This window comes from Mus musculus, chromosome 5, assembly GCF_000001635.26.
Source record: "Mus musculus strain C57BL/6J chromosome 5, GRCm38.p6 C57BL/6J".
Classification (NCBI taxonomy): Eukaryota; Metazoa; Chordata; class Mammalia; order Rodentia; family Muridae; genus Mus; species Mus musculus.
Window position 1 is genome coordinate 104,661,169 of NC_000071.6, and position 72,089 is coordinate 104,733,257.

The window sequence follows — 72,089 nt, forward strand, 5'->3', positions numbered from 1 at the left end:
AGCTGTCTTTAGACACCAGAAGAGGGTGTCATATGTCATTAGGGATGGTTGTGAGCCACCATGTGCTTCCTGGGATTTGACCTTAGGACCTCCTGACAGGACTCTTATCCACTGAGCCCTCTCACCAGCATCTCTATTTACATTTCAAATGTTATCCCCCTTTCCTAGTTTCCTCCTGAAAATCCCTTAGCCCCTCCCTCATCCCTCTGCTCACCAAACCACCCACTCCTGCTTCCTGGCCCTGGAGTCCCCTATACTGGGGCATAGATCCTTTCTGGGACCAAGGGAATCTCCTCCCTTTGATGAATCCATTAAGGTTTTAAAAACTTTATACCAAGTCGATTGTATGCATTTTTTTGTGAAGCAGATTCAAAAGTAGACAACAGAACTCTTTTTTATTAGAGGGAAACTTCAACCAAGAAAAAAAGGCATCAGGAATAGAGCCTAGAGCATAGAATGAGTGACTGTGGAGAAATATTGTGGAGTTATATTGACTTTGTGATTCATTCATAGGACATTTCAGAAACAATTCCATTTAGTACTTCTAACATGCATTTAATTAGTACTGTCACATCATAATGCCATCCTCATATAATACAGATCTTCACCATGGGAAGGTAACAAGAAATTAACAGAGGCCTTGCAATACATTTATCCAGCCTTATACCGAAAAAAGAATAGCCTTGAGGTTGAAAACAATCTTTAGTATTTACTCTTTCAGAAGCTAAGATATTGTCAATGCAATAATGCTTACATCATTTAAAATCATATCACACAGATATGTGCTCCAAGGGCACCGACTCAATTCTTGGCTCTTCAGGGACCCCCAGTTATGCCTGGATGTCCAAGAGTCAGAACCTCATCCGCACCCTCCTCCCCAGGCCCGGGTCTTGTCCCAGACCAGGAACTCCCCAACCAGCTCTGGCCTCGCCCCTCATAAAGGACTGTATTTCCCATCCCTGAGCAGAGTCTTGGCTTTCCCTGAAGCCCAGCACCAGCTAGGCTGCAGAAAGGGAAAACAGAGTCAATGTATTCATAGGTTCAGTGGTTCAGTGCCCAAGGAGGCTGTGATCAGTGGAAGTGCAGATAGGGACTGACAGATGCACTGGCCAATCAGAGCCTCCCTACAGGTCTGCCAGTCAGAAGAGGAGGCAGACTCTTCCGGGGATCGCGTTATAGAACCCTTGCACTTGAGCGGATTTAAGTGATTTGGAGAGTTGTGCTTTCACCTCAATTGCTCAGTACTGAGGGAAGCCTACGCAAGCTCTGAAGTTGCAACATGGCCAGCACATGCTCACTGCCCACAAAGGTGAGGAGTGGGAGCCGTTGTGGTGGGTCCTACTCTGGGCTGGGCGGGAACCAGCAGCTTGATGCAGCCACGTGTGAAGTCCCTCTTAGTGTCAGCCATTCCTGGACCCAGCGGTGGCATCTGAATAACTTCCCTCTCTGGGCTGAATCTGCACAAAGCATTTGAAGCAGGGCCTTGTGTATAGAAACATCCTTGACAGGATGCCAGTGGCAGGCAGGCTTGGTTCCTCTAGTAGAGTCTACAAGCTCTTCTCTAACATTTAACATTTTGTTTGTGATTCATTTGGAGTTATTTTTTTTTTTCTAGGTTGTAAAAGGCATCCCAAATGTTGAGTGACTGAAAGCAGGTTCTTTCAATATGTCTCTGTTTTTAAAGAACAAAAATAGATGCAATGTTAATTTTTGTACATCTGTACCTTTAGCCTTTTAGAAAAAATGTTTCTGAGAGAAGCTATGTTGTCAAATGGATCCCAGTCTCTTTCTTCCCAGGGCAATGATCCTGCTTCCCTTTTTCATTAAACTTCTTTTTTTTTTTTTTTTTCCATTTTTTATTAGGTATTTAGCTCATTTACATTACCAATGCTATACCAAACGTCCCCCATACCCACCCACCCCCACTCCCCTACCCACCCACTCCCCCTTTTTGGCCCTGGCGTTCCCCTGTACTGGGGCATACAAAGTTTGCGTGTCCAATGGACCTCTCTTTCCAGTGATGGCCGATTAGGCCATCTTTTGATACATATGCAGCTAGAGTCAAGAGCTCCGGGGTACTGGTTGGTTCATAATGTTGTTCCACCTATAGGGTTGCAGATCCCTTTACTCCTTGGGTTCTTTCTCTAGCTCTTCCATTGGGAGCCCTGTGATCCATCCATTAGCTGACTGTGAGCATCCACTTCTGTGTTTGCTAGGCCCCGGCATAGTCTCACAAGAGATAGCTACATCTGGGTCCTTTCAATAAAATCTTTCTAGGGTATGCAATGGTGTCAGCGTTTGGATGCTGATTATGGGGTGGATCCCTGGATATGGCAGTCTCTACATGGTCCATCCTTTCATCTCAGCTCCAAACTTTGTCTCTGTAACTCCTTCCATGGGTGTTTTGTTCCCAATTCTAAGGAGGGGGATAGTGTCCACACTTCAGTCTTCATTCTTCTTGAGTTTCATGTGTTTAGCAAATTGTACCTTATATCTTGAGAATCCTAGGTTTGGGGCTAATATCCACTTATAAGTGAGTACATATTGTGTGAGTTCCTTTGTGAATGTGTTACCTCACTCAGGATGATGCTCTCCAGGTCCATCCATTTGGCTAGGAATTTCATAAATTCATTCTTTTTAATAGCTGAGTAGTACTCCATTGTGTAGATGTACCACATTTTCTGTATCCATTCCTCTGTTGAGGGGCATCTGGGTTCTTTCCAGCTTCTGGCTATTATAAATAAGGCTGCTATGAACATAGTGGAGCATGTGTCCTTCTTACCAGTTGGGGCATCTTCTGGATAAATGCCCAGTAGAGGTATTGCTGGATCCTCCGGTAGTACTATGTCCAATTTTCTGAGGAACCGCCGGACTGATTTCCAGAGTGGTTGTACAAGCCTGCAATCCCACCAACAATGGAGGAGTGTTCCTCTTTCTCCACATCCACGCCAGCATCTGCTGTCACCTGAATTTTTGATCTTAGCCATTCTGACTGGTGTGAGGTGGAATCTCAGGGTTGTTTTGATTTGCATTTCCCTGATGATTAAGGATGTTGAACATTTTTTCAGGTGCTTCTCTGCCATTCGGTATTCCTCAGGTGAGAATTCTTTGTTCAGTTCTGAGCCCCATTTTTTAATGGGGTTGTTCGATTTTCTGAAGTCCACCTTCTTGAGTTCTTTATATATGTTGGATATTAGCCCCCTATCTGATTTAGGATAGGTAAAGATCCTTTCCCAATCTGTTGGTGGTCTTTTTGTCTTATTGACGGTGTCTTTTGCCTTGCAGAAACTTTGGAGTTTCATTAGGTCCCATTTGTCAATTCTCGATCTTACAGCACATGCCATTGCTGTTCTGTTCAGGAATTTTTCTCCTGTGCCCATATCTTCAAGGCTTTTCCCCACTTTCTCCTCTATAAGTTTCAGTGTCTCTGGTTTTATGTGAAGTTCTTTGATCCACTTAGATTTGAGCTTAGTACAAGGAGATAAGTATGGATCGATTCGCATTCTTCTACATGATAACAACCAGTTGTGCCAGCACCAGTTGTTGAAAATGCTGTCTTTCTTCCACTGGATGGTTTTAGCTCCCTTGTCGAAGATCAAGTGACCATAGGTGTGTGGGTTCATTTCTGGGTCTTCAATTCTATTCCATTGGTCTGCTTGTCTGTTTCTATACCAGTACCATGCAGTTTTTATCACAATTGCTCTATAGTAAAGCTTTAGGTCAGGCATGGTGATTCCACCAGAGGTTCTTTTATCCTTGAGAAGACTTTTTGCTATCCTAGGTTTTTTGTTATTCCAGGTGAATTTGCAAATTGCTCCTTCTAATTCGTTGAAGAATTGAGTTGGAATTTTGATGGGGATTGCATTGAATCTGTAGATTGCTTTTGGCAAGATAGCCATTTTTACAATGTTGATCCTGCCAATCCATGAGCATGGGAGATCTTTCCATCTTCTGAGATCTTCTTTAATTTCTTTCTTCAGAGATTTGAAGTTTTTATCATATAGATCTTTCACCTCCTTAGTTAGAGTCACGCCAAGATATTTTATATTATTTGTGACTATTGAGAAGGGTGTTGTTTCCCTAATTTCTTTCTCAGCCTGTTTATTCTTTGTGTAGAGAAAGGCCATTGACTTGTTTGAGTTTATTTTATATCCAGCTACTTCACCGAAGCTGCTTATCAGGTTTAGGAGTTCTCTGTTAGAATTTTTAGGGTCACTTATATATACTATCATATCATCTGCAAAAAGTGATATTTTGACTTCCTCTTTTCCAATTTGTATCCCCTTGATCTCCTTTTGTTGTCGAATTGCTCTGGCTAATACTTCAAGTACTATGTTGAAAAGGTAGGGAGAAAGTGGGCAGCCTTGTCTAGTCCCTGATTTTAGTGGGATTGCTTCCAGCTTCTCTCCATTTACTTTGATGTTGGCTACTGGTTTGCTGTAGATTGCTTTTATCATGTTTAGGTATGGGCCTTGAATTCCTGATCTTTCCAAAACTTTTATCATGAATGGGTGTTGAATCTTGTCAAATGCTTTTTCTGCATCTAACGAGATGATCATGTGGTTTTTGTCTTTCAGTTTGTTTATATAATGGATTACATTGATGGATTTTCGAATATTAAACCATCCCTGCATTCCTGGAATAAAACCTACTTGGTCAGGATGGATGATTGCTTTAATATGTTCTTGGATTCGGTTAGCAAGAATTTTATTGAGGATTTTTGCATCGATATTCATAAGAGAAATTGGTCTGAAGTTCTCTATCTTTGTTGAATCTTTCTGTGGTTTAGGTATCAGAGTAATAGTGGCTTCATAAAATGAGTTGGGTAGAGTACCTTCTACTTCTATTTCGTGAAATAGTTTGTGCAGAACTGGAATTAGATCTTCTTGAAGGTCTGATAGAACTCTGCACTAAACCCGTCTGGTCCTGGGCTTTTTTTGGCTGGGAGACTATTAATAACTGCTTCTATTTCTTTAGGTGATATGGGACTGTTTAGATGGTCAACTTGATCCTGACTTAACTTTGGTACCTGGTATCTGTCCAGAAATTTGTCCATTTCGTCCAGGTTTTCCAGTTTTGTTGAGTATAACCTTTTGTAGAAGGATCTGATGGTGTTTTGGATTTCTTCAGGATCTGTTGTTATGTCTCCCTTTTCATTTCTGATTTTGTTAATTAGGATTTTGTCCCTGTGCCCTTTAGTGAGTCTAGCTAAGGGTTTATCTATCTTGTTGATTTTCTCAAAGAACCAACTCCTCGTTTGGTTAATTCTTTGAATAGTTCTTCTTGTTTCCACTTGGTTGATTTCACCCCTGAGTTTGATTATTTCCTGCCGTCTACTCCTCTTGGGTGAATTTGCTTCCTTTTTTTCTAGAGCTTTTAGATGTGTTGTCAAGCTGCTAGTATGTGCTCTCTCGCGTTTCTTCTTGGAGGCACTCAGAGCTATGAGTTTCCCTCTTAGAAATGCTTTCATTGTGTCCCAAAGGTTTGGGTACGTTGTGGCTTCATTTTCATTAAACTCTAAAAAGTCTTTAATTTCTTTCTTTATTCCTTCCTTGACCAAGGTATCATTGAGGAGAGTGTTGTTCAGTTTCCACGTGAATGTCGGCTTTCCATTATTTATGTTGTTATTGAAGATCAGTCTTAGGCCATGATGGTCTGATAGGATACATGGGACAATTTCAATATTTTTGTATCTGTTGAGGCCTGTTTTGTGACCAATTATATGGTCAGTTTTGGAGAAGGTCCCGTGAGGTGCTGAAAAGAAGGTATATCCTTTTGTTTTAGGATAAAACGTTCTGTAGATATCTGTTAGGTCCATTTGTTTCATAACTTCTGTTAGTTTCACTGTGTCCCTGTTTAGTTTCTGTTTCCACGATCTGTCCCTTGATGAAAGTGGTGTGTTGAAGTCTCCCACTATTATTGTGTGAGGTGCAATGTGTGCTTTGAGCTTTACTAAAATGTCTTTAATGAATGTGGCTGCCCTTGCATTTGGAGCGTAGATATTCAGAATTGAGAGGTCCTCTTGGAGGATTTTACCTTTGATGAGTATGAAGTGTCCCTCCTTGTCTTTTTTGATAACTTTGTGTTGGAAGTCGATTTTATCCGATATTAGAATGGCTACTCCAGCTTGTTTCTTCAGACCATTTGCTTGGAAAATTGTTTTCCAGCCTTTCACTCTGAGGTAGTGTCTGTCTTTTTCCCTGAGATGGGTTTCCTGTAAGCAGCAGAATGTTGGGTCCTGTTTGTGTAGCCAGTCTGTTAGTCTATGTCTTTTTATTGGGGAATTGAGTCCATTAATATTAAGAGATATTAAGGAAAAGCAATTGTTGCTTCCTTTTATTTTTGTTGTTAGAGTTGGCATTCTGTTCTTGTGGCTGTCTTCTTTTTGGTTTGTTGAGGGATTACTTTCTTGTTTGTTCTAGGGCGTGATTTCCGTCCTTGTATTGCTTCTTTTCTGTTACTATCCTTTGAAGGGCTGGATTCGTGGAAAGATATTGTGTGAATTTGGTTTTGTCGTGGAATACTTTGGTTTCTCCATCTATGGTAATTGAGAGTTTGGCCGGGTATAGTAGCCTGGGCTGGCATTTGTGTTCTCTTAGTGTCTGTATAACATCTGTCCAGGCTCTTCTGGCTTTCATAGTCTCTGGTGAAAAGTCTGGTGTAATTCTGATAGGCCTTCCTTTATATGTTACTTGACCTTTCTCCCTTACTGCTTTTAATATTCTATTTTTATTTAGTGCATTTGTTGTTCTGATTATTATGTGTCGGGAGGAATTTCTTTTCTGGTCCAGTCTATTTGGAGTTCTGTAGGCTTCTTGTATGATCATGGGCATCTCTTTCTTTATGTTTGGGAAGTTTTCTTCAATTATTTTGTTGAAGATATTAGCTGGCCCTTTAAGTTGAAAATCTTCATTCTCATCAATTCCTATTATCCGTAGGTTTGGCCTTCTCATTGTGTCCTGGATTTCCTGGATGTTTTGAGTTAGGATCCTTTTGCATTTTGTATTTTCTTTGACTGTTGTGTCGATGTTCTCTATGGAATCTTCTGCACCTGAGATTCTCTCTTCAATTTCTTGTATTCTGTTGCTGATGCTCGCATCTATGGTTCCAGATCTCTTTCCTAGGGTTTCTATCTCCAGCGTTGCCTCGCTTTGGGTTTTCTTTACTGTGTCTACTTCCCTTTTTAGTTCTAGTATTGTTTTGTTCATTTCCATTACCTGTTTGGATGTGTTTTCCTGTTTTTCTTTAAGGACTTCTACCTGTTTGGCTGTGTTTTCCTGCTTTTCTTTAAGGGCCTGTAACTCTTTAGCAGTGCTCTCCTGTAATTCTTTATGTGACTTATGAAAGTCCTTCTTGATGTCCTCTATCATCATCATGAAAAATGTTTTTAAATCTGGGTCTAGATTTTCGGTTGTGTTGGGGTGCCCAGGACTATGTGGGGTGGGAGTGCTGCGTTCTGATGATGGTGAGTGGTCTTTATTTCTGTTAGTAGGATTCTTACGTTTGCCTTTCGCCATCTGGTAATCTCTGAAGCTAGCTGTTATAGTTGTCTCTGTTAAGAGCTTGTACTTCAGGTGACTCTGTTAGCCTCTATAAGCAGACCTGGGAGGATAGCACTCTCCTTGGTTTCAGTGGGTAGAGTATTCTCTGCAGGAAAGCTCTCTTCTTGCAGGGAAGGTACCCAGATATCTGGTGTTCGAACAGGACTCCTGGCAGAAGTTGTGTTCCACTCACTAGAGGTCTTAGGATCCCGTGGAGAATCCTATGTGGGCCCTTGCGGGTGTCAGGCAACTCCGCTGGCCAGGAAGCCCGCGGCTCGAGTGGAGCGGAAGGGGCTTTTGTCCCGGGTCAGGCCCGGGCAGTGTGCTTCCCTATGTACCGCAGTCTCAGGTTCTGCGCGATTGGATTGGGGCCGGCGCTGTGTTCCACTCACCAGAGGTCTTAGGATCCCGTGGAAAATCCTGTGTGGGCCCTTGCGGGTGTCAGGCAACTCCGCTGGCCAGGAAGCCCGCGGCTCGAGTCTCATTAAACTTCTTAAGTCCGTATGTTAAATGTATGTACAAGAGTGTTTTTAAAATTACTCATATACACCGTGTAATTAACGGTCCTTTTCAGTGAAAGGAGAAGTGCTTTCATGTGGAACATGTCTTCTGCCTTCAGACTAGAACAGAAGGAATAGTTTACTGTGTATACAGTAGGGTGAAACAATGTAGACAAGAGCTAGCTCACAGACTAAAGTTTAAGGGAGTCATCTGCAGGAGTCACCATTAGGAAGGAGGGGGCAAAGTGAGTGATTGCTTTAAATTCCTCAGCATTTATTAATTCATGCATGTTTATAGAAATTGTTCAGATTGGTGGGTATAAAAGTTGGGGAGGTTCTGTGGGATCAAACTTTGTTGATGTAATTATGTCAGCTGAGAAGCTGTGTGTGTGTCAGGTTATAGATCAGCAGCTAATATTACACATAAGGACAAGATCATACATCATCTTATTGATGGCATTTCCTCAGCAGGGAATGGCCTGCTCTTCTTTTTGTTTGGTTGTTTTTTTGTTTGTTTGTTTGTTTTTTTGAGACAGGGTTTCTCTGTATGGCTCTGGCTGTCCTGGAATTCACTTTGTAGACCAGCCTGGCCTCAAACTCAGAAATCCACCTGCTTCTGCCTAGGCATGTGCCACCACCCCCAGTTTAGGCCTGCTCTTCTTGAAAGTCCCTATTGTTATGCATTTTTCTCTTGTTCATGTACCACCAGCCACAACCCCTGGTTCCTGGAAATTAACTCCAGGGTGCTAAAGTAACTTTGAGTTTCAGAATTTTTTCATGTGTTCATGGTGCTTGGCAGGAAGCAGACATTAAATTGTTCTTCCAAGTAGTTTTCATTGTGGGTTTCAGAGTGCATGTTTTTTTTCTGAATTCACAAAGAAGCGTGACAGACTGCAGAGCCATAGCCACCATTCTGATCATCTCTATGCAGAGAGATCTGTAGAACATGGGGCCTCACTGTTTGAAGGATTGTGGATTGAAAGCAAGAGATATAACAGTTAAAGTCACTTTGAGTTATTTTTGTGGGAGTTTGTGGGCTTTGTTTTGTTTTGTTTTAAGTTTCAATACACATGCACTCATAGGTAACATTGTTCAAGTTAACATTTAAGGGACTCTTCCCTTATAAATTATCCCTACAATCAGAGCCCTATTTGTCATGAAAGAGCACACAATGACAGCTTAAGCAATGTCCTCTTGACCCTTTCTCCTATCTGATTTTAATCTTTTATAACATTGCCATTTGTCAGATGGATTTGAGAGCTTCAGCCATCTTGTTTACAGTATAGGTTGAAATTGAAAATGTGGTGGTGGGGGAGCACAGAATCTAGCATAAGCTTTCACATTCAAAGTGTTTTTATAATGTCTTGTAGTTGGTGTTTGGGGAAGCAAAAGTGAGTGTCAAGCTTTTACACCAGAGTGGCCAGATTGATGAGAAGCAAATAGCTAGTACAGCAGACTGTAAGACTCCAGAAAGTTGTTCTATTTGGATGCAAGGAGAACTTTCTGCCCATGAGTCACAGTGGATCAAAAAGTAAAGATGAGGTTAAGAAACAGACTGAATTGATTTTGTTTAAATTTAAATAATGGCAATAAATGATCATTGAGAAAAATGTAACACTTTAGACAAGTGACCCATTTCAATTCTTCTAAATAAGTAACCAGGCTTAGGTCATCACACATTTTTGATTTGGAGAATATGTTTATTATTGTTTAAGAATTGTTTTTTTTTTAAGATGTCATTTTATTTATTTATTTATTTAATTTATTTTTTATGTATGCAGTGTTTTGCCTGCATGTATGCCTGCAAGCCAGTAGAGGGCACCTAATCTTATTATACATGACTGTGACCCACCATGTGGTTACTAGAAATTGAACTCAGGACATTTGGAAGAGCATCCAGTTCTCTTCACCTCTGAGGCATCTCTCCAGCCCAACATTTAAGATTTTTACACTGGAGTTCCTGTTTAATGTTTGGTATAATTGTAATATCAATACCCTATAATATTATCTATGCATTTTTATTTTTGAATAGTTAATCAAACATTAATTTTTCTTAAAGAGAAGCAAGAGTGGTTGTTTAGAATTAAGTGTGCATTTTCTCTTCTCATTCCACAGTCCAACATAATGGAAGACATCACAAGACAATAACCTGTGTCTGTTTCCTGATATATATATATTTCAAATTGTTGAATAAAAATATGATTTTACAGGTCTACACAGTGTGTAGGAGTGGATTTGGCATGAATGCTTCTGTGATGGTCATCCTCTTCAGAAAGAGCATGAGAAATGTATCTGTCAAAAGTCATGGTTTCATAGTCTTCATTATTCTGGTTTTATTTCTTCATTACTGTTTCCCTTCTTTGCAGATTCTGTTTTCGCTTCTTCTTCTTCTTTTCTACTTCTTCTTCTTTTCTTCTTCTTCTTCTTTTCTTCTTCTTCTTCTTCTTCTTTTCTTCTTCTTCCTTTCTTCTTCTTCTTCTTCTTTTCTTCTTCTTCTTTTCTTCTTCTTCTTCTTCTTCTTCTTCTTCTTCTTCTTCTTCTTCTTCTTCCTCCTCCTCCTCCTCCTCCTTCTTCTTCTTCTTCCTCTTCCTCTTCTTTCTCTTCTTCTTCCTCTTCCTCTTCCTCTTCCTCCTCCTCTTCCTCTTCCTCTTCCTCTTCCTCTTCCTCTTCTTCTTCTTCTTCTTCTTCTTCTTCTTCTTCTTCTTCTTCTTCTTCTTCCTTTTCCTCTTTTCTTCTTCTTCTGCTTCTTTTTTTTTTTTTTTCAGTTTCATGAGACATTGTTTCCCTCTATAGCCCCAGCTGTCCTAAACTCACTCTGTAGATCAGGCTGGCCTGGAACTCAGAAATCCATGTGCCTCTGCCTCTCAAGTGCTAGGATTAAATAGCATATGCAACCACTGCCCAGCTCTTTGCATTTTCATTCAAGCAATAATTGAATTAATTTTCATTGAAACTAGATTCTTCTCTCATATAGTATATTAGGTCTACAGTTTTTTGTCCCTCCATTCCTTCCAGTTACACTGCCACCTCTTCTATCCTCCTCTCCCACAGATTTCCTCTCATTCTGTTTTCTCTTTAGAGGAGAGCAGGTTGCAAGGAGAGGAGAGCCAAGCAGATCAAAACAAGACCGAGAAGGCTTGTTAAAAGCCCTCAATTTGGGGTTGTCCATGGCAAGCCAATAGGAAGAAAAGAACATCAAGATCAAGCAAAGGAGTCAGAGCCATACTTCCTCCCAGTGTTAGGGTTACCACACATCACCAAGTTAACCACCATAACACAGAAGCAGAGGACCTGGCTGAGCCCCAAGCAATCCATTTTTGCTATTTAAGTCTTTGTGGGGTTTCTGAAAACCTTGGCCATGTAAGAATTGGGTTCCTGCTGATGTCCAGCTCCTCAAATTAAACCACATATTGGTTGGCCACTCAAAAAGGGTCATTAGCAAGTTTGCTCAGCACATTTTACAGACAGGAATGTGTATGTAGAGGTTTTATACCTTGTATTTTTTTCACGATTTTCTTTTCTTTCTGTGTCCTACTGACTACCTTCTCTCTGCAAAGAGACTAGAACATAGGAATTAAGGCTCCAAACAAGCACAAAGTTGATTTTGAGATTTAGTGAGTTGTGTGAAAGTTGTCCAAAAAATTAGTCCCTGTGCTTGGGTTGCTGAGAGCAAGATGTTTTCCACGGAATCAGCATGGGTAGTTTTGAGCCATCCTTGGCTAACAACTCAATGAAATGTAACCTGTTCCCAACACTGAATCCACACTGCTTATAAAGGACGAGCAGTTAAGACCCTGTCCTCCATTAGTAGGAGTGGTCACCAGGGTCACCCTCAGAGTGTCCTGAAAGTTCCCACGGCACTTTGTTCCTTTACAAACGTGCAGTTGCCCACTACTTGCAGCTCTTTCTCCCTGAACTATACTTTCTTCCTACATCCCTCCTCCAAATGACCCCTACCACTTCTTTCCTCATTTATCTCAGTCTACCCAGAGAGTCTATTCTATTTCTGCTTTGCAGAAAGATGTCTGTGTCACCTCTCCATCTCTTCTCTTTACATAACCTCTCTGGGCCTGTAGGGGATAGCTTCATTAAAATTTACCTAAGAGCTAATATCCACTTATGGGGGAATGTATAACATTACATCATTCTAAGTCTGGGTTACCTCAGGTAGGGTGCTTTTACTCTAGCTGCAGTCATCAGCCTGTTGTGCTGCAGTCATTTCATGTTGTCATATTTTTAGCAGCTGAGTGGTACTCATTGTACAGACATACCACATTTGTTTCTGCAGTTTTCAGCTGTGGAACATCTATGTGTTTTTACCTTCTGTCTAATACAAATAAAGCTATTGTGAACATAGGTGAGCATGTGTCCTGGGTTGCTGGATGGAGTACCTTTTTCATTTATGCCCAAGACTGATATAGCTTGGTCCTGAGGTGGATGCATTCCCAGTCTCCTGAGGAATCATGATACTGGTTCCCTTATTGGCTATATTTGTCTGCACTCCTACAAGCAGTAGAAGGTGTCACACTTGCTTTATATTCTCACTAATATGAAAATCATTTGTGTTAGTTATCTTCACCATTGTGACATGTAACATGGACTCACAAAGTAGTTTTCAATTGCAATTCCATAATGGCTAAGGATGGTGAACATTTCTTTAAGAGTTTCTCAGCCATTTGAGATTGTCTGTTGAGAATTCATGGTTTAAATCTCTACCCTATTTTTTATCTGGAGTTTTTGATTTTAGATCATCTAGTTTTGTGAGGTCTGTATATATTTTTGTATATTACAAGTTTATCAGGTATGTTTAAATTGTACAAATACTTTTCTCATTCCTTAGACTGTCTATTTGTCCAATTGTCTGGGCTTTGGCCTTAGAAAAACCTCACTGTTCCATGAGGTCCAATTTATGAATTTATCTTAGTTTCTGCACTATTAGTATTCTGTTCAGAAGGTTGTCTCCTGTGACATTGAATTCAGTGAGGTTCTCCCATTATCCTTCTGTCAGGATCAATGTGTCTGGTTTTATTTTAAATCTTTGGAAATCTATTTGGAAATGAGTTTAGTGCAGGGCAAAGAAGATAGACCTCTTTCCATACATCTCCATGTAGAACTACAGTGTAACAAGCACCACTTTGCTAAGCCAAGTGTGGTCCTGATAGGCCCAGGTAGACATGGTTCCTGCCCCTGGGACACTGGTGTGAGCCTTCCTGAGTGTTGATGGCTGTTGTAGGTATAAGTAAGGCTTGTTTATGTAATCATGTACAAATTTTCTGGACCCACTAACAGAGGACTCTTTTCTCTGAAAACAGGGGATTTCATTTTCAGAGGAACTTCTTCCCTGTGAATGTTAATGCCTCCATGCTGGTTAGAAACTGCTGGAGTCCTGGAATTGAGGGTGTAGCTATGTCACATCGAAGTTATAAAAACTGAGATTTCAGGTAAAAAACAGATTTCAGGACAGCTTTTAAGGCTACATGAGTTTGAAAATATATAATTTTGCAACTCTGCAAAAAGAAGGATGCAAGAGGAATCACATCAGGGGCTCCTTAAGGAATCTAAAGTAACCAAGTCAGTTACCCTGTGAGCCAGCAAGTGAAATAGATGCAAAGGCAGGGAGATATAAAGGCATGCACATTCCAGAGTTCAAGGTCAGTTTGAACAGGGGCAAGGCCATTGCCTGGAGTGGTAAAAATGGTAATTTGATGACCTTGTGCAATGGAACTGGCTTCTAAAGTATGCTTAAGAAAGGCTAATGGATCCCTGAATTCTTTTGCATTGTTAAGAAAAAAAATGTATGTTTCCTGTGTCTTAAGAATCTAAAGACTTGTGCCTGGGGATGGTGATTCCTGAAATGCTCAAAAGGAAATTTGAATAAATGATTGGATTGATATGTACAATAATGATTGGATCTGGGTTTTATGAGTTGATGCATCTAGAAACATTTTAAGGATAAAAGAGAAATACTTGGATATCTCTCTCTCTCTCTCTCCTCTCTCCCTCCTTCCCTCCCCATGGACAGAGAGAGATCTCCAGGGAAGAAGCAGAACATAGAGAGCAGCAGACTGAAAAAGCTGCCCCAAGCAGAACACAGGTCATCAGCTAGAATCCACAGTTTGACTTCTTGTCTTGTTTTTTTTTTTTTTTTTTTTTTTTTTTTTTTTTTTTTTTTTTTTTTTTTTTTTGCTATTCCCATGCACCCCTTGTCTCAGAACCCCTTTAAGGTCTTGTTTTTTTCAATGTGTCTAGGTGAATTCCCTAAGAAACTCCAGGTGTACATATGTGGTTTGATTTGTCTATGGTTCTTTAACTCTATTCCATTGATCAAGCTGTGTGTCTGTATGCCAGTACCAATGAAAAAGTATGATGTAAAAGCAAAATTCTAGGCCTTTAGGCCCAGGCTTGCGAATGTGACCTCTGTGACTCAATGCTGGAAGGTATACTAATTATAAAACAGATAGAGGCATTCCTCCACCCACCTGCTTCCTGGGTTCAAGGAGTGTTCATTCAAAGAAAGTCATCCTGACCCACGCTGACCATTGCTGGAACCCGCTATGCAAATGTGCTAGTGTTAGGGGCTCTGAGAAACTGTCTTGAGAAATAACCCACACAATTACCAGGTATTCCTTGTGACTCTTGTGACTTTGCACTTCCTTGTGACTCTTAACTGGTATTTTTGGTATTTTCCAACAATGCCCTTCCCACCCCCTTGAGTTGTGGTTTCTTCCTTTAAATACCCCCTTACACAGCTACTCAGGGTGCCAAGGTCCTCACATTTTGGGTCTTTCACATGTAGTTATTTTCCTACTATTTTCCTACTAGCTCTCCTGGGTTTTTGTCCTGGGAGCTGGAAATTGTCATTTCAAGGTCTGTAAACGTTTTTGGCATTTTGTCAGGGATTGTGTTGAATTTGTAGATTACTTTTGTGAAGATTTGTGTTTTGACTGCATCAATCCTACCAATTCGTGAGCATTAGAAAGTTTCCCATCTTCTTAGGTCTACTTCAATTTTTTAAAATGATTTAACTTGTCATACAAATATTTCATATGCTTTTTTAAAAAATGACTTGCTTTTTTAATTTATTTTTTCCCAATTTTTTTATTAGGTATTTTCTTCATTTATATTTCAAATGCTATCCCGAAAGTCCCCTATACCCTCCCCCCATCCTGCTCCCCTACACACCCACCCACTCCCACTTCTTGGCTCTGGTATTCCCCTGTACCTGGGTCATATAACGTTTGCAAGACCAAGAGACCTCTCTTCCCAATGATGGCTGACTAGGCCATCTTCTGCTACATATGCAGCTAGAGACAGGAGCTCAGAGGTTACTGGTTAGTTCATATTGTTGTTCCACCTATAGCGTTGCAGAACCCTTCAGCTTTTTGGGAGACTTTCTCTATCTCCTCCATTGGGGGCCCTGTGTTCCATCCAATAGATGACTGAGGGCATCCACTTCTGTGTTTGCCAGGCATGGCATGGCCTCACAAGAGACAGCTATATCAGGGTCCTTTCAGTAAAACCTGACTGGCATATGCAATAGTGTCTGTTTTTGGTGGCTTATTATGGGATGGATCCCCGGGTGGGGCAGTTTCTGGATGGTCGATCCTCTCATCTCAGCTCCAAACTTTGTCTCTGTAACTCCTTCCATGGGTATTTTGTTCCCTATTCTAAGGAGGGACAAAGTAGCCACACTTTGATCTTCATCCTTGTTGAGTTTCATGTGTTTGCAAATTGTATCTTGGGTATTCTAAGTTTCTGGAATAATGTCCACTTATCAATGAGGGCATATCATGTGAGTTCTTTTGTGACTGGGTTACCTTACTCAGGATGATAACCTCCAGAACCATCCCTTTGCCTAGGAATTTCATAAATTAATTGTTTTTAAAAGCTGAGTAGTACTCCATTGTGTAAATGTACCACATTTTCTGTATCCATTCCTCTATTGAGGGACATCTGGGTTCTTTCAAACTTCTGGCTATTATAAATAAGGCTGCTATGAACATAATGGAACATGTGTTTGTATTACCAGTTGGGATATCTTCTGGATATATGCCAAGGAGAGATATTGCTGGATCTTCCGGTAGCACTATGCCCAATTTTCTGAGGAACCGCCAGACTGATTTCCAGAGTGGAGTACAAGCTTGAAATCAATGGAGGAGTGTTTCTCTTTCTTCATATCCTCGCCAGCATCTGCTGTCACATGAATTTTTGATCTTAGCCATTCTGACTGGTATGAGGTGGAATCTCAGGGTTGTTTTCATTTGCATTTCTCTGATAATTAAAGATGTTGAACATTTCAGGTGCTTCTTAGCCATTCGATATTCCTCAGTTGAGAATTCTTTGTTTAGCTCTGTGCCCCATTTTTTAATGGGGTTATTTGATATTCTGGAGCCCATCTTCATCAGTTCTGTATATATATTGGATATTAGTCCCCTATATGATTTTGGATTGGTAAAGAACCTTTTCCAATCTGTTGGTGGCCCTTTTGTCTTATTGACAGTGTCTTTTGCCTTACAGAAGCTTTGCAATTTTATGAGGTCCCATTTGTCAATTCTCGATCTTACAGCACAAGCCACTGCTGTTCTATTCAGGAATTTTTCCCCTGTGCCCATATCTTCGAGGCTTTTCCCCTCTTTCTCCTCTATAAGTTTCATTGTCTCTGGTTTTATGTGGAGTTCCTTGATCCACTTAGATTTGACCTTAGTACAAGGAGATAGGAATGGATCAATTCACATTCTTCTACATGATAATCGCCAGTTGTGCCAGCACCATTTGTTGAAAATGCTGTCTTTTTTACACTGGATGGTTTTAGCTCCCTTGTCAAGGATCAAGTTTCCATAGCTGTGTGGGTTCATTTCTGGGTCTTCAATTCTGTTCCATTGGTCTACTTGTCTGTCACTGTACCAGCACCATGCAGTTTTTATCACAATTGCTCTGTAGTACAGCTTTAGGTCAGGCTGGTGAGTCCACCAGAGGTTCTTTTATCATTGAGAAGAGTTTTTGCTATCTTATGTTTTTTTGTTATCCCAGATGAATTTGCAAATTGCCCTTTCTAACTCGGTGAAAAATTGAGTTGGAATTTTGATGAGGATTTCATTGAACCTGTAGATTGCTTTCAGCAAGATAGCTGTTTTGACTCTATTAGTCCTGCCAATTCATGAGTAGTGGAGATCTTTCCATCTTCTGAGATCTACTTCGAATTCTTCAAAGACGTGAAGTTCTTATCATATATATCTTTCACTTCCTTAGTTAGAGTCGCACCAAGGTATTTTATATTATTTGTGACTATTGTGAAGGGTGTTGTTTCCCTAATTTCTTCCTCAGCCTGTTTATCCTTTGTGTAGAGAAAGGCCACTGATTTGTTTGAGTTAATTTTATTTAAATATTTATTTATTTATTTTTATTATATACACTGTAGCTGTCTTCAGACACTCCAGAAGAGGGCATCAGATCTCATTACGGATGGTTGTGAGCCACCATGTGGTTGCTGGGATTTGAACTCAGGACCTTTGGAAGAGCAGTCGGCGCTCCTAACCGCTGAGCCATCTCACCAGCCCCCTTGAGTTAATTTTATATCCAGTTACTTCACTGAAGCTATCTATCAGGTTTAAGAGTTCCCTGGTGGAATTTTTAGGATCACTTATATATACTATTATATCACCTGCAAATAGTGGTATTTTGACTTCTTTCTTTCCCATTTGTATCCCCTTGACCTCCTTTTATTGTCTAATTGCTCTGACTAGGACTTTGAGTACTATATTGAATAGGTAGGGAGAGAGTGGGCAGCCTGGTCTAGTCCCGGATTTTAGTGGGATTGCTTCAAGTTTCTCTCCATTTAGTTTGATATTTGCTACTGGTTTGCTGTATATTGTTTTTACTATGTTTAGGTATGTGCTTTGTATTCCTGAGCTTTCTAAGACTTTTATTATGGAATGTTGGATTTTTTCAAATATTTTCTCAGCATCTAAGGAGTTGATCTTGTGGTTTTTGTCTTTGAGTTTTTTTATATAGTGGATTATGTTGATGTATTACTGTATATTAAACCATCCCTGCATCCCTGGAATGAAGCCTACTTGATCAGGATGGATGATCATTTTGATGTGTTCTTGGATTCAGTTAGCAAGAATTTTATTGAGTATTTTTGCATTGCTATTCATAAGGGAAATTGGTCTGAATTTCTCTTTCTTTGTAGGGTCTTTCTGTGGTTTAGATGTGAGCATAATTGTGGCTTCATATAATGAATTTGGTAAAGTACCTTCTATTTTTATTTGGTGGAATAGTTTGAGGAGAATTGAAATTAGGTCTTCTTTGGAGGTCTGATAGAACTGTGTACTAAACCCATATGTTCCTGGGCTTTTTTTGGTTGTTGTTGGAAGACTATTAATAACTACTTTTATTTCTTTAGGGGATATGGGCCTTTTTATATCATAAATCTGATCCTGATTTAATTTTGGTACCTGGTATCTGTCTAGAAATTTATCCATTTCATCCAGGTTTTCCAGTTTTGTTGAGTATAGCCTTTTGTAATAGGATCTGATGATGTTTTGGATTTTCTCAGGTTCTGTTGTTATGTCTCACTTTTCATTTCTGATTTTATTAATTAGGATACTGCCCCTGTGCCCTCTAGTGAGTCTGGCTAAGGGTTTTTCTATCTTGTTGATTTTCTCAACGAATCAGCTCCTGGTTTGGTGGATTCTTTGAATAGTTCTTTTTGTTTCCACTTGCTTGATTTCAGCCCTGAGTTTGATTATTTCCTGCAAGCTACTGCTCTTGGGTGAATTTGCTTCTCTTTTTTCTAGAGCTTTTAGGTGTGCTGTCAAGCTGCTAGTGTATGCTCTCTGTAGTTTCTTTTTGGAGGCACTCAGAGCTATGAGTTTTCCTCTTAGGACTGCCATCATTGTGTCCCATAAGTTTCAGTATGTTGTGGCTTCATTTTTATTATACCCTAAAAAGTCTTTAATTTCTTTATTTTTTCCTTGGCCAAGGTATCATTGAGTAGAGTGTTGTTCAGCTTCCACATCAACTTTGGTTTTCTTTTATTTATATTGTTATTAAAGATCAGCCTTAGTCCATGGTGATCTGATAGGGTGCATGGGATAATTTCAATATTTTTGTATCTGTTGATCAATTTTGGAGAGGTACCATGAGGTGCTGAGAAGAAGGTATATCCTTTAGTTTTCAGATAAAATGTTCTGTAGATATATGTTAAATCTGTTTCCTTCATAATTCTGTTAGTTTCAATGTGTCTCTGTTTAGCTTATCTTTCCCAGTCCATTGATGATGTGTGGTGCTGAAGTCTCCCACTATTATTGTGTGAGGTGAAATGTGTGCTTTGAGCTTTACTAAGGTTTCTTTAATGAATGTGGCAGCCCTTGCATTTGGAGCATAGATATTCAGAATTGAGAGTTCATCTTGGAAATTTTACCTTTGATGAGTATGAAGTGCCCCTTCTTGTCTTGTTTGATAACTTTGGATTGGAAGTGAATTTTATTGGATGTTAGAATGGCTACTCCAGCTTGTTTCTTGATAACATTTGCTTGGAAAATTGTTTTCTATCCTTTCTCTCTGAGGTAGTTGTCTGTCTTTTTCCCTGAGCTGGGTTTCCTGTAAGCAGTAAAATGTTGGGTCCTGTTTGTGTAGCCAATCTGTTAGTCTGTGTCTTTTTATTGGGGAGTTGAGTCCATTGACATTAAGAGATATTAAGGAAAAGTAATTGTTGCTTCCTGTTATTTTTGTTGTTAGAGTTGGGATTCTTTTCTTGCGGCTGTCTTCTTTTAGATTTGCTGAAGGATTACTTTCTTGCTTTTTCTAGGACGTAATTTCCCTCCTTGTGTTGGTGTTTTCCCTTTACTATCCTTTGAAGGGCTGGATTTGTGGAAAAATCTTGCCCGAGCTAGTATCTCGCCGGCAAGAATTCACTTGGACAACCGGATCCTTCTATGGCAAAGCTTTTATTGCTTCAACATAAGGAAGACCCCGAACCCAGAAAATGGTGCTGCTTATATAGCCCGCAGCGTGACGTTTCAGCACCTGATGTGGCGTGACAGCACCTGATTAGTTGCTCGCCCATCACCCCAGTACTACGCCCTGAGATGGGCAGTGACTGGGCGTGAATTCACTCTTGCACTTGCGCATAAGGCTTGTTTACTAGTTAGGCGCAGAGGAAGCCAGCACCATCTTATAATGGCGATTGCTCATGGCACAGCTCTCCACAGAAAAATACTATGTGATTTGGTTTTGCCATGGAATACTTTGGCTTCTCCATCTATGGTAATTGAGGATGTTTCTTTGTGTAATAGCCTGGGCTGTGTTCTCTTAGGGTCTGTATAACATCTGTTCAGGATCTTCTGGCCTTCATAGTCTCTGGTAAAAAGTCTGGTGTAATTCTAATAGGTCTGCCTTTATATGTTACTTGACCATTTTCCCTTACTGCTTTTAATATTCTATCTTTATTTAGTGTATTTGTTGTTATTATTATTATGTGTCGGGAGGAATTTCTCTTCTGGTCCAGTCTATTGGGAGTTCTGTAGGCTTTTTGTATGTTCATGGGCATCTCTTTCTTTAGGTTAGGGAAGTTTATTTCTATAATTGTGTTGAAGATATTTACTGCCCCTTTAAGTTGAAAATCTTCATTCTCCTCTACTCCTTTTATCTGTAGGTTTGGTCTTTTCATTGTGTCATGGATTTCCTGGATGTTTTGAGTTAGGAGTTTTTTGCATTTTACATTTTCTTTGATGGTTGTGTCAATGTTCTCTATGGAATCTTCTGCACCTGAGATTCTCTTTTCCATCTCTTGTGTTCTGTTGCTGATGCTCGCATCTGTGTTTCCCGATTTCTTTCCTAGGGTTTCTATCTCCAGAGTTGTCTCCCTTTGGGTTTTCTTTATTGTTTCTACTTCTATTTTTAGATCTTGGATGGTTTTGTTCAATTCCATCACCTGTTTGGTTGTTTTCCTGTAATTCTTTAAGGGATTTTTGTGTTTCTTCTTTAAGGACTTCTATCTGTTTAGCAGTGTTTTCTTGTAATTGTTTTAGAGATTTTTTTCCTTCCTCTTCAAGACCTTCTAACTGTTTAGCCGTGTTCTCCTACATTTAATTGAGTTACTAATGTTCTTCTTAAAATCCTCTACCAGCATCCTGAGATATGATTTTAAATCCTAATCTTGGTTTTCGGGTGTGTTGGGATATCCAGGACTCGCTGTGGTGGGAGTGCTGGATTCTGATGATGCTGAGTAGTCTTGGTTTCTGCTAGTAAGGTTCCTATGTTTGCCTTTCTCCATCTGGTAATCTCTGGAGATAGTTGTTCTAGCTGTCTCTGGCTGAAGCTTTTTCCTCCTGTGATTCTGTTAGCCTCTGTCAGCACTCCTGGGAGTCCAACTCTCTCCTGAGTCTCAGTGGTAAGAGCACTCTCTACAGGCAAGCTCTCCTCTTGCAGGGAAGGATGCATAGAGGTCTGGAGGTCAGCTATGCCTCCTGGCTGAAGATGAAGTCCCAAAAGGGGTCCTGTCCGAGAAGCTATGTTCCTTCTGCAGCCAGCACGCTCTCCTGTGCAGACTGGTTTCTGAGGGACCCGGGATACAAATGTCGTTCTCACCTGGTCTCCTAGTCAGAGCCCTCCCTGGAAGCCCGTTCTATACTGACAGGGAAAGTGCGCAGAGGTCTGGAGGTCAGCTATGCCTCCTGGCTGAAGATGAAGGCCCAAAAGGGACCCTGTCCTAGAAGCTATGTGGATTTTCCATCCCAAGTGCTCTCCTGAGCAGACTGGCATATAAGTTCGTAATATGTATCTCTGGGTGCCATAGAACTGATCACATAGACCAGGCCATCCAACTCAATGAGATATGTTGCTTCTGTCTACCTAGTGCTGGGATTAAATGCCTGAGCCAGTCTAACCAGCATGCTCATTTTGCTTTTGTTTTTGTTTTTATTTTAAGTTGAATTTTATCTTTTTAACTTATTCACTTTACCTCCTGCTTACTGCCCCTCCCCACACTCCCACCCCACGTAACCCCCTCGTACAATCCTTCCCCCATGCCCTCATCCCATTCTCCTCTGACACGATGGGGGCCCTTTTGGTTATCCTCCAACTCTGGCACCTAAAATCACTGCTAGGATACACACTTCCTCTTGCACTGAGACCAGACAAGGTAGCACAACTCGAAGAACCAATCCTATATTTAGGCAACATCCTTTTGGATATGTTCTTTTCGAGTTGTTCGGGACCCGCATGATGGCCAAGCTGTACCTCTACTACAAATGAGCTGGGAGGCCTACATCCAGCCCATGTATGTTTTTTACTTGAGCGTTTAGACAAAGAGAACAATAAGAGTTCATGGACTCAGTTGGCCTTCCTATAGAGTTCCTGTCTCCTGGGAGGACTGTAATACTGGCTCCTATTCTTCCAATAGAATCCCCAAACTTCATCTACTGTTTGGCTGTGGGTATCTGTCTCTGTACAAACCAGCCCCAGGGTGGAGCCACTCAGAGGACAGCATGCTCCTGACTGTAAGCATAACAGAGTACTAGTAATAGTGTTAGGGACTGGTGCTTACCCATGAGATGTGTCGCAATTTGGGCTGGTAATTGTTAGGCTATTCCGTCAGTCTCTCCTCCATTCATCATGCATACATTTATTTTAGACAGGGTAAATTTTGAAATTTTTGTGGCTTGGATGGTGTCTCTACTGCCCCACTGGGGTTCCTGCCTGGCACCAGGAAGTATCCTCTGCATGATCAATATCCCCATTGTAGTGAGTTACAGATGAGGCCATCCCCGTTGATTCTTGAGAGCTTGTCTTACACCAGGTTTCTGTCTCTTTCTGGAGATGCTCCACCACCTCTTCACCCCCATGAGTTTTAGATTTCTATTCATAGTCATGGCCATCTAGTCATCTCTCCTTTACTTCCTCAAACCTGATCCTGTGCTGACTGTTCCCTTACCATCCTCTGACAATCCAATGCCCCTCCCTCCATCTGTCTGATTATGACTCCTATATTCCCACTCAGTGAGATTCAAAATCCTCACTTGGGCTTGCTTTCTTAGTTATTAACTTTTGGTTCTGTGTGATATAGCTTGGTAATTGTATTTTATGGCTAATATTTATGTATAAGTGAGTACGTACTATCAAAGGTCAATTTGATACTGTGTTCCCTTGGTAAGGATGATATTCTCAAGTGTCCTCCATTTTATTTTTATATTTTCTTCTTTCTTGTTAAAATATCATTGGATTCATTTATTTTTCTTTTTTGTTACATTAAGCACATTAATTATATTTAGTATTTTGATAAATAATACATAAAAATTTGTTTAACTCTTATGTTCATATCCTTTCAAATCCTAAAAATATCATTAATGAATGTTTAATATTATTCACAACTGAGGATTCTAAATCTAATGTTGAATACAAAATTGTTTAAAAACATATACAATATTTTGTGGGAATAAGAACAGTAAAAGGCAGGGCAGTGGTGGTGCACATCTTTAATCCCAGCACTTGGGAGGCAGAGGCAGGTGGATTTCTGAGTTCCAGGCCATCCTGGTCTATAATGTGAGTTCCAGGACAGCCAGGGCTATGCAGAGAAACCCTGTCTCAAAAACAAACAAACAAACAAACAAACAGAAAGAGAGAGAGAGAGAATAGTAAAAGAGCGTAAAATATTAAAAATGAATCATTAAGAAATATTTTCTAAAGCCCTTATATGATTCCATCTGTTTTAATAGATGATTATTTAAAATATATTATATATCTGTGTACGTAATGTAACAATCAGTTTACTTATAAAACATTATTAGTGTTTCTAGGACAGAAATTATCTTATCAGTTAGTATATTTTAAATTTTTCAATGCAATCCCCATCAAAATTCCAACTCAGTTTTTCACCAAGTTAGAAAGGGCAAATTGCAAATTCATCTGGAATAACAAAAAAACCTAAGATAGCAAAAACTCTTCTCAATGATAAAAGAATCTCTGGTGGACTCACCAGCCTGACCTAAAGCTGTACTACAGAACAATTGTGATAAAAACTGCATGGTACTGGTACAGTGACAGACAGGTAGATCAATGGAACAGAATTGAAGACCCAGAAATGAACCCACACAGCTATGGAAACTTGATCCTTGACAAGGGAGCTAAAACCATCCAGTGTAAAAAAGACAGCATTTTCAACAAATGGTGCTGGCACAACTGGCGATTATCATGTAGAAGAATGTGAATTGATCCATTCCTATCTCCTTGTACTAAGGTCAAATCTAAGTGGATCAAGGAACTCCACATAAAACCAGAGACAATGAAACTTATAGAGGAGAAGAGGGGAAAAGCCTCGAAGATATGGGCACAGGGGAAAAATTCCTGAATAGAACAGCAGTGGCTTGTGCTGTAAGATCGAGAATTGACAAATGGGACCTCATAAAATTGCAAAGCTTCTGTAATGCAAAAGACACTGTCAATAAGTCAAAAAGGCCACCAACAGATTGGGAAAGGATCTTTACCTATTCTATATCATATAGGGGACTAATATCCAATATATATAAAGAACTCAAGAATGTGGACTCCAGAATATCAAATAACCCCATTAAAAAATGGGGCTCAGAGCTAAACAAAGAATTCTCACCTGAGGAATACCGAATGGCTGAGAAGCACCTGAAAGAAATGTTCAGCATCCTTAATCATCAGGGAAATGCAAATGAAAACAACCCTGAGATTCTACCTCACACCAGTCAGAATAGCTAAGATCAAAAATTCAGGTGACAGCAGATTCTGGCGAGGATGTGGAGAAAGAAGAACACTCCTCCATTGTTGGTGGGATTGCAAGCTTATACAACCACTCTGGAAATCAGTCTGGCTGTTACTCAGAAAATTGGACATAGTAATACTGGAGAATCCAGCAATACCACTCCTGAGCATATATCCAGAAGATGTTCCAATCGGAAAGAAGGACACATACTCCACTATGTTCATAGCAGCCTTATTTATAATACCCAGAATCTGGAAAGAACCCAGATGTCCCTCAACAGAGGAATGGATACAGAAATGTGGTATATTTACACAATGGAATATTACTCAGCTATTAAAAAGAATGAATTTATGAAATTCCTAGGCAAATGGATGGACCTGGGGGGCATCATCCTGAGTAAGGTAACCCAATCACAAAAGAACTCACATGATATGTACTCTTTGATAAGTGGAGATTAGCCCAGAAACTTAGAATACCCAAGATACAAGATACAATTTGCAAACCACATGAAACTCAAGAAGAACGAAGACCAAAGTGTGGACACTTTGCTCCTTCTTAGAATTGGGAACAAAACACCCATGGAAGGAGTTACAGAGACAAAGTTTGGAGATGAGACAAAAGGATGGACCATCTAGAGACTGCCATACCCTGGGATCCATCCCATAATCAGCCTCCAAATGCTGACACCATTGCATACACTAGCAAGATTTTGCTCAAAGGACCCAGATACAGATGTCTCTTGTGAGGCTATGCCACGGTCTAGCAAACACAGAAGTGGATGCTCACAGTCAGCTATTGGATTGATCACAGGGCCCCCAATGGATGATCTAGAGAAAGTACCCAAGTAGCTAAAGTGGTCTGCAACCCTATAGGTGCAACAACAAAATGAACTAACCAGCACACACCCCCCCCCCTCAGCTCGAGTCTCTAGCTGCATATGTATCAGAAGATGGCCTATTCGGCCATCATTTGGAAGAGAGCCCCATTGGTCTTGCAAAGTTTATTTGCTTCAGTACAGGGGAACGCCAGGGCCAAAAAGTGGGAATCGTTGGGTAGGGGAGTGGGGGGGCTATGCGGGGATTTTGGGATAGCATTGGAAATGTAAATGAAGAAAATAACTAATAAATTTAAAACATGAGCTGAAAAAAATCAAAAAAGGAAAAACTCTTTGAAGTTAAACATTAAGAAAATGCTAATTGGAAGCACAGTGAGAAATATTATCAATGGTATTTTTATGATGTTTGTAGAATGTGATTTTAATACTTTCAAATGTTAAAACTCAACAAACTGAATAGTTATTTTAAGGTATATTTTGTTGTTATATCTCCTTTTTTATTCCTTATTTTGTTAATTTGGATACTGTCTCTTTGCCCCCTGGTTAGTCTGGCTTAGATTTTATCTATCTTGTTGATTTTCTCAAAGAACCAGATACTGGTTTTGATGATTCCTTAAATAGTTCCTTTTGATTCTGATTTTTTTTTTTTTTATTTCAGAACTGAGTTTGCTTATTTCCTGCAGGCTACTCTTCTTGGTTGCATTTGCTTCTTTTTGTTCTAGAACTCTCAGTTGTACTGTGAAGCTGCTAGTGTAAGCTCTCTCCAGTTTCTTTTTGGAGGCACTTAGAGTTGTGAGTTTCCCTCTGTCTTAGTTAGGGTTTTACTGCTGTGAATAGACACCATGACCAAGGCAAGTCTTATAAAAAACAACATTTAATTGGCGCTAGCTTACAGGTTCAGAGGTTCAGTCCATTATCATCAAGGTGGAAGCATGGCAGCATCCAGGCTGTCATGGTGCAGGCAGAGCTGAGAGTTCTGTCTTCATCCAAAGGTGGCTAGTGGAAGACTGACTTCCAGGCAACTAGGGTGAGGATCTTATGCCCACACCCACAGTAACATACCCATTCCAACCAGGTCACACCTATTCCTACAAGGCTACACCTCCAGATGGTGCCACTCCCTGGTCCAAGGATATACAAGCCATCACACCCTCTTAGCATCACTCTCATTTTTTCCCATAAGTTTTTGTATGATGTGTCTTCATTTTCATTAAATTCTCAAAAGCCTTTAATTTTTTTTCTTTATTTCTTCCTTGACTAAGTAATCATTGAGTAGAGTTGTTAAGCTTCCATGTGCATGGGAGTTTTTCTTTGCTTTTGTTGGTATTTAAGACCAGCCTTAGTCAGTGGTGATCTGATAGGGTTCATGGGATGATTTCAGTCTTCTTGTATCTGTTGAGGCCTGTTTTGTGACTGATTATATGGTCAGTTTTGGAGAAGGTACCGTGAGGTGCTGAGAAGATGGTATATTCTTTTGCTTTAGGATGAAATGTTTGGTTCATGACTTCTGGTAGTTTCACTCTGTCTCTGTTTAGTTTTTGTTTCCGTGATCTGTGTATTGCTGAAAGTGGGGTGTTGAGGTCTCCAACTATTATTGTGTGAGGTGCAATGTGCGCTATGAGGTTTAGTAAAGTTTCTCTTATGAAAGTGGTTGCCCTTGTATTTGGAGCATAGATGTTCAGAATTGAGAGTTCCTTGCTTTTTGTAGTTTGTAATTATTCATAGACTCTATGGTGTCTACTTAGTGTTGTTGAACTGTTTGCTTGTCTCTTTATATCTGTTAATTGGTACTCTTCTTGCAAATGCATGTCCCATTCAAAAGGTGAGGAAATGCGAGATGTGAACCTCATAATTCAGTTTCTGTCTGAAATGACGTTGAGATTACATTATAACTTCTGTGTTAGGATGGAGGAAAAGGGAGTTAATTTGAATACATTGTTAATGAAATATATGTCCAATATGTGCGCACCATGCTTTCTATTATAAACATGTATGGGATGTTCTAGAATGCAGTGACATATGAGGATGTGCATGTGAACTTTACTCGGGAAGAATGGGCTTTGCTGGATCCTTCCCAGAAGAGTCTCTACAAGGATGTGATGCTGGAGACCTACAGGACCCTCAGAGCTATAGGTAAGACTGTTCATGTGGTTTTCCTTTACAAGTTAGAGGGAAACTGTTTCCTTAGATTTGAATGTGTGTTTGTCTTTTTGCTTGCTTCTTTTGTTGTTGATGATGCTCTTCTATAATTTAAGTTGAGAAGGAAGAATGAGGTGAACGAATCAGACATGGTTCTAAGGTTCACTGAAGATAGTATGTTAAACTTTGCGTCAATTCCAGTAATATGTCATACATTTTCTGGTACTATGTTTTAGGCAATTATTGGGATGACCACAGTAATGAAGAAAATTCTCAAACTTCTAGAGGAAGTAGAAGGTAATTTTTATTTACGTGCTGATCCAAATGTGCCTCAGAATAAATCTTCATGTGTTCTTGAAATTTTAGTTCAAGGCAACAGTGTATGTAAATAAGCATAGCTTTAAAGATACTGAGTATTAAATTCTCACAAATGCATTTACCCCTATGTCATGTACTCTATTTCAGTTGGCAGGGCATTTTTCAGTATAGAATACCGCCTTAACAGATAGAACTATTTCAAGCACAGCCCCATTGGCACTAAAATGCAGACCTGCCACTCGGTTTACTCTTATACTTCTTAGATATTGCAAAAAAGTATACACTTTGATAGTATGATGTGTATATATCCAAAAACTTCTCATAAACAAATAGTTCACATAACACATATGTAACTCATGTACTTGTAAAAAGGTGCTTAAGTTTTGTGATAGTGGAAGTTTATAAGGCTTGAGAAAGTTAAATAGAAAGCTTAGTAGAAATACCTCACATGTCTCTGGAGAATAAAAATTCAAAATTTGTGAGTGTAATGTTTTTACATTTTATTTGTTTTTGTACATTTCATAGGTATATTATAAGGCACCTATCTGTCTATCTGTCTCTATCTTATATAAAGGATTCAGGCCCCTTTTACTAAAGATATTGACAGAAACACTGAGTGTCTTTTTCTCCAAGGACATTTAGAAAATATGTTGTTATCACCCCTTAGAGTATATTTGTTGAACTAGGTATGATTTTATAGTTAGTTGATTTTCCAACTTCATTGGGAGTAAATCAACAAACTCACACTACAAAAGATTCTTAGGAATATTAGTAATGTAGAAATTTTCTGCTTTTTACTGTTTCACTGTCCAAATATAATATGGCTTAATCTGCAGGAAAATTTATGAATGCAGTCATTGTTGTAAAGCTCTGAGTGCTTGCAGGTTTTGTTAAATATGTGAAAAAGCCGATATAAGAAAAGATTGCTATGAATGTGAGCCATGATATAAATGCTTTTAGAATCACAATTATCTTCAAATATTTAATGGAACCCATAATGAGAGAAAACACCATGGATATAAACAAAGTGATGAATCTTCATTATATCTGATTTCTATTTCCATTTAGAAAACACTGTAAATTAATTCATACATATAAAAATATTCATTACAATAATACATGGTGTAAACCTTTCTAAAATGCCAATTGCATCTACAGGTATAAAAGAATTTATAATGTAGAGAAAATTGCTAAACATATGCAAATGCTAACAATTTTGTATGTCATAGGCATCTTCAAACGGAAGACAGAACTCACACTGGAGAGAAAACCTATGAAAGTGTGCAATGTAATGAAGTGCTTTCGAGTCACAATCATCCTCAGATATATAAAGGAATGCTTACTGGAGCCTTTGTACTTTATACTGGTCTTCAAATGCATAGAAGAACACAAATCCGGGATAAACCCTGTGACTGTAACACACTTGGTAAAGCCTGTGCATGCCACAGCCATCTGCAAAGCCATAAAAGAACACATACTAGAGGGAAGCCCTACAAATGTGACCACTGTGGTAAAGCCTTTGCATATCATGGTGATCTTCAAAGGCATGAAAGAACACATACTGGAGAGAAGCCCTATGACTGTAAAGAATGTGGTAAAGCCTTTTCATGTCACAGTGGTCTTCAACAGCATAAAAGAACACATACTGGAGAGAAGCCCTATGAATGTAACCTCTGTGGTAAAGCCTTTGCTCGTCAAAGCAATCTTCAAAGGCATGAAAGGACACATACTGGAGAGAAGCCAAATGAATGTAACCACTGTGGTAAAGCCTTTTCACAATACAGTGGTCTTTTGAGACATAAAAGAACACATACTGGAGAGAAGCCCTATGAATGTAACCACTGTGGTAAAGCCTTTGTTTGTCAAAGCAATCTTCAAAGCCATGAAAGGACACATACTGGAGAGAAGCCCTATGAATGTAACCAATGTGGCAAAGCCTTTGCTCGTCACAGCAATCTTCAAAGTCATGAAAGGACACATACTGGAGAGAAGCCCTATGAATGTAACCAATGTGGTAAAGCCTTTTCACAATACAGTGGTCTTTTGATACATAAAAGAACACATACTGGAGAGAAGCCCTATGAATGTAACCACTGTGGTAAAGCCTTTGCTTGTCAAAGCAATCTTCAAAATCATGAAAGGACACATACTGGAGAGAAGCCCTATGAATGTAACCAATGTGGTAAAGCCTTTTCACAATACAGTAGTCTTTTGAGACATAAAAGAACACATACTGGAGAGAAGCCCTATGAATGTAACCACTGTGGTAAAGCCTTTGCTTGTCAAAGCCGTCTTCACAGTCATGAAAGGACATATACTGGAGAGAAGCCCTATGAATGTAACCACTGTGGTAAAGCCTTTGCTTGTCAAAGCCGTCTTCACAGTCATGAAAGGACATATACTGGAGAGAAGCCCTATGAATGTAACCAATGTGGTAAAGCCTTTACTTATCACAGCCATCTTCAAGGGCATGAAAGTACACATACTGGAGAGAAGCCCTATGAATGTAAACAATGTGATAAAACCTTTGCTTGTCATAGTGGTCTTCAAAGGCATGAAAAGACACATACTGGAGAGAAGCCCTATGAATGTAACCAATGTGGTAAAGCCTTTTCACGATTCAGAAATCTTTCGAATCATAAAAGAACACATACTGGCGAGAAGCCCTATGAATGTGACCAATGTGGTAAAGCCTTTTCATAGAAGAATTGTCTTCAGATTCATAAAATAGCACATACTAGAGAGAATCCCTTTGAGTGTAGCCTTAGCTTGTCATAGCCATCTTCAAAGCCATAAAAGAACACATACTGGAGAGAAGCCCTATGAATGTAACCACTGTGGTAAAGCCTTTTCTTGTCATAGCCATCTTCAAAGCCATAAAAGAACACATACTGGAGAGAAGCCCTATGAATGTAACCACTGTGGTAAAGCCTTTTCTTGTCATAGCCATCTCAAAGCCATAAAAGAACACATACTGGAGAGAAACCTTATTCGTGTAACTACTGTGGCAAAACATTTGTAGAAAACACTAATCTCCAAAAGCATAAAAAAACCCTACACTGAAAAGACTCTCTATGTATGTAACCAATGTGATAAAGCCTTTGCTCATCACAGCTGTCTTCAAATCCATGGAAAGACACATAGAGGAAATAAACACTATGCATGTACCCAGTGTCGTAAAGTGTTTTCACATAACAGTAATCTTCCATACCATAAAAGACACATACTGAATAGAAGCCCTATGAATGTAACCAATGTAGTAAAACCTTTTCACAGAAGAGTTTTCTTCAGTGTCATAAAAGAACACATCGTGGAGAGAAGCTCTATGAATGTAACCAATGTTGTAAAGCCTTTGCTCAACACAGCCATCCTCAAAGCAATAACCGGACACATACTGGAGAGAAACACGATTCATGTAACCAATGTGTTAAAGTGTTTTCACATAACAGTTATCTTCAGAGTTACTAAAGAACACATTACTTGACAGAAGTCCCATGGATGTAAACAACGTGGTAAAGCCTTTGCACATGTCGTCTTCAAGGGCATTAAAAACCTAGATTGCAGTGAACTCTTATGAATGTAGTCAACTTGATTAAGACTTTGCATATCAGAGTCTCCTCCTTTTGCATGAAAAGGATCATTTAGCACAGTGATATTGTGTGTTTGTGTGTTTGTGTGTGTGTGTGTGTGTGTTTATGCTTGTAACTCTTTTGTCTACTCATCCCATACTCTTTCTCTAGTTAATTACTTGCCTATCTTTGATATGAGGATTTGTTGTTTTTTTATTGTCATATGTTATGTCTTGTTTAGTTGATATCCACAAGAGGCTGCCCTGCTATTTTTCGAAGAGGATGGTTGAGGAGTGGATCTTGGGACCATGGTAGGTTTGGAATGTCATAGAGAAGTGAAGGGGAGGGAAAACAACCCAGGAATGAAACCTTCAGCCTATAAAGTTTCCTGCTTGCAAGGTGTACTGTGTCAATACTAGCACAGAACTTGTGGTAGTAACCAAATATAGTGGTTTAATTGGATGCACATGAAACAAGAAGGAGCCTGTAACTGACACTTGTGGGGAGCGGGTGTGGCGGCAGTCCCAAAGGCGCCAGGGACTGCAGCTAAGTCATATGACTTGCACCTGACTTCCTCATATAAGACACAAACATCTTGAGTGCTGCGCAGGTGTACCAGGATACAGGTGAATCCAATTTGGTGGAGATTTGCCCCTGCTGCCCTGATTAGCTGAAGCTGCGTGCCTGGTGAGGTGGCGTGGCCTGCTGTGCGTGGATGGGAACTGAGAGTATATAAGAGTGAGAGGCCCGGGTTAGAGGGAGGATTATTATTCGAGAGAGGATTACTATTAGGGGGGAGATATATAAAAACAAGGGAGATATAAACAAGGGAGATATAAACAGGGGAGATATAAAAACAAGGGAGATATAAACAAGGGAGATATAAACAAGGGAGATATAAACAAGGGAGATATATGGAGAAAGAAGAAACAGGACTGAATAAATGTGTGCAGAAGGATCCTGTAGCAGCGTCGTTCTTCCTGGCCAGTTGAGCGCGCGCAACAAGTGGTGCCGAAACCCGGGAAAAGAAACATCTTCAGGCATGAGCGAAGACCCCCTGCTACAGGGAGGATTCAGAACTGCATAACGGGGAAGAAGGGGTTAATAAAGGTTCCCGTGAAACAGACTGTTGAGAAGGATCCGGCGTGGATTCAGAACTCTTCAGCTGGGGAACGGTACTGGTAAGTCTCCCAGATTGATCCCCGGGTTAAAGGGGGATATTTTTAAGAGAAAGAAGAGAGATGAAGACTGAAGTTTGCTGAATAAACTGCTGTTAGAAGGACTGGTGGTCGTGTCGTTCTTGCTGGTCGAGAGCAGGCGCGACAATTGGTGGCCCGTACGGGGAACCGACTCCCCCACCGAGTTCAGAACTTTCAGCAGTCAGTGGTTGCTGGCAGGGTAAGTTCACGGTGAGTGAAACTTGCGACCCCAGGAGTTTGGGAAGGACCTCGGATAAAATAGAGGTGAGCATAAAGTTGCCAGGAAGTAGGCATAAAGTAACCCAGGAGTTTGGGAAGGACCTCGGATAAAATAGAGGCAAGCATAAAGTTGCCAGGAAGCAGGCACAAGGTAACGAAAGGTTCCCGGCTTTGGGACAAGTTAAGGTTCCCGGCTTTGGGACAAGTTAAGGTTCCTGGTTTGGGGACAAGTTAAGGAACTATGATAACCTCAGTGTAGTGATCAATAGATCCTCGCTGTGTAGTTATGCTTTTTTCTCCCATTGACCCTTTGTGGGTAGGTCTCATAGTTTTGGTCTTGTTTGTTCTGATATATGGACTCTGTTACTGTTTGAAACTGTGTGTAGAGGCAGTCAAGACAGGTCAGAAAATCCTTACAGAGCAACAAGAAAGTATGTCGGAAAAGGAGAAGGGCTTAAAAAGAAAAAGGAAAAAGAAAGAAGACACAGTAAAATCAGGTGAACAGAAAGGACGAAACAAAAAAGCCGAGGTGGAGGAGGAAGGCGAATTAGCTTCTGTGCCTCCTCCCTATGCCTCCTCAGCAGCCGCCTATAAGTGGACCTTCTGTCCGGAGGTTTGGAGAAAGGTTAGACTCTCCTTGCTAGGATGTCCTGTTTTCACTGACCAAACAGGGCAGAGATATCATGAGCCTCTGGATTTCAAGGTAATTAAGAATTTGGCTGAGTCTGTGCGGACATACGGCCTGAGTGCTTCCTATACTGTGGCTCAGGTGGAGGCCTTGAATAGACACTGCATGACGCCGTCCGATTGGGCAGGCTTGGTGAAGGCATGCCTTTCACCGGGGCAGTATTTAGATTGGAAAGCCTTTCTTATCGAATTTGCAAGCGAACAGGCAGCTGCTAACGCTGTTGCAGGAAATCCAGCATGGGATCGGGATATGCTGCTTGGTCAAGGTCGATTTGCACAACAACAAACAGGATATCCACTGCAGGTGTTTGAGCAGGTAAATCAGATTGCCATAAGGGCACGGAAACCATTGCCTAACAGAGGGGAAGCTAGTGAAAACTTGACTCTCGTATTGACTCCCCAGATGGTCACACAGGTGATTGAGGTTATGGTCTCATTACCACGAGGTATTGTGTCCATCTCCCCTGGGGATCGACAGGATCAGGTGTTGACGTGGGCGAGAGGGTCTGTTTGTGTGTTTCCACAGGACCAGATGGAACCTCTTTGGGTGCTGGAGAGATTGGTGAGACGCTACAAGAATGAGGCTCCTGATCCAGTTGCCCCTGTGGATGTGGTGGATGATCCCACAAGCACAAAGGATGGAGCCGAGATGAGAGATCCTTTCGGTGTTCCAGAAGCCGATACCAGCTCGACATGACATTCAAATTTTTCCACGCTTTTTGATCCCTGAATTCCCCTTAAAGAGATAGCCTCTCTGGCCATCTATCCCTTGCTTCAGGGAAGATGAGCGGGGATGAGAGCCCTGGGATGTATGCTTGTTATAGTGTGTGTGTTTTTTGTGTTTGGCACATGTGTTAGGTGCAGAGTGTGCGGCCCGCACTTTCGCCATGGTAGCGTAGGCTTTTGCTGCAGTGGAGGCGGGACAATCTCCTCAGATTCGGTTTGCCGCTCTAAAAGAAATTATGCTGCGTTATGCCGTGGGGTGCGAGGCTAAGCACTGCACAGAGGATAGCTGCTGTTGGCATCCTGTGGAAGGCATGTCTGATTGCATGAAGGTTCAGTGTCCTAGTTCCCTTCCCTCAGGAAAAACGACACGGGAGCTGGCCAAGACCTCTCTGGGTGATGAGCCTAAGAGATGGTTTTGTGTAGGGCCCCTATGCTTGCACACTGGGGATCAGACCTCTACCTTCACCCATGAGGCTTGCTTGCAGCAATTAAGATCTGGCCATAGATTAATTAACATCCTGGCCTTTTGATGCACCTGCCGCAAGCAAAACACAATCTCCCCAGGAGTGGCTTGGCATGATTGAGAGGTAGTCAGTGATAAGACTCCCTGGGCATGTCACCAACCTAAGACAGGGATCAAACCAATGCTGTTTGTCTCCCAAAGACGGGTAAGGGGCATGGTTGCGAGGGGCTATCTACAGACATTCTCTCTGCCAAAAAAGAAAAAAGGGGGAATTGTGGGGAGCGGGTGTGGCGGCAGTCCCAAAGGCGCCAGGGACTGCAGCTAAGTCATATGACTTGCACCTGACTTCCTCATATAAGACACAAACATCTTGAGTGCTGCGCAGGTGTACCAGGATACAGGTGAATCCAATTTGGTGGAGATTTGCCCCTGCTGCCCTGATTAGCTGAAGCTGCGTGCCTGGTGAGGTGGCGTGGCCTGCTGTGCGTGGATGGGAACTGAGAGTATATAAGAGTGAGAGGCCCGGGTTAGAGGGAGGATTATTATTCGAGAGAGGATTACTATTAGGGGGGAGATATATAAAAACAAGGGAGATATAAACAAGGGAGATATAAACAGGGGAGATATAAAAACAAGGGAGATATAAACAAGGGAGATATAAACAAGGGAGATATAAACAAGGGAGATATATGGAGAAAGAAGAAACAGGACTGAATAAATGTGTGCAGAAGGATCCTGTAGCAGCGTCGTTCTTGCTGGCGAGTTGGGGGCGCGCTCGAGAGACACTGGTTGATCAGAAACTAGAAGCAAGATAAGCAAGAATCATACTTTAGAACCAAACATTACTACCCGTTGTCCATCAACTCTTTCCCTACAAAAAACATGGTGATGTTCTGCTCTTTTCATAGTTTTGTGACTTGTCCAACTGTCATTAATGTCTGCCTTCAGTAGGGCATGGGAGTAATATAAATGACTCACAATTAAACAGTAGAAGCTAGGTTTCCAGTCTCTATTGTTTTCTTTGTCTATAAGCTTGGGGAACTGCTGAGAAGAGGGGGAGAAAGAATTGTGGAAACCAGAGGTTTTCAAAGGCACAAGGAAAGCACAGGCAACATAATTACCTGACTTGGATTCCTGGAGTTTCCCAGATATTGAGGCACAATTTTGGAGCCTGTACAGGTCTACACTAGGTACACTGCATATATGGTGTTGTTCCTGGATGGTGGTTTTGTTTGTGGGAGGTGTTGAGGAATACTGAGAGTAGGACTGAAAGTTTCTTTTACTCTTTTGCCTGCTCTTAGTACTCCTGTCCTCAAGTGTTGAAATAAGGGTTTGTGCTTGTTCTAGTTTTATCTAATCTTGTGTTTCATTACTGTGTCTGGTAGACCTAGTTTTTCCTGTGGTACATGTAAGACAGTCATTCTTGGAAAGAGTTGAGTTGGGGAGGAATTGGGAGTGCTAGAAAGAGGGATATTTCCAGTTGGAACAGATTGCATTAGATAAGAATAAATAATAATAAGAAGAGGGGATATAGGCAAAAAAATTAGAGACAAAAGGTTTTAAAGCTTACAGCAGATAAAGTTTAGATATAAGAAATTTGAGTATCATTTGTATGTGCTTACATGAGTGGCTCCCATATGAAATAACTTGTAAATCTAGTGTGCAAGTCTTTAACCTTTACTTGAGCTGTGATTAGGATAAGTGTTTTGTAGGAAGAAAGTGTGGTTTTAGGATCTTCTGATTCCAAGGCAGAAGAGATAGTCACACCAGGACCACAGGAGCATGAAGGAAGAGACAAAGAAGACACCTGTGAGAAGTAGGTGAGGTAAGGGGAGAAGTAAAAGTTAAGGGTGATCTAAAGAATATCCCTGGCTTCCAAATGGAGCGAAGAGGGAACAGAGTAGCAAAATACAGGGCCCTCCACCCAGTGATGGTTCCCATATCCTAGAAGCCTCGGGGGTTGGGGTCACTGAGAATTTATGGTACATAGCAGGCAATTTGCAATGAGAAATGAGGAGCACAGGGTTGCAATACTTAGGCCAGGTGCTAGTGAAGATAGATCAGGTAGCTCTGAAGAGGAGGAGGCAAGGATATGGTCACTTGTCCAAGAGGGCAGAATCAAGATGGATGGCTACACATCCTAGATGGAAGGAAGTTGAAGCCCCATGAATTAGCTCAACAAAAGATTTCAGAAATATAAATGTCCTGGTGTCTAGAATTTATATCTAGGGCAGCCCCAAGAAGAATAAGAGACCTGAAGGAGAGAAGTGTCTCAAGTCACAGACTAGAGTCATCTCTATTCATGTTAAGTGGGCAGGACTAGAAGGCATCCTTGTACACCAGTGTGACTTTTGTAATACTAGTAAGGAAAATAGGAACTTCTGAATTGACACTTCACACTAGAGGAGGAGAGACTAGCAGTCAGAACAGCTAGAGCAGATGTCTATTAAAAAGATGGAGTAGAAGAAGTCTCTGGGAAAGAAGAGGTTTCCAACACAGGGAGACAAGTTAACTGTCTTAGATGTCCCTTTGTTCCTGCCCACATATATTGTAGCAGGATCCAGAAGCCAGAGAGACTCAGAGTTGCTTGATGTGTTCCCAAGAGGTGGAACAGGCTTCAGGAACCAGTGAGGTGTTTATACTATAAATGACCAGAATTGAACTGTTAGAACAGGGCGAGAAGAGGCACACTCTCTTGGAGTCAAACTAGTTGACTGAGAGAAGCCAGCCACCTACACACCTCAGGCAAGTCATATGAGAAAGTTGTTTCAGAGAGACTGAGTCCCTTGCATGGGAAGTCCTGTATGCTCTCCCTCTGGTGTTGGTACCAGATGAATGAAAAGGAGGGCATGACCACTCGTAGGCAAGTTTGAGAAGAATGTTTTATTGAAGGGATGAGCAATAGCACAACTATGTGCATCTGGAAACATCCGAGCCTCAGCTGTGCAGAGTACACTTGGACTTGAGTTTATCATTGAAGGAGTTACAACTGAAAGAACCTAGTGGGGAAACCCCCACTCAATTCCTGATTCGGTGTGCACCCAAGAATCACGAACAGACGACCATCTTGATGTAAAAACAGGAGGTAGATTAATGGCAGAGCTCCAGGTTGAAATGTATCTCATGCAGGAGACAGTGGTTTCGACCATTTAATGTCGGAGCTCCGGGTCGAAATGTATCTCACGTAGGAGATAGTGGTTTCGACCTTTGGTGGAGACATAATGGTGGAGATCTGGGTCGAAACGTATCTCAGGAGACAGTGGTTTCAACCACGAGGCTTGGAGCTAGGGGTATTTATAGAAAAGGGCTGGGGTTGGGGGAGGAATTGGCGAGGTTTCACATGATTGGTCCATTTAAACATCAGCAGACTGTTAACTTTTAACTTAGGTCAGAAGGGCAGGAGATAGGGAGGCACCAGGCCAGTCGGCATGTCGTTCTCTTTATTTGTCTTTATCTTTATGGCCAAGTAGCCTCAGGAATATCTTAAAGACGGGCCTGCCCGGGCATGTCCTGGCCTGTTTCGCTGTGTTCTCAGCCCCAGGTTTCAAAACTCACAAACAACTCTTTGGGCTATTTGACATAAATTACATGAATCACAGGTCTCAAGTTTTATATCCTTTCACAACTAAATTGATGAGTGGGGAGAAAGAGTATGAGAAGCAAGTTCTATGGGAACCCACAGGTTTTACAGAAAAAGGGAAGTTATGGGTAGGGCAGCAAATGTCAGTGACAAAAACAAGTTTAGGGAAGTGGTGGATATGAGAGGTGCTCAGAAGAGACAGGATTTTATTACAGGTAATAGCAGCCAGCACCTGCTTTTGATATGTTAAATAAATAAGCCATTTGTCCCGAGTTTCTCTGTGATTTCACAGCATACATATAAATGAGTAAGTGTTTGAGTATTTCAGTCTATTTCATGGTATGTGTGTTAACCAGTCCTATGTTGTTTTCTGTGCAATTGCTTAAATGATATCTCTGCCTTCAGTGACAATGCTGTGCTCCTTTGGGAAATCATCAGAGTGCTGTAGTATATATCATGAACCTAATTTATCACTGATTTTAACTGCTTACATTCTACTTCTTAATTCTGTAGCCTTACATTATTACCTGTTTGTATTTTATATCTATGGAATTTTGCTTACATGTAGACCTGTGAACTGCAAGCCAGAGGATGTTTCAGATCAACTAGAACTAGTATTGCAGAATGTCATGAATCCCCCTTTGAGCGTGCCTACTATAACTGAGCCAGTGCCCTGTGGAGAAGCAGTAATTGCTGTTACGCTCTGAGCCACCACTCCAGAGTCATAGAACACACATTAAATTCAAGAAGAATTACCTTGACATAATGTAGAATTTTGATATTTTTAGGTACATGTCCCAACATTGCATATATTCACACTTTGCTCTGGGCCCTCCAAAGCTGTTCATTTTGTAATGATGACTGTGTAATTGAGTGCTATTAATTTCTTGAGGAGTTAGACATCTTACTAGGGTTGTTTTTATAATTTAGTTGGAAAAAGTATCTGTCATCCATAAATGATGAAACTGCTCACCCCTTGTACTTCAGGGGACAGTGCTTGACTACACAGTTCCTAATACACCTTTGGTATCAATTTTGAAATAAGTCATTTGGACAGAGATTTAATCTTGCTGTACTTTCATTAGGTTAGTAATACCAATATTTCTCTCAATATTTGTTTGTCAAAAGGTGTCTTATTGTATTTGTTATTTAATCACGTTAGCGGGATTTCAAATTACTTTTATTAGGTTCAGTTTTCTCAGTGTGAATATTTCTTTTTTTTTTTTTTCCTCTTTACTTGCATTAGTGTCACCATGTGTCTCATGACAGTAAAAAATCTCAGCTGGGCAGTGGTGGTGTATGTCTTTAATCCCAGCACTTGGGAGGCAAGGCACAGGCAGGCAGATTTCTGAGTTCGAGGCCAGCCTGGTCTACAAAGTGAGTTCCAGGACAGCTAGGTCTATACAGAGGAACCCTGTCTTGAAAAAATAAAAAAATATAAAAAAAATATACAAAAAAAAGACAATAAAAAATGTACTTTAAAAAGTTAATCCAGTTTGCCATCCATTGAAGATTAATACAGCCCACATGCCAGATTCCTTAACCATGCAAGTACATGTTCTACATTTTGCAAATTAACTTTCCTATTATGTCTCTCAAGTACACTGTGAATAGAGGGTGTATGTTTCCATGAGAAGTATTGCTTTGGTGTGTGTTTGTGTGTGTGTGTGTGTGTGTGTGTGTGTGTGTGTGTATAAAATGCCCTATCAGGATATTTTTTCCTGCCATGAAAGAAACATATTTTAGTATGTTGTGTAGGAAATCTCTGTTTATTTTAATGCTTTCAAAATGAAAATATAATTTTTAATAAAATTAGTGTGTATTGATTTAATCTTACAATAACTTTACTTTCTCCATCTGTTTTCATTGATATGATTTTGATATATAGCTTAGAACAAAATATGCTGATATGTAAAATCTTTTATGGATATTCAAAATAAAAAAATAATTATAATGCAAATTGTCAGTTTGAATTGATGACAAGAAAACCTGTATGAAGAGAGAATTTCTCTCGCTGGTGTGGCCTGGCCTCTTTCTAATACAACTTCCTTACCACTTTTTGGTCAGGAGGACATGGATGGGAAAGCGAAAGCAGAGGAGACCATCCACAGACTTCCTTATCACAGATTGTCCTCTCAAGAGCAAGAAATCTGCTCTTTCAGTGGATTTGTGACTTGCTACATGCTAAGAGATACAAAGGAATGGAGAGTCCCAGGGATGGAGAGGCAAGGGCAGCAATTGTAGCTGAGGCAGAGGTCTTAGCAGCAGCTCCTTTCCTAACCAGTGTCAGACTCACTTCATGCTGCTGTGCCCCCACTGCTAACAAAGGCTCAGTCTGTCACCTGTGCTGCTGGGACATCCTGTAGCTGAGCAGTTGTGGTTGTCTTGTAAGTCTTAGTACAGGATCAGACAGAAATTCACTGACTCTTCTTGAAACTCTTGATATTCTCTGGACCCAGTGCTTCTCTTCTTGTGCATGAATGTCTCCTGTGTCAGCAAAATGTTGTCAAAGCCATTATCTCCTTGGAATATCTGTGTGCTTTTAGGAAGCTGGGGTTTTCTACTTCAGGAGAAGCAATACTTGATCTATGTGTTTGCCTTTTGAAGAGCAGCATTATAGATTTAAAAGGAATGGTTCCATGAAGTCTACAGAGTTGGATCATAGTGTGACTCTGTAAACTCTCCAAGTTTATTAGGCCTTCATTCTGTATATAAGTATAAGTATATATGGTAGCTTCACATCTCTGGAATAGTTTTGACATCAGCTAAGGTGCCTGACTCAAGTATTTTCTATTGATTGCTATAATATATAAAAAAGTATAAGCATATTTTGAGTACTACCATGTAAATAAAACAGAGAATTTTTTATTATGCTAAAGAGCAGATTTTATTATTTCACCAAAACACTAAAATAGCTCATGGCATAGTAATTTAGGACACAATATAAATGACATGTACAGTCAGGTCCCCCCAACTCCTCCATGGTTCTTTTTATCACTGTCTTGGGTAGGGAGGCTTTAAAATGTGCACTCTTTAAATTTCCTTTATTAAAGTTATCAAGAAACCACAATGGGAGAGTTATTTTGGAGAAAAAAAAATCTTAATGTAAAAGATATCACAAGTCCTGGGCCAGGATAAAGAAAAATTCTTCATTTGCCATCTGTGTTCTGTCGGTAAAAAAGTCTCAAACTCTTCTGTAATTTAAAATTATCCTAAATTTCATAATGCAACTTCTCCAAAATGCCTCCATTAAAAACTTCAACTCAATGGGAAGGAGGTGGGGGGGGGGCATGTGAGAAGGGACCTCTAGCTTCAGGTAATTGAATCAGTATAATGTAGAAATGGCAAGCAAGATGCTTCATGACTGAAGCAAGGCTTACAAGAAATGGAGGGCATAGCCCTTGAGGATGAGTCTCCCTGATTTAGAACTCTGTGCTAAATGGTTCCTGTCTGATCATATATGGGATAGATCAATCAATTTCTCGGGGTTAGGGGGTTTCCCAGTTCTGAGGGTCTTTCTGAAACGATTGAAAACATGCTCAAAAACGTCCTTCTGCATAAACCAGCAAGTGCCTGGTTCACAGGAAACAGCAAGAACTGAACAGCTGCAGCATATGCCAGATGCAAAAGAAACTGTTAAGACAACCTTTGAAATTAATCTGCTACTATATTGTTCTTGAACTTAACTATGTGTGAAGGGGTCAGGCAAAGGATTTGATGCTTGGCACCATGAAGAGAGCCTATGAGAGGCTATTGGTGAAGCCTCATTAGAGTGGAGCACCCCAGTGTATTGGAGATGTCAGTACCATGGGATGATCACCAAGAACAGCAGCTGTAGTGGAGTGGATCAACCTGAGTTTAGAGTGCTACAGAGGGCAGAGCGCAGAGCTGGAGAAGTGATGCCAGCCTTTAGGAGGAGTCCAAAAGATCAAGTGGAATCCCAGACACTGAAACAAGAAGCTGTGACATTGAAATTGCCTTGGAGACTCAAAAATGTTAAAGATGCCATGCTGAGGAAAGCTGCTAACAGGGAGTGGAACTAGCCCAGGATAAAGCAGTTTGTTTCAGTCAACAAAGATGAAAAAGGAATGGAGATCTGAAGACTGCTTTGACATCAGCCATGGAGATGCAGAGTTTGAAGGTTGCCCAGCTGGTTTCCTGCCTTGCTTTGGAAATTACAGTTAATTAGTTGAATGAATCTCAGAAGAGCCCTTGAACTTTGGACTTTTAACATTGTTGAGACTGCTATAGTCTATGAGGACTTTGAAAGTTGGACTAAATGCATTTGCATTATGCTATGTTTAAGTATGGCACCCATAGACTCCTGTTTTTTAAACAAGTCTATGAGGGCCAGGGAGTGGAATATAATGATTTGTATATTCTTGGACCAGAGAGTGGCACCATTTGGAGGTGTGTCCTTCTTGGAATAGGTGTGACCTGGTTGGAGTAGGTGTGTCACTGTGGGTGTGGCCTTAAGACTCTCACCCTAGTTGCCTGGAAGTCAGTCTTCCACTAGCAGCCTTTGGATGAAGCTGTAGAACTCTCAGCTCTGGATGCTGTTATGCTCCCACCTTGATGATAATGGACTGAACCTCAGAACCTGTAAGCCAGCTCCAATTAAGTGTTGTTTTTTTTGGTAAGACTTGCCTTGGTCATGCTGTCTATTCAAAACAGTAAAACCCTAACTAAGACACTATGGCATCAGAGACTTGCTAATCTGGAAGACTGCAGAGCCAGTGACCCCACGACTATGTGCAGACCATCTGAAGTACTTGAAAGAGTTTTCTCATCTTCTACTATTTCCTCTGAAAGCGTGGGATTGAAATGGTCAAGGGACACACATCTTGTCTTGTCTTCTGGGAGAACTTCCTAATAGGGGTAAGCATATGGCAGCTGGCACAGCTCAGAGTATCGGTGAGACTGTTCGGACCCTGTGCTTAGCCCCTTGGGGACAGCACTTAAGGGGTTCACCTCTTAGGAATCCCACTTTCCTTTATTTTGGATAGCCTGGCCGTCCTGACACCCAGGACTCTCCTTTGAGGTACTGTTCATGGCTGTCTGTGGCTCTGGGCTCTCTTCCTGGCCAGTTACTTCCTAGTGCATCCTGGAAGGGCATCAGATCCTATTGTAGGCGGTGTGAGCCACCATGTGGTTGCTGGGAATTTAACTTTGGAAGAGCAGTCAGTGCTTTTATTTTTATTTATTTTTCTTTTCTATTCATTTATTTTTGAAGAAAATTATTTTAATATTTTCAATTGTTAATATTCAATGAACAGAATAGTTATTTTAAGATATATTTCCTTGTCATGTCTCCCTTTTCATTTCTGATTTTATTAATTTGGATACTGTCTCTGTGCCCTCTGCTTAGTCTGGTGAATGAATTATCTGTCTTGTTGATTTTCTCAAAGAACCAGCTCCTGGTTTTATTGATTCTTTGTATGGTTCCTCTTGTTTATATTTGGTTGATTTCAGCTATGAGTTTGCTTATTTCCCATGGTCTAGTCCTTGTATTTGCTTCTTTTTGTTGTAGAGCTTTCTTTCTTTCTTTCTTTTTTTTTTTTTTTTTTTTTTTTTTTGGTTTTTCGAGGCAGGGTTTCTCTGTAGCCCTGGCTGTCCTAGAACTCACTCTATTGAACAGGCTGTCCTCCAACTCAGAAATCTACATGCCTCTACCTCCCCAGTGCTGGGATTAAAGGCGTGAATCACTATGCCCTGCATTCTAGAGTTCTGAGGTATGCTGTCAAAGCTGCTAGTGTAAGCTGCCTCCAGTTTATCTTGGGAGGTACTTAGAGCTATGAGTTTTCCTCTTAGTACTGCTTTCATTGTTTTCCATAAGTTTTGGTATGATGTGTCTTTATTTTTATTACATTCTAAAAAGCCTTTAATTTCTTCCTTTATTTCTTCCTTGACCAAGTAATCATTGAGTAGAGCGTTGTTAAGTTTCCATGTGTATGTGTGCTTTCTGTTGTTGTTGGTATTTAAGATCAGCCTTAGTCTGGTGCTCTGGTAGGGTGCATGGGATTATTTCATTCTTCGTGTATCTGTATAGGCCTGTTTTGTGACCAATTGTATGGTCAGTTTTGAAGAAGGTACTGAGAAGTGCTGAGAAGAAGGTATATTCTTTTGCTTTAGGATGAAATGTTTCATAAATATTTGTTAGATCTATTTAGTTCATAATTTCTGTTCATTTCACTGTGTCTCTGTTTAGTTCAGTTTCCATAATCTGTCCATTGCTGAGAATGGGTTGTTGATGTCTCCCACTACTATTGTGTGGGGTGCAAAGTTTGCTTTGAGCTTAGTAAAGTTTCTTTCCTGAATGTGGGTGCCCTTGCATTTGGAGCATCAATGTTCAGAATTGAGAGTTCATTTTGGTAGACTCTTCTTTTGACCAGTATGAAGTGCCTTTCCTTATCTTCTTAGATAACGTTTGGTTGAAAGTTTATTTTATTCTCTATTAGAATGGCTACTTCAGCTTGTTTCTTGGGGTCATTTCCTTGGAAAATTGTTTACCAAAATTTTATTCTAAGGTAGTGTCTTGTCTGTCTTTGTTACTGAGGAGGGTTTCTCGTATGCAACAAAATGCTGGGTCCTGTTTACGTACCCAGTCTGTTTGTCTATATCTTTTTTGGGGGAATTGAGTCCATTGATGTTAATAGATAGTAATGAAAATTCATGTCACTTCCTGAAATTTTTGTTGTTAGAGATGGAATTATATTTGTGTGGCTATCTTCTTTCTGGTTTGTTGAAAGGTCACTTTCTTGGTTTTTCTAGGGTATAGTTTCCTCGAGTTTTCCATCTATTATTCTTTGTAGGGCAGAAATTATGAAAAGATACTGTATGAATTTAGTTTTGTTATTGAATATCTTGGTTTTTCCAACTATGGTAATTGGGAGTTTTGCTGGGTATAGTAACCCTGGGCTGGCATTTATGTTCTTTCAGGGTCTATATGACATCTGACCAGGGTCTTCTAGCTTTCACAGTCTCTGTTGAGAAGTCTGGAATAATTCTGATAGGTCTGCATTTATATGTTCCTTGACTTTTTCTCTTACTGCTTTTTATATTCCTTCTTTGTTTACTGCATTTGGTGTTTTGATTATTATGTGACAGGAGGAATTTCTTCTCTAGTCCATTCTATTTGGAGTTCTGCAGGCTTCTTGTATGTTCATGGGCATCCCTTTCTTTGGGTTAGGGAAGTTTTCTTCTATAATTTTGTTGAAGATATTTACTGGCCCTTTAAGTTGGGGGGAATCTTCACTGTCTTCTATAACTATTCTCTTTAGATTTGGTCTTCTCATTGTGTCTTGGATTTCCTCGGGGTTTTGGGTTAGGAGCCTTTTCCTTTTTGCATTTCCTTTGACTGTTGTATCAATGTTTTCTCTGTTATCTTCTGCCCCTGAGATTCTCTCTTTTATCTCTTGTATTCTGCTGGCGAAGCTTGCATCTATGACTCCTGATCTCTTTCATAGGTTTTCTAACTCCAGTGTTTGCTCCCTTTGTCATTTTACCATGGCCATGGCCATGTTCATGTTCATGATTATGTCCGTACCCAGCATACATGTCTTACATCAATCTGAACTCCCAGGACACTCAATATATTACCTTCCAGCCAGAGCCAACCAAAATGGACAAATCAATTACCTATGTGCAGTTATTACAGCTTAAGATATTAGAAGTTCCTAGTTCATGGGTAGGAACTTTTGACAGTTGCTTAAAAAGATGTGATTCCAAACTATCCACTGAATGTTTGTAATTATTCTCATGGAGAAATGTTACAGCCAGCATTAGCCAGAGAGGTTGCCTGTGCTGTCAACTGTGGTGAATGCAGAGACTCATGTCTGCTCACAGTATCAGGCTACATACAGAACACCCAACTGTTTAACTCCAACCTGGAAACCTATGGGACCTCCTATATAGCTCAGTGCATTAAGGAATATAGGGAGAAAGGGTGCAGGAGCCAGAAGATGAGAAGAAGCAATGGAAATGCAATATTGTGTTCATGCACAGCCAAGGAAACCATGGTCTGTCTCTCAACTCCGCAGCTCTCTGCACAAGAGTGGAGACCTCACCAGCACAGTAAGGAACAGTGAGGGGCTCAGTGGGCCCACCCCCCATTCTACTGAACTTTTGGCTACTGGCAGATCTTTGGAGAGAGGTCAGCATGGATTGGACTCAAGTGGAAAGGTTGAAACCCAGGATCCCACAGGCAGCCTAGATTAAACTCTGTGGGTCACAAGACAAGGCCAAAGATGTGACTGTAAGAAAGATCCTTGTAAAGAAGAATATTTAAATGGATTGTAAGGAAAATGAGAGAAGAGGGATGGACGGGAAATCACAGAAATGCATTATACATGTGTCTTAGTTAGAGTTGTATTTCTGTGCACAGACACCATGACCAGGGCTACCCTTAAAAGACCAGTATTTAATTGGGGCTGGCTTACAGGTGCATAGGTTATCTATTATCATCAAGGCAGGAACATGTCACCATCCAGGTAGGCATGATACAGGAAGAGCTGAGAGTTCTACATCTTCATCTGAAGGCTGCTAGCAGAATATTGGCTTTCAGGAAGGTATATTGAGGGTCTTAAAGCCCACACTCACAGTGACTCACCTATTCCAACAAGGCCACACCTCTAAATAGTGCCAATCTCTGGGACAAGCATATACAAACCATCACATTCCACTCCCTGGCTCCCATAGCCTCGTTAAAACACATGAGTCTATCCGTGCCATACCTACACACACTATGATAAAAATATGGATTTAGTCCAACTTCCAAAGCACACAAACTTTAAACTATGTTGTATCAACAATGTTAAAAGTCCAATGATAAAGGTCTCTTCTGAGACTCACTCAGTCACTTAACCGTAATCCCCAAAGCAAGAAAGGAAACCATCTGTACAAATCCAAACTCTGCATTTCATATCTGAAATCAAAGCTATCATATTCAATTTTCCAACTCCATTTTGATCTTTGTTGACTACAATAAACTTCTTTCTCCTGGGCAGATTCTTCTTCCTGTTACCAGCTGTCTTCAGCAGGTATCCCATGGCCCTGACATCTTTAACATTTTTAGGTCTCCAAGGCACCTTCAACCTCACAGTTTCATGCTCCCATATCTGAGATCTACATATTATTTTCTGGGAACCTCCAAAGGGCTGGCATCACTTTTTCATTTCTCTGCTCTGTAGCACTCTAAGCTCAGGTTGATCCACTGCCATAGCTGTTCTTGGTGATCATCCCATGGTACTGGTATCTTCAATACACTGGGGTCTTCTGCTACAAAATGGGTTCACCAAATAGCCTTTCTTCATGGTGCCAAGCCTCAACACTTTTTCATGACCCCTTCAGGCCTGGGCCATCAACTGCAACTGAGGCTGTACTTTTCACCAATGGCCTTCCATGGTCTTTCACAGTGACAAGCCTCAGCTGTTCGTCATGATGTCTTCATGACCTTCAAAACCAATATCACCTTGGCGACTCTTTCACCTTACCAAGTACAGCTGTATCACAAGGTACTATCTTGACTCTCTGGAACAGAGTATCTTTGTGCTCTTACCAAACACTTCCCAGAAGCTTTCACCTCAGTGATTCCAGTCTCTTCTTAATCACCACTAATGTCTTAGCTCCAGCTAACCAGCATGAATTGTCTCAGTAGTTCTTTCTATTCTTAATTCTATAGCAAGAGCCACGTGTCCAAAGCTGTTGAGTTTTGTTGCTTATTTGGGCTGGAACATGGCCCCTGTTTCTATTACATTTTTATCAGCTTTCTGTTTTCCATCACTATCACTTCCTAAGTTTAGATTTCCTGCAATTTACAGAGTAGATTGACCTTGAACTCAGAGATCTGCAGTGATCTGTCTCCTGTAATGCTGTCATTAAATGTGTGTACCACTATGCTTGGATTTAAGCATTTCTTTCCCTAGAACCTGCTTTGTTCCAGATTGGCCTTGAACCCAGAGAACTGTTTGGCTTTGTCTTCTGGGATTAAAGATGTGTCCCACCATGCCTGGATGTAAATTTAGCTGGATGGAATCTTACTCCAATATCTCTTAATCTCTTAATAGTCTCCTAGAATGTAGGATTCAGTTCCAATTTACTTCCTGGTGCAGCTTTAATACTTGTATCATATATTTTATATTTTTCCTTTCTAAGCTTGCTGTACTTGTTCAAAATGCTCTTTGTGGTACTTAACCAGAGAACAATGACTCTTCTGAGATGTTTTTTGAGACTTTGTTTGTGAAACCATTTAATATAAATCTTCGTATCTTAGACTCAGGTAGACTGTTCAGACAAGGGCAAAAATCAGCCACATTCTTCACCAAATTACCACAAAAACAGACTCTAGACCACATACTGAAATTCTTCTCCACTGAGCCCTCTTGGGCCAGGTCTGCACAGTTCAAATGAATATCACCAAAAAGTCATTTATATTCTTCCTAGGATATTGTATTAAGCCGAACTTAAAGCATTCCACTGCTTTCCAAATCCAAAGTCTCCCAATCTACACTCTTCCTGAGAAAAGCATGGTCAGGTGTATCACCCTCGTGATAGGCAAACCCTAGTCCCTGGTACCAATTTCAGTCTTAGTTAGGGTTTTGCTTCTGTGAACAGACACCATGACCAAGGTCACTCTTATAGGGGCAGTGTTTAATTGGTGCTGGCTTACAGGTCCAAAGTTTCAGTCCATTATCATCAAGGCAGGAACATGGCAGCATCCAAACAGGCAAAGTCTAGGAGGAGCTGAGAGTTCTACATCTTCATTTAAAGGCTGGTAGCAGAATGTTGGCTTCCAATTTGGTATGATGAGGGTCTGGATGTACACACAGTGACATACCTACTCCAACAAGCCATACCTGCCCATAGTGCCAATCTCTTTGCCAAGCATATATAAATGATCACACTATGAAACTGTATATTTTAAAAAATAAAAATTATAAATATGAAACAGAAATATTTTTTAAATTTATTTATTTTATGTGAGTACATTTTAACTCTCTTCAGACACAACAATAGAGGGCTTCTGATCCCATTACAGATGGTTGGCAGCCACCATGTGTGTTGGTATCACCACATCTGAAACCCATGACATCACATAGGGGGGACCTGCAGACACGTTGCCAAAGCAACAGCCACCATATTCCCAGAATCCACTTGGCTCACCTCCCACCTTTACCTGTGATTACATCATCATCTGTGATTAGATCCCATTACAGATGGTTGTGAGCCACCATGTGATTGCTGGGAATTTAACTCATGACCTTTGGAAGAGCAGCCAGTGTTCTTAACCACTGAGACATCTCTCTAGCCACTCAGTCATCTTCTGAACAGCACTCAGGACACAGACTCAGGGATGACACCACCACCATGAGCTGGGCGCTTCCCTATCACTCACTAGATAAGAAAATGCCCTACATCTATTTTATGGAGGCTTTTTCTCCATTGAGGTTCTTTCTTTGATGATTGTAGTTTGTGTCAAGTCATAAAACTAGCTAGTACAGAGGGATCCTTCTCTGGTGATGGATCAGGAGTCTTAACTTGGGAATTTGGCTAAGGTCACAATAAAAAAGACAGGACAGGGTCCTTGTGATATGAAATGTATCTTTTGGCATTTCAAGGTAAACTCTGAATGTGAAGTCTTTTAACCTCCAGGATTAACTCAGAGGGATAGAATTTGGGAAGAGGTTCACCAGAATAACCTTGCTAAGATAAAGATGTTTGGGCTTTGTCTTGTTGGGTTTTTTTTTATTTGTTTGTTTTTGTTTTTTGTTTTTAGAGACAGGTTTTCTCTGTATAGCCCTGGCTGCCCTGGAACTCACTTTGTAGTCCAGGCTGGCCTCGAACTCAGAAATCTGCCTGTCTCTGCCTCCCAAGTGCTGGATTAAAGGCGTGCACCATCTTGTATATTTTGTCTGTACAAACTACCTCTTGGAATAATTGCCCACTCCCAGATCTGCTATTTCTCAAGATCCTTTGCAGCCCTACACATTACAGGCTATTGGTTACTAGGGGCTGTATTTGTACTTTGACAGGTTTGTCCCTTGTGTGTCTAGAATTTACTGTCATAACTTCTTCACTCCAACTTTTCCCACAAACGGAATGTACTCATCAGGAATATGCGTGTTTTTAAATATCTTAAACATTGATGCATAATGTAAGAAAGTATCCAGTTTGGCTCTTAGTGTAGACTCAGTGTTCCTGTTGGCCCTTTTCAGTCATTTCTTCTAGCCCCTCTCCAGTCTTTTGTGACTGCTGACCACAGAATCTCTCTCTACCAGGGACCAACAGCTGCCATAGTAAGCTAGTACTTAGCTAGGAAATCTTCATCCTGCTTTCTGCCCTCGACTCTGGACTATCTTGAGTTACCCTCAGTCCTGCTGCTGCCTGTGCACATGAGCCACCCAGTTATCAAACCTGATCTCCACTCCCTAGGGACTCAGGCTTTGGGCAATGATGCAGAGATGTCCTAGCTCATTGCTGCGACCTACAGTAAATTCTCCATCTGGCCTTATTCCCATTCACTTCTCAGTCAGTTTATCTTATCTTGATTTACTGGGTTAGAGTCTTAGCAGGATAAATTTGCCTGAAATCCATCTTGTCTTGACTACCTCCCAACCTGCTGGAGTTAAGACAGGATACCACTACATTTGGTTTAATGTTTAAAATTTTTATGTCCATTGTGAATTTAGGAAGATTGTCATGGTGGTTTGAATATGCTTGACAGAGAGAATAGTAGTATTAGGAGGTCTGTCCTTGTTTGGGGAAGTGCATCACTGTGGGAGTAGGCTTTGAAGCTATGCCCAGTGCAGAAGAGCCAGATTTCTCCTAGCAAATTTGAGAACAAGATGTAGAAATGTCAGCTACACCTGAGCCTGCATGGATGGTGCAATACTCCTGCTAATTGATGATGGACTGCACCTGTGAACTTGTAAGCCAGCTCCAATAAATGTCCTTTGTAAGAGTTCTGGGTCATAGGGCCTCTTCACAGCAATAAAACCCAAACTAGGACCATGTATTTATTTGTGAGACCAAGTCTCACTCTTGGCTTGTACTCTGTGGTTATCCACGCTGATATGCTAGTGATTTCCATGTGACTCCACTGTCCCAGCATTACAGTTGCTGTGTGGCCACCCTCATGCTGGTGTTCAGTGGGTGCATATGCACGTGCAGCAAACACTTCACTGAGTTCTGTCTTTCTCCTCAGTTGTCCTGGTCTGTTCTGCTGGGTTAATGGTTAGAGCAGGTGTGAGAGCCAAACCCTAGGAGAGCCACACTGAAACAGAGCCTCCCAGCATGAACTCAGAATTAAAATAAGTGATCACTGTGTGTCAGGCCCTGACTCTGTGGCCTTCTGCTGTCCTGACCTTCTTAATCACTTCCATAATCTAGTACCAGAGAGAAGAGAAATGGAGTAATCACCTTGACAGCTTTGATGATTAGAGCCTGTGCAGGATGTGGAAGACATAATCCAGACACTCTACCAGTAAGTGCTTGTATGTCAAGAGTTCCCCGCCTGCTGTTTTTCCCTTCCACTCCTCCCTGGCATCAGGAGAAAAGCTCACTAAGAATGCAGTAGGTTCTCATTCATTTTTTATAATAATTACTATTTTATAAAATGAAATAGGACTGGGATAATAAAGCAGACTACTAGGTTGGAGTTGAGCTTAATTCTCCCGATTATTAGGAAATACAGATATTTTTTTAAAAGTCCTTATTTTCTCTGGGAATTTATTTCATGGTATCTATGAGAGACACGATTAGGTGTTGCTGATATTACATTTAGTCTGTACTTTTTAAAAAAGATTTATTTATTTATTATTATATGTTAGTACATATAACATTTGTAAAAGAAGTGACATGTCCTGCACTCAAAAATAAATTCTGTGGTGAAGAATTTGTAGGAAACATTGTCTTATTCATAGTTTTACCCGGGCGTGGTGGTGCACCCCTTTAATCCCAGCACTTGGGAGGGAGAAGCAGGCGAACTGTAAACCATAAACCTGTTGCTTGTCATTTTTATGCTTTTTCTCAGAATAGGAAACATATTAAAATTTTTATTTTGCCAATATTTTTAAATTTGAAATGAGGTTATCACTGGAGCCCTGAGCAGAATGAGCAAGTGGTTAGCAAGATGAATCATATTATCAGAACAATAAAAACCAATTCCTGAAGAGGCAGAAACTGTATGTGATCAAAGGGACTGTGCATATAGTCATAACATCAATAAATGCCCTATCACTAGTTGTCAATCTCAGATACATCTGCAGATCACCTGGTGTGCCTGTGAGAGATCCAATTCAATGTCTCAGAGCTACAGTGTCTGGGGATCTACAGTGTCAATAAAACTCTGGAGGAATGTGAACCCCTGATATTCCACATGATAAGGAGCTATAGACTTTTAAATAGAAGCATGGATCTTGGTTTGTCACTCAGGTATATAATACAAGGGAGATAAGATGTTTATAAGGAAAATTCAACCTGAAATGACAACAGAGAGTGTGCCTTCAGGAGTGAAATGATCTGTGGAGAATTCAAGGTTCTAGTGTCCAGTGACTTAGCATGTCTCCCTCTGTGAAGTTACGATGTTGAAGAGGGGGTGGACCATCATCTTATCCAACAATCAGCCTCAGTACTCCATCTTCAGATTTTTTGATAGCCTCACCTAAGGTGAGGTGTCCTCAGAAAAATTATGTTTCATGGACCTGCACAGGATGCTATGAAGCCCTTCAGATCTGCAGGGATGGTCATCTCTTGTTATGAGAGCTTCTTCATTCACAGGATCCGCAAAGGACAACAAGGGAAATCAGGGATGCAGACTTAACTGTGTGTGGGTTTCTCAACTTTAAATACCAGCGGTTAAATTGGTGGCAGGATTTGTGTTAGGTTAACAGTACTGGCTTGTTATTCATCTTCCTTCTCTAGTCCTGCATGCATGCTTGTTTCTTACTGAACCCTTTGTTGTGCTTCCCCGTGGTGGTGACCCTCTTAGTCAACATGCTGGCCTCAGGCCCACTTATTCATCGTTTGAACAGCTTGGGAAAAAGACCATGTAGCAGATGGTTATTTTCAGTTTTCCCCTACGGTATGATCTGACTGTAAGCTGCTGTGGAGATGTCACTCAACTCAGGAGTTGTTCTAATTTCAGATTCAGGTCTTGCTTGTTGGTTATAGAGATTAAATCTATACCGCACACTATCCCATTTTTGGGTCTCCTATCTGCATGGAACTGGTCTCTGTTTGCAGGTGCACAAGGAGTTGATGAATGAGAAACAGAAGCGACACTCAAGATTGTGTAGAATCTGAATGTAATTTGTCAAATCGAGCATCAAACTTTTTATACAGTAGAAAATAGGGAAGTTGGGTGACACACTGGCCAGGTACAAAGAGGTTACTGGATTCTTACACAAAACAGAGGAATGCAAACATGGAAGGACTGGCAGGAACCAAGTGGCATAAAATTAAATGTTTAACAACTGGGATCAAAAACAGCTCCACCTAAGGTCCACTTAATCTTAGAAGCCAGGGTCGAGTGCCCTTGCCATAGTTCCTATTCTAGTCTATTGTATAGTCCACCTTTCCTCTAGGCCATTGTAAATCTTGGGTTTTTTTGTTGTTGTTGTTTGGTTGGTTTGTTGGTTGTTTTGTTTTTTTTTCTTTTTGTTTTTTGTTTTTTTTCTTTGGTTTTTGGAGACAGGGTTTCTCTGTATAACCCTGGCCGCCGTGCTGGAACTCACTTGGTAGGCCCGGAGGGCCTCCAACTCAGAAATCTGCCTGCCTCTGCCTCCCAAGTGCTGGGATCAAAGGTGTGCACCACCACGTCTGGCGTAAATACTTGTATATGGGTATAACTCAGCTATCTATAGTTCTAAGTATCTACTCTGGTTCCTCCTTAGGTCACAAGCTTCCTTCTTCCTATATAATGGCTGGTGGATAATGCTTTCAAGAGAGTGGGGGCTACCACAGTTATTTGCTGTCCCAAAGTTAATTTGTGGGCATCCTTAACGAGTAAGGCTACTGCAGCAACGACCTTTAAACATGTGGGCCATCCGCTGGCCACTGGGTCCAGCTTCTTAGACAAATATGCTATGGGCCTCTTTCACGGTCCTATAGCCTGAGGAAGAACTTCTCTGGCCACCCTCCCCTTTCATCAACATAGAGGATGAAGGGTTTCCTTAGAACTGGCAATGCCAAGGCTGTCGCAGTCAGCAGGGCCTCTTTAATATTTTCAAAGGCTTTCTGATGTTCTGATTTCCATCTGAATTCCCCAATTTCCTTGGTTAGGGGGTACAAAGGGGCAGCCAGTGTTGCAAACCCAGGTATCGAAAGTCTGCAGAACCCATCAGTGCCTAAGAATTCTCTCACCTGTCTTGGAGTAGCTGGTGTTGGTATTTGAGTCACCGTCCTTTTTCTTTGTAATAGGCACATTGGTCCTTCTCTATAGTCTTCTGGACCAGTCCTCTTCTTCCAGGTCTAGGTTCCCTGTTGCCCTGTTGTCAGTCTATTTTCAGGCCAGTTCCTTCCTTCACGATCCCCTACTACTGAGGCCAAAATCCTGTTTAAGTTCCTCTCCTGTCTTCTATCTCTTTCATTACACCGTTTCTACCTCCTTGACTAAATCTTGTATAGCCATGGCATGTAATCCTTCTAGTCTCTGTAACTTTCTCTTAATATCTGATGCTGATTGCCCTATAAAAGCCATAGCAACTGCGGCTTGTTGACCCTCAGAGATGGGGACAAAAGGAGTATAGTGTCTATAAGCTTCCATCAATCGTTCCAGAAAAACAGATGGGGGCTTGGTAGGGCCCTGCATCACCTCTCTTACCTTGGCCAAATTGTTGGGGCGTCTTGCTGCTCCTTTTAGACCAGAGCCCGGTGGTAAACTGCCAACCTCTCCTTACCTTGAGCCATGTTGTAGTTCCAATCTGGCCGGTCTAGATGGAACCCAGCGTTCATCTCATTAGGTAGGTTGGTTGGGACTCCATTCACTCCAGGAACATTTTTCCGAGCCTCCAGGAGAATGTGCTCTTTTTCTTCAGTGGTAAACAGAACCTGGAGGAACTGCGGACAATCATCCCAAGTAGGTTGATGAGAAGACATAAGAGACTCCATCAGCCCTGTTATGCTGGCCGGATTTTCGGAAAAGGAGGCATGGTTAGCTTTCCAATTATACACATCAGCCGATGAGAAAGGCCAATATTGGAGGGTCTGCAGAGACTGCAGGTCTGCGGGCGAGTTGCCCACAGCTCTCAAAGGAAAAGCAGAAGTGGTGTCAGGAGCTCCATCTGCTGGGGGACTCTGGGCTCGTTGGCTCCAGCTCCCAGCCTCCCGTCCTCTGACTGTGCCTCCAACAATCCCAGAGACAGGCCCAGGGACCTGCGGAGGCAGAAGATAGGGCGGAGGGGGAGGAGACTATGGCCACTCAGGAGGCCTTTCAAATTTGGGATAAATGTGGGGGGAGCTGTGCGTTGAAGAGGGGGCTCCGTTTCGGGCAGAGCTTTTGGTTTCATTTTCGTTTTGCACAGAGTCAGGGCCCAGGAGCCTGAACTACGCTGGAGAATCCATGGTTTGACCCAAGACGGAGGATTTTGGACAAGGTCCTGCCAGACAGTAATGTAAGGCTGTTGATCTGGATGGGAACCAGGTCCGCTCTGAAAAACAATGGCTTTAACTTCAAAAATAAGCGTCAAATCAAAAGTCCAGTCCGCTGGCCATCCTTCATCAAAAGCCGGCCAATCGGAGGCACAAAAAGTCTGCCAAGGTCTTTTCTTAATTTCTACTAAAAGATCTAACTTCAGTCCTCTGGTCTAAAGTCAAACTTAGGCCGGGGGTTGGGGGGTCGTTACAGTCTGCCCTATCATCCAATATCACAGAAAACACGAAACAGACACAAAACAAACACACACACACACACACACACACACACACAGACAAATGCCCAAAAACAGACACAAAAAACAAACACACACTGGAAAATGCCCGTCTTCTAATGGACAGACAAAACCAACTCAGAAATGCAAAAGGTCGGGGAAATGTCCTCCAATCTAGGAAGACTACGGACTCTTCACTCCCTGCCCCATACAGTCTCCTGGAGTTCTTCCCCTTGCTCGGGGCATCCCCCAGAGCAGCACAGCCAGTGATTCCAGCACATCTGTTGTTCACACTCCATGCCTCACCCCGAGGCACTGGTCTCCATTTCTCAAGAAACGTCTCACCTGCAAATTTCAGCACTGAACCTCGCCCAGCTCACGGAAATATTTTTAGACAAAAAAAATCTCACCTCCAAGTGGGTCTTCGGAGAGGTGGATGGTCGTGCCAATCCTAGGACGAGCCCCCAATGCAATGAAAGATCTCTGAAGGGAGACCCTCACTCAAGTCTTAGGATAATAGCGGACCCCCAAGAACTCAAGAGAGACCAAACTTAATGCAAACCACATGAGGCGTTATTTAGAGAAAGCCAGAACTCTGGGGACAACTCATATCCCACCCAGGGGTAGAGGAGTCGACCCTGAGGGGAAAGGGGTCCCAGTTTTTAAAGGCCCTCAGGGGGAAAGAAGAAGGGGAGAGTAGGGGATTTCCAGATCTAAACAATGTCTATTCTCAAGAAATGGGTATGGGAGGGGTAGAAGGAAAGAGTCTGGTGCAGGTGCAGCAACTCTGGATTGGCTGGGCTGTGGTTGCTGGGGAGATTTTCTGACATTCTGTCAGGATCTTTCACCTGTGTCTTATGATAGAGGATTACAAATCTATGAAATGCAGTTCTCCAGTGAGTCAGCAGCATTGGGTTGAGGGTGAAAGATAATTGAATGTGTACATATAAATAAATGGGAAAAGAGTCTGTGATTGTTCCCATTTTTTTTCTTCTGTGTGATTGTGATGAGTAATGGGGGAAGAATATGGATAAATAACAGTACTTATACCCCCTAGGATATATGGTGGAATTTCAAAAGGAGTACACAAGAAACTGTGATGTCAAACTGTCTCCTGGAGGTCTCTTGAAATTCTGTGTAATAGACTGGCCTTTGTGTGGGCTGAGGTGGCCCAAATGACAGCTTTCCCTAATATTGTCATTCCTGTTGCTTGTCAGCCTGTCTACTTCAGTTTCTCTGTTGGCTTTTGCTATAGGGAGTTGTTTGCCTCTTAAATTTCATATGCATCTGCAACAATTACAGTCTTCACCCAAGAAATTGAAACTAAGGCAACATTGAAACACATTTGTGAGCTTTCATTCCCCAGTGTGCTCTTGAGCATGAGCAGCAACTTGGGAGGCCTCTGCAGGGGATCCTCCTCCAGCCCCTATCTTGTTCCAGGAAGATGGCAGCCATCCATGGCTTAGTACCCAGCAGCAAGCAGCCTTCCACCAGCCTGAGGTTTGTGACTTGTGCATACATAACCAAAGCTTGCCTTCTCCTTAAAGTACTTTTTGTTTCACCATAAAGTTGGATATGATCCTTTTATGTGGATAAATGTAAAATCTTAAAGAAAATTGGTTTAATTACTTAAGTTTCTTAAAAATGAAACTTCAAAACTATGGCTCAGGACTTGCCATCTTTAAAGGGTTACTAAAAAAGGCCAAGCCCTGGATTCCCAGCCAGCCTGTTACTTCTACTGCCTAGTTTGAATGTGAAGTCCCCAACTTTAGCACACACTCAGAACTTCTTCCACTGTGAGACAGAAGCCTGCAGAGCTCTTCATGGGTGTCATTATTGATTGTATACAACAAGACTTAGACAGACAATGAGGAAGTTTCGATCACCTATTTCTTTCATTGGCATAAGAAAATGCAATTTCTGATTATTAAAATGAATAATTAGTAAGTATACCTTCATTCTGTGGTTACAGATCCTCATACAATTGTTTATTTGATTACAACGTGCTAAGATATGGGCACCAATAAAATAGAATCTCAATTTCTAAGAACATACCCTTGTAGCTGCTTGTATTCTTATGTTAATTTTGGTCCCAAAAAGGGCTCACAAAAATTTTCTTCTGTAAGATGCTCAGGGATGCTCCAGGTTGATTCTGACTGGTAAGTAAAGGTGCTGACAACCAATGGCTGGGCAGGGCAGGAAGAGGAGAGACTTTTAGGATTCACAGGCTTTGGAGAGATAAGGAGGAAGAGAAGATTGGCATGTGCTGGGGTAGGGTCAGGAGATACCACCCATGAGAAGGTGAGGAATAGAGAGCATAGACACCATGTAGGAGACAGAGAATAGTGGCTCTGAAAGGGATGCATGACTGCGTACAGCAAAGTTGGAATATAGAGGTTTGATGAGCAATAACTTAGGAATATGAAAGGGAGATGGATTGGACATATAGGGGCCAGGAAGTGGCCCTGCCATTGAGTTGTTTTAGGCATATAAAATATAAGTGCTGTCTGTGTGTGTGTGTGTGTGTGTGTGTGTGTGTGTGTGTGTGAGAGAGAGAGAGAGAGAGAGAGAGAGAGAGAGAGAGAGAGAGAGAGTTTGTGAGTGAGTGTGTATTTCATTCAGGAAAGTAGAACATTGGGGCTGGCAGCTAGTAACTGGGAGCAGCTGCTGCCACTGGGATCAATTTGAGTAGTTTAATTGGGAACAGCTACAGTCCTTAACCTCTCCAACATGTTTAAAATTAGAAGAAATAAGGCTGCCACTCATCCTGGACCTGACATGCTTCTTACTGAGGTAATGAAAAATCATCAATTCATCACAACTACAAAAACAAAGATCAAATGAGCATGTTATAGTTACTGATTAAGAGATTTTTTAATTCGATATCCTGATACTAAGGAAATAGTTGCAATTTTAGCTTCCTGCTCTCAATGGTCAAACATCAATGTCCCTTGAACTCTGTAAAATGGAAGTTAAAAAATTATAAGAATGTAAACATGAGGCTTGGAAATAAGGGGCAAGTGTTGAATCTGAGCCTCTGGAGCAGAAGCAGGAGGATCGTAGAGTTCAAGGTCAACCTGGTCTGTGTGGTACTGAATTCCAGGACAGCCAGGGCTACATGGAGGAACCCAGACTCAATAATAAAAAACAACAAGGAGAAGGAAGAGGAGAAGGAGGAAGAGAAGGCAATGATTGAGTTTTTAAAATTTTTTAATTTTTGTTTTTTTTCTTTTTTGAGACAGGGTTTCTCTGCATAGCCCTGGTTGTCCTGGAAATCACTTTGCAGACCACTCTGGCCTTGAACTCAGAAATCTGCCTGCCTCTGGTTCCCAAGTGCTGGGATTAAAGGCGTGCGCCACCATGCCCGGCTCAATGATTGAGTTTTAATAAATAAAGTTTTATCTATGAAGATTGGGATGGCTGGATGTTTCCAGAATGGAAAGAGAAATTAGAAAGTTTATGCAAGTTTCAAGTGTCAAAGTAAGTTATTAAAGATATGTAAGTGATAAAACTTAGAGATGATAGACAGGAGCCGGGTTGGCGGCACACGCCTTTAATCCCAGCACTTGGGAGGCAGAGGTAGGCTGATTTCTGAGTTCGAGGTCAGCCTGGTCTACAGAGTGAGTTCCAGGACAGCCAGGGCTATACAAAGAAACTCTGTCTCAAACAAACAAACAAACAAACAAACAAACAGAAGATGGACAGGATGTTTCAATTTGTAAGCCAAGGACCAATGCATTGATGTCAAGCCTCTACTTAAATCAACAGAGTTCCCATTAGCTTTGACCAATCCTGGTAACAGTTATAAACACTTGCTTCTAAAGCTTTATGTGAGCTCTTTCAACTATCACAGATACAAAACAAAGATACATGCAAACAAGATAATTATTGTGTTTTAAACTTTGTTAGATTAAACAACTCTAAAAACAAAACCAACCCAACATTCATTTTAAAATGTCTGAGCTTCTCTGCATGTTGCCAAGAGTTTAAGTGACAACACTGAGAAAACTATGGTGTTTCTTTCTTTCTTTCTTCCCCCCCACCCTGGTCTCAGGTGTAGAATTCATTGCTTCTGTTCTTATACATGAGACTCTAGTGAGGAAGCAAAATGCTGACAAAACGTTTATCTCCTTGAAACATCTGTGTCATTGGGAAGCTGGGGTTTTCTTCTACAGGAGTAGCAATATTCGATCCATACTTTTACCCTTTGTAGAGAGCAGCAATGGTACCAATGAGCATGGGTGGAGGGAATTAAAGAGCTTGCAGCACTGTTTAGAGACCTTGTACTCTTTCTTGTCTGCTCCAGAAGTCTGTGTCCTTGACTCTCTGTCACCTCATGTCTAACACACAATGGCAGGTAAGGTCAACCTGGAGTTCCAGGGGACAGGAAACAATGGTAGTGTCTTTGGATATGTCTTTTGAAATGGCCTTTAGTTGTTTGGTTTTTTGTTTTCTCCTTTCGAGTGTTCCTTCCTGTTTTGATGATGGTTTTACTGCTGAGAACAGATATCATGACAAAGGCCACTCTCATAAGGACAATATTTAATTGGAGCCCGATTCCAATTCAGAGATTCACTCCATTATCATCAATGCTGGTGCATGGCAAAGCCCAGGATGGCATGGGACCAGAGGAGCTGGGAGTTCTACATCTTGTTACAAGGGCTGTCGGGAGAAGACTGGCGTCCAGGCAGCTAGGACAAGGATCTTAAAGCACTGTCATTCATGGAACAGAAAAACTTCATGTCATCCTCATATAATACAGAGCTTCACCAAGGGAGGGCAGAAAGAAATTAACAGCGGCCTTGAAATACCTTTATGGTGGATTGAGACCCAAAAAGAATAGATATGCGTTTGTAAAAAGGTTTTAGAATTTACTCTTTACAAGGCTAAAATACTGTCAACACAATATGGTCACATAATTAAAAATCATATCACTCAGATATGTGCCCCAAGGGCCCTGATCAGTTCTTGGCTCTTCTGGGACTCCCAGCTGTGTCCAGATGACCAAGAATCAGAACCTCACCTCCACCCTCCAGCCCAGGCCAGGGACATGTCACAGCCCAGGAACTCCCCAACCAGCTCTGGCCTGCCTCTCATCATGGACTGCATTTCCCATCCCTGAGCAGAGTCTTAGCTTCCCCTGAAGCCCAGCACCAGCCCTGCTGAAAAAGAAAAAAACAGTCAGATATTCACCGGTTCGTAACCCAAAGAGGCTGAGCCCAGCGGAAGTGAATACATGGACAGACAGATTCACTGACCAATCAGAGCCTCAATACATGCTTGCCAGTCAGAATAGGAGGAGGGTTCTTCCCGAAATCATGTAGCAGGTTCCATGCTATTGTGAGAGTTTAAGCGAATTGGTGTGTTGTGCTTCTACCTCAACTGCTGAGTACTGAGGGAAGGCTAAGCAAGCTCTGAGCTTGCAACATGGCCAGCTTATGCTCACTGCCCACAAAGGTGAGGAGCAGGAACTGTTGTAGTGGGTTAGGCGGGAAATAGCAGCTTTATGCAGCCACGTGTGAGGTCCCTCCTGGACCCAACAGTGGCATCTGAATAACTTCCTTCTCTGGGCTGAATCTGCACAAAGCATTTGAAGCAGGGCCTTGTGTATAGAAACATCCTTAACAGGATGCCAGTGGCAGGCAGGCTTGGTTCCTCTAGTAGAGTCTACAAGCTCTACTCCTCTATCTATCATTTTTTGTTGTGATTCATTTGGAGTTAATTTTGTCTAGTTTTAAAAGGCATCCCATCTGTTGGGTGACTGAGAGCACGTTCTTTCAATATGTCGCTGTTTTTAAGGAAACAAAAAATACATGCGTTAAGTTTTGTATAGCTGCACTTTTACCTTTTAGAAAAATGTTTCTGAGACAAGCTATGTTATAACACGGATGCCAGTCCCATGCTCCCCAGGGCAATGACCCTGCTTCCCTTTTTATTAGACATCCTAAGTTCAAATGTTAAATGTATGTACAAGAGCGTTTTTAAAATTACTCATTTAAGTCCTGTGATTAACTGTACTTTGCAGTGAAAGGAAAAGTGCATTCCTGTGGAACATGTCTTCTGCCTTCAGACTAGAACAGGAGGAATGGATTACAGTGTACACAGTAGGGTGAAACAATGTAGACAAGAGCTAGCTCACAGACTAAAGTTTAAGGAGTCTTCTGCAGGAGTCACTATTAGAAAGGAGGACCTGATGGGGCAACGTGAGTGATTGTTTTAAATTCCTCAGCATTTATTAATTCATGCATGTTTATAGAAATTGTACAGATTGGTAGGTATACAAGTTTTGGAAGTTCTGTGGGATCAATCTTTGTTGATGTAATTATGTCAGCTCAGAAGCTGTGTGTGTGTCAGGTTATAGATCAGCAGGTAATATTACACATAAGGACAAGAACGTACATCATCTTATTGATGGCATTTCCTCAGCAGGGAATGGCCTGCTCTTCTTGAAAGTCACTATTGTTATGCATTTGTCCCTTGTTTTATTACCACCAGCCATAATGCATGTTTCATGGAAATTAACTCCAGGGTTCAAAAATAGACTTGAGTTTCAGAGGTTTTTCATGTGTTCATGGTGCTTGTCAGGAAGCAGACACTAAATTGCTCTTCCAAGTTGTTTTCTTTGTGGGTTTCAGAGGGCATGGGTTTTCCTGAAGTCATAAGAAGGCATGAGAGACTGCAGAGCCATAGCCACCATTCTGATCTTCTCCATGCTGAGAGATCTGTAGAGCATGGGGCCTCACTGTTTGGAAAATGAATAGTAGATTGACAGTGAGAAATATAACAGTTAAAGACACTTTGGTCTTTTTTGGTTTTGTTTTGTTTGTGAGGGTTTTTTTGTTGTTTTTTGTTTTTGTTTTGTTTTAGTTACAATACACATGTTCTCATAGGTAACATTGTTCAAGTTCACATTTAAGGGGCTTATAAAGGATGCCTATGATCAGTGCCCTCTTGGCCATAAAACAGCACAGAATGAGAGCTTAAGCAATGTCCTGCTGACACTTTCTCCCATCTGATTTTAATCTTTTATGACACTGTTATTTGTCAGATGGATGTGAGAGCTTCAGCTGACTTGTCTACATTACAGGTTGAAATTGAAAATTCGGGGGAGAAAGCACAGAATGTAGCATCAGCTTTCACGTTCAAAATGTTTTTATAAAGTTCTTCTGGTTGGTGTTTAGGGAAGAAAGAGTGAGTGTCAAGCTTTTTACCCCAGAGTTGCCAGGTTATTGAGAAGCAAATAGGTCATCGCAGACTGGAAGAATCCAGAAAGTTGTTCTATGTGGATGCAAAGAGGACTTTCTGCCCATGAGTCACAGTGGATCAAAAAGTAAAAATGAGGTTAAGAAACAGACTGAATTGATTTTGTATGAATTTAAATAATGGCAATAAATGATCATTGAGCAAAAGTTCAATACTTTTAAAAAGTGACCCATTTCAATTCTTCTGAGTAAATAACCAGGCTTAGGTGGTCACACATTTTTGCTCTGGAGAATGTGTTTGTAAATATTTAAGAGTTTTTAAAAAAGATGTTATTTTATTTATTTATTTATTTATTTATTTATTTATTATTTATGTATCTTAGTTCATTTATTTTTTATGTATACAGTGTATTGCCTGCATGTATGTATGCAAGTCAGGAGAGGCCTCCTGATCTCATTATACATGACCGTGACCTACCCTATGGTTGCTGGGAATTGAACTCAGGACTTTTGGAAGAGCAGCCAGTTCTCTTCACCTCTGAGCCATCTCTTCAGCCCAACATTTAAGAGTTTTGCCCAGGAGTGTCTGTTAAGTGTAATATATAATTGTAATATCAATATCCTACAATATTAGTTGTGCATTTTTTATTTTTGAATACTTAAACATAATTTTTCATATTGATAAGCAAGAGTGATTGTTTAGAAGTAAATGTGCAATTATTCTTCTATTTCCACAGTCCAACCTTATGAAAGACAACACAAGACAATGACCTGATTCTCTTCTCCTGTTTATATATATATATGTGTGTGTGTGTGTACACACACACACACACACACACACACACAGGCTTGGCATGAACTCTTCTGTGATGGTCATCCTCTTCAGAAAGAGCATGAGAAATGTATCTGTCAAAAATCATGCTCTCCTAGTCTTCATCATTTTGATTTTCTTTCTTCATTATTTCTCTCCTTTGTATTTTCCTTTCTTTTTACTTTTCATTTTTTCTTTTGTTGTTGTTGTTTTTTGAGACTTTGTTTCTCTGTATAGCCCTGGCTGTCCTGGAATTCACTATGTAGACCAGGCTGGCCTGGAACTCAAAAATCCACTTGTCTCTGCCTCCCAATTTCTGCAAAAAAAGGTGTGCGCCACCACTTCCCAGCTCTTTACATTTACATTCAAGTAATACTTTAATTATTTTTCTTTGAAAGTAGATTTTTCTCCTCTCATACAGTATATCAGGTCTACAGTTTCTAGTCCCTGCATTCCTTCCAGTTACACTGCGACCTCTTCTATCCTCCTTTCCCACAGATTTCCTTTCATTCTGTTTTCTCTTTAGAGGAGAGCAGGTTGCAAGGAGAGGAGAGCCAAGCAGAACAAAACAAGACAGAGAAGGCATGTTGAAAGCCCTCATTTTGGGGCTGTCCATGGCAAGCCAATAGGAAGAAAAGAACATGAAGTTCAAGCAAAGGGGTCAGAGCCATACTTCCTCCCAGTGTTAGGGTTACCACACATCACCAAGGTAACCACCATAACACACAAGCAGAGGATCTGGCTGAGACCCAGAAAGAAACTAGAACATAGGGGTGAAGGGTCCAAACCTGCACGAACTTGATTTTCACATTTAGTGGGTTATGTGAATGTTGTCCAAAACAATATATCCCCTTTTGGTCAGGTTGCAGAGAGCAAAATGTTTTAGATGTATTCAGCATGGGTAGTTTTGAGCCATCCATGGCTCACAAATCAGTGAAATATAACGTGTTCCCAACACAGAACCCATGCTGCCTATAAAGGATGACCAGTTAAGACTTTGTCCTCAATTAGGAGGAATGGTCACCAGTGTCACCCTCAGGGTTCCCTGAAAGTTCCCAGGGCACTTTGTTCCTTTACAAACCTGCAATTGTCCCCTAATCCCAGCTCTGTCTCCCTGAACTCTCTCCCTACATCCCCCCTCCAAATGACCCCTACCACTTTTTTTTCCCATTTGCCTCAGTCTACCAAGAAAGTCTCTTCTATTTCTGCTTTCCAGAAATGTGTGTTTCCCCTCTACATCTCTTCTCTTTAAATAACCTCTCTGGGTCTGTGGAGGATACCTAGATTAAATTTTACCTAAGAGCTAATATCCACATGTCAGGGAAAGTATAACTCTTCATCATTCTAAGTCTGGGTTACGTCATGGAGGGTGCTTTTACTCTAGTTCCAGTCATCAGCCTGTTGTCATGGATTCATTTTTTGAAAATATATTTATTATTTATTATATGTAAATACACTGTAGCTGTCTTAGACACTCCAGAAGAGGCATCCGATTTCATTACAGATGGTTGTGAGCCATCATGTAGTTGCTGGGATTTGAGCTCAGGACCTTTGGAAGAGCAGTTGGTGCTCTTAACCCCTGAGCCATCTCACCAGCCTCATATAGTCATTTTAAGTTATCATATTTTTAGCAGCTGATTCATACTGTGTTATACAGACAAGCCACATTTTCTTTATCTGATCTTCCTCAGGGGGATACCTATGTTGTTTTTACCTCCTGGCTAGTACAAACAATGCTATTATGAATATAGGTGAGCATGTGTCCTTCTTGGGTGCTGCATGGAGTACCTTGTTCATATATGCCCAAGATTGATATAGCTTTGTTTTGAGGTAGTTGGATTCCCAGTTCTGAGGAGTCATGATACTGATTTCCATATTGGCTATAGTTGTCTGTACTCCTACAAGCAGTAGAAGGCGGCACACTTGCTTTATATTCTCTCTAATATGAAAATCATTTGTGTTCTTCTTCGTAACCATTCTGGCATGTTTCATATAGAATCACAAATTATTTTTCACTTGCAATTCCATAATGACTAAGGATGGTGAATATTTCTTTAAGAGTTTCTCAGCCATTTGAGATTGTCTGTTGAGAATTCATGGTTCAAATCTGTATCCTATTTTCTATATGGTGTTTTTGATTTTAGAACATCCAGTTTTGTGAGGTATATATATAAACATTATCATATGATGTGGATATGGTAAAATTGCTTTTCTCATTCCTTAGGCTATTTGTCCAATTCACTAGGCTTTTGCCTTACAGAATCATCACTGTTTCATTAGGTCCAATTTATGAATTGTTGATCTTAGTTTCTGTACTATTAGTATTCTGTTCAGAACAGTGTCTCCTGTAACCTTGAATTCGGTGAGGTTCTCCCATTATACTTCTGTCAGGATCAATATGTCTACAGGTTTTATTTTAAGTCTGGAAATCTATTTGGAAATGAGTTTTGTGCAGGGCAAAGAAGATAAATTTCTTCACATATATCTCCATGTCGAACTACAGTAACAAGCACCACTTTGCTAAGCCAAGTGTGGCCCTGATTGGCACAGGTAGACATGGCTCATGCCCTCCCCTGCTCCCCCCCCCCCCCCCGGGACTGATGTGACCTGTCATGAGTGTTGATGGCTGTTGTAGGTATAAGTAAGGCTTATTTGTGTAATCATGTACAAATTATCTGGACCCGCTCACAGAGGACTCTTTTCTCTGAAATCAGAGGATTTCATTTTCAGAGAAATGTCTTCCCTGTGAATGCTCATGACTACATGCTGGTTAGAAACAGCTGGAGTCCTGGAGGTGAGGGTGTGGCTATGTCACAGCAAAGTTGTAAAAACTGAGATTTCAGGACAGACTTTAAGGCTATGTGAAAAAGCTCTAAATACATGAGCTTGAAAATACATAATTTCTCAACTCTGCCAAAAATAAGGATGCAAGAGGAATCATATGAGGGGCTCCTTAAAGATTCTAAAGGAACCAAGTCAGTTGCCCTGTGAGTCAGCAAGTGAGAAAGATGCAAAGGCAGGGAGATAAAAAGGCAGGCACATTCCACAGTTCAAGGTCAGTTTGGCAGGGGCAAGGTCATTCCCAGGAGTGGTAAAAATGGTAATTTGATGACTTTGTGCAATTGAACTGGCTTCTGAAGTATGCTTAAGAAAGGCTAATGGATCCCTGAATTCTTTTGCATTGTTAAGGAAAAAAAAGTATGCTTCTGGTCCCTTAAGAATCTAAGAACTTGTGCCTTGGGATGGTGATTCCTGAAATACTCAAAAGGAAACCTTGAATAAACGATTGGATTGATATGTACAGTAATGATTGGATCTGGGTTTTACTGGAGTTGATGTATCTAGAAAAGTTTTAAGGATAAAAAAAGAAATACTTGGAGATCTCTCTCTCTCTCTCTCTCTCTCTCTCTCTCTCTCACACACACACACACACACACACACAAACACACACAGAAGAAGCATGACATGGACAGAAAGATCTACAGGGAAGAAGCAGAAGAGAGAGAGCAGCATACTGAAAAAGTTGTCTCAAGCAGAACACAGGTCTTGAGCTAGAATCCACAGTTTGACTTCTAGTCATGTTTTTGCTGTTCCCAGGCACCCCTTGTCTCAGAACCCCTATCAGAGCCAATGTGGGTCATTGGCACGACTTGTTTAAGGTTCTGTTTTTCTCATTGTGTCTAGGTGGATTCCTTTAGACACTCCAGGTGTCCATATGTGGTTTGAATCGTCTCTGGGTCTTCAACTCTATTCCATTATTCAAGCTGTGTGTCTATATGCCAGTACTATGTAGTTATTTTCCTGATCCTGATTGTTTTAACTCTCCTGGATATTTGTCCTGGGATCTGGAAATTGTCATTTCAAGGTCTGTAAATGTTTTTGGCATTTTGTCAGGGATTGTGTTGAATTTGTAGATTACTTTTGTGAAGATTTGTGTTTTGACTGCATCAATTCTACCAATTCGTGAGCATGAGAAAGTTACCCATCTTCTTATGTCTGCTTCAATTTCTTTAATTCAACTTGTCATGCAAATCTTTCATTTGCTTTTTTAAAGTGACATTTCTTTTTAAATGTTACTCTGACACATTTCATATGTTATTTATTATACTGTTGCTCCGATTTTTTTCTCAGTCCATTTGTCAGTTTGATATATGAGGTATACAGAAGGGATATTGATTTATTTTACACTTTTCAGTTAATCTTGTATCCAGCCACTTTCCTGAAAGTGTTTATAAGCTATAGAAAGTTGGTAGTACATTTTTTTGTACCAGTTAGGATAATTTGAATTTTAACTCTTAAAATTATATCCCCTGGATCTCTTACAAGATATTGAGTACAGATATAGAGACTGATCAGCCTTGTCTTGTTTCTCCTATTGAGGAATTCTTTTGAGTTTACCTTAATTCAATTTTAGGTTGTCTGAATTTTGACAGTTGATTTTCCTTAGTATGCTTTTTATATCCCTTGTGTCCCTAAAGCTTTTCTTAATTTAACAGAGGTTTTCCTCCCTTTGTGTTTTGAGTGCTTGGACTGAAGAAATGCACTAACATTCCCAGCTTAAACTCTAAGATTTTATGGTACTAATTTCTCTCTCTCTCTCTCTCTCTCTCTCTCTCTCTCTCTCTCTCTCTCTCTCTCTCTCTCTCTCCCTCTCCATCTGTCTCTCTCCTAGCAAAAGAATTTAATCCTTATTTTATTTGTAGGAATATTTTGTCTCTAGGCATGGTTTTGTACAATGTTCATACCTGTTGAGCAGGAAGGCAAGGAGGTTGTGTTAAAGCCCCTGAACCCTGAGTAATATGTAGTAGTGAGATGTTTTGTGTCCTGGGAATGAAACATGGATGCTCTTGAAGAAACTTCTCTCTGCTTAGATGCTGAGGTTTTTCCATCCCCAATTTCTTTTTTCCATAGGCTGTTGGGCATTCCCAATTTTCTATACTTCATGTTTTCTACACAATGCATTCTAGGTCACTTGGTCATCCAGTTTTCTTGAGGGGCTCCCTTTTGGTATCAGACGGGGAAGCAAACCATGCTAAGAGATGAGAATGAAAATCTCGTGCACATTGACTTTGTCAACCTGGTGCCGACTTGGGGGAGTCTAATGCCAGCCAAATCATTGCCTACATATTTAAAATGCAATGCAATTTTGGTGAAGATTTCCAGGAAAAAAAGAGTCCAATCAGCGCAATTCTAGTTGTACAAGATGTTTTAAGTTTTCATTACATTGAAATCATTTTAGAAAGTAAATGTGACTACAAGACTGTCTTCTATATGCAAAATACCCAGAATTAAATATGATCTCTGACTGATGGCAGAGGTCTAAAGTACATTGGACAGTTCCCCTAGGGATGGTTAACAGTGTAGAAAAGAGTGTGGGAAAATTGTTCTGCAGAAGTTGGCTAAGGTCTGCTTCTACAGCTAAGGGTAGGTAAGGTCTGCCTTCAAATAGCAGAGGTCATGGGGTCTTTAAAAATACATCTGAGCATTTTGAAGTGAATGAAGGGTTTTTTTTTTTAAATCTCCTTCATTGAGTACTGTCCTATGTGTATCTACTATTCCTAGATTTCCTAGTGAACTGTGGGTGCAAAGAAATTTATCCCCAATGCCCTGTTGGTCATTAAAGAGTGAAATTCTCCAGCAATTGGAAGAATTGGCGTTAGGGAATAATGACCTCCCTATTTAACTATGCATTGGAACATTGCCAGTCCTGAAGTCATTCATTATACAGGCAAAGCAAAATGTAGTCAGAAAATTGTATTCATATATTTGTGCATACTGAGCCACACATTGTTTTTTTCTGTTTATTTTTTTTATTAGAAATTTTCTTTATATACATTTCAAATGGTATCCTGAAAGTTCCCTATACCCTCCCTCCACCCTGCTCCCCTACCCACCCACTCCTGCTTCTTGGCCCTAGCATTCCCCTGTACTGGGGCATATAAAGTTTGCAATACCAAGGGGCCTCTCTTCCTAGTGATGGCCGACTAGGCCATCTTCTGCTATTTATGCAGCTAGAGATACGAGCTCTGGGGGTACTGGTTAGTCCATATTGTTGTTCCACCTATAGGGTTGCAGACCCCTTCAGCTCCTTGGGTGCTTTCTTTAGCTTCTCCATTGGGGGCCCTGTGTTTCATTTTATAGGTGACTGAGAGCATCCAATTTTGTATTTGCCAGGCACTGGCATAGCCTCATACGAGACAGGTGTAACAGGGTCCCTTCAGCAAAATCTTTCTGGCATATGCAATAGTTAATCACTTTTTTTTTTTTTGAGACAGGGTTTCTCTGTATAGCTCTGGCTGTCCTGGAACTCACTTTGTAGACCAGGCTGGCCTCGAACTCAGAATCTACCTGCCTCTGCGTACTGAGTACTGGGACTAAAGGCATGCGCCACCATGACGGGATTTAATCACAGATTCGTAATAAGGTACAAATTACCTGAGGAAATTTGGGGAAGGGATTTAGTGACGACCAAGGGGAAATCTGATCTAATATATTTTAATTAAAATATGTAATTGTCAATGTTATATAAAAAATGGCTGCCAATTTGAGTTTTATTTTTTTTAGGCATTAGATCATATTTCTTGGGAATTCTATTATTTGCTGAAGATTAGGTGAGATTTTCTGCCACCTGGGGCAGTTTAAACTAAACACTGCTGTCTTTTTGGTTTTCCATTGTTAGGCACCAATTCTTAGTCTACTTAGACCACAGCTTCTGAGCCATTTAGAACACCCCCTTTCTACATGCATCCTTTCATTTTATCAGTTCTGTTGATCTTTACTGGAACAGTAGTGGGTTGTGGTTTGTTCTTTGATGTTTATTTTGTTGTTCCCGCTGTTTGTATGTTTTTTAACCTTCCCATTAAGGAAGCTCTGCTCGGTAACAATAGTGCTACACAGGTCTTTGATCTGTCTCCTGCTTTTCTCCCAGGGTTGTCTCATACATACCAGGTGAAAATGAGCTACAGTTTACATCAACCCATCATGAAGTTACAAAACTACTATCTCCCCTTAATTGGCAATATTCTAGGAAACAGGCCACATACAGGACAGATAGGGTTATTTGTTTCTCTGGAGTCTTAACTTATTCTTTTACTTTTTCTTTTTCTTTTCTTTTTTTTTTTTCTTTTAGTTTTTCAAGACAGGGTTTCCCTGTATAGCCCTGGCTTTCCTGGAACTCACTCTATAGACTAGACTTGCCTCCAATTCAGATTTCTGCCTGCCTTTGCCTCTCAATTACTGGGGTTAAAGGCTTGCAACACCAGTGCCCAGCCCATTTGTTTATTCTTGATTTTAGAGCATAAGCCATTGATGTTTTGTTCAGGAATTTTCCCCCTGTGCCCATGTGTTCAAGGCTCTTGCCCACTTTCTCCTCAATAAGTTTCAGTGCATCTGTTTGAATGTTCTTGATCCACTTGGACTTTAGCTTTGTACCAGGAGATAAGAATGAATCCATTCCCATTCTTCTCCAAGCCAAGCAACATTTGAAGCAACACCATTTGTTGAATGTGCTGTACTTTATCCACAGGGTGGTTTTGACGTCTTTGTCAAAGATCAGGTGACCATAGATCTGTGCGCTTATTTCTTGGTGTTCAATTCTTTTCCTTTGGTCTACCTGTCTGTCACTGTACCAATACCATGCAGTTTTTACTTGTCTTGTTCTGTATTACAGCTTGTGTTCAGAGATGATGATTCCCCCAGACGTTC

At 40.9% G+C, this 72,089-nt stretch overlaps 1 protein-coding gene across 1 annotated transcript; it reads left to right on the plus strand.

Annotated features, from left to right (window-relative positions):
- The first annotated feature begins 381 nt into the window (after positions 1–381).
- On the plus strand, positions 382–32,129 carry Gm20385 (predicted gene, 20385). Its single transcript, XM_011249615.3, has 4 exons — positions 382–1,309; positions 27,615–27,741; positions 27,984–28,044; positions 29,295–32,129. Exons 1-4 carry the CDS (start codon positions 1,280–1,282, stop codon positions 30,766–30,768), a joined length of 1,692 nt encoding a protein of 563 aa, XP_011247917.1. The 5' UTR covers positions 382–1,279; the 3' UTR covers positions 30,769–32,129.
- The last annotated feature ends 39,960 nt before the right edge of the window (positions 32,130–72,089 follow it).

Coding starts and splice junctions, on each gene's coding strand:
- Gm20385 (XM_011249615.3), top strand. CDS start 1,280: ATGGCCAGCACATGCTCACTGCCCACAAAG. Junction 1,310..27,614: donor CATGCTCACTGCCCACAAAG/GTGAGGAGTGGG, acceptor GGGATGTTCTAG/AATGCAGTGACATATGAGGA. Junction 28,045..29,294: donor ACTTCTAGAGGAAGTAGAAG/GTAATTTTTATT, acceptor TGTATGTCATAG/GCATCTTCAAACGGAAGACA.